This window comes from Pristiophorus japonicus, chromosome 17 (genome assembly GCF_044704955.1).
Source record: "Pristiophorus japonicus isolate sPriJap1 chromosome 17, sPriJap1.hap1, whole genome shotgun sequence".
NCBI classification, from domain to species: Eukaryota; Metazoa; Chordata; class Chondrichthyes; family Pristiophoridae; genus Pristiophorus; species Pristiophorus japonicus.
This window is the reverse complement of record NC_091993.1, coordinates 26376754-26448842: the sequence shown is the minus strand read 5'-3', so window position 1 is coordinate 26448842 and position 72089 is coordinate 26376754. Positions and strand designations below refer to the sequence as shown.

Below are 72089 nucleotides of genomic sequence, written 5' to 3'. Positions count from 1 at the left end.
TATTTTGAGGCTGTGCCCCCTAGTTCTAGTCTCCCCCACCAATGGAAACAACCTCTCTGCCTCTATCTTGTCTATCCCTTTCATTATTTTAAATGTTTCTATAAGATCACCCCTCATCCTTCTGAACTCCAAGGAGTAAAGACCCAGTCTACTCAATCTATCATCATAAGGTAACCCCCTCATTTCTCGAATCAGCCTAGTGAATCGTCTCTGTACCCCTTCCAAAGCTAGTATATCCTTCCTTAAGTAAGGTGACCAAAACTGCACGCAGTACTCCAGGTGCGGCCTTACCAATACCTTATACAGTTGCGGCAACACCTCCCTGCTTTTGTACTCCATCCCTCTCGCAATGAAGGCCAACATTCCATTTGCCTTCCTGATTACCTGCTGCACCTGCAAACTAACCTTTTGGGATTCATGCACAAGGACCCCCAGGTCCCTCTGCACCATAGCATGTTGTAATTTCTCCCCATTCAAATAATATTCCCTTTTACTGTTTTTTTTCCCCAAGGTGGATGACCTCACACTTTCCGATATTGTATTCCATCTGCCAAACCTTAGCCCATTCGCTTAACCTATCCAAATCTCCTTGTAGCCTCTCTGAGTCCTCTACACAACCCGCTTTCCCACTAATCTTAGTGTCATCTGCAAATTTTGTTACACTACACTCTGTCCCCTCCTCTAGGTCATCTATGTATATTGAGACTCAACTACTCCAACGCTCTCTTGGCCGGCCTCCCATCTTCCGCCATCCATAAACTTGAGCTCATCCAAAGCTCTGCTGCCCGTAGCCTAACTTACACTGGGTCCCGTTCCACCCATCGCCCCTCTGCTTGCCAACCAACATTGATCTCCATCGTCTATCTCTGTAGCCTCCTCCAGTCTTATAACCCTCTGGCAACTCTGCATTTCTCCAATTCTGGCCTCTTCTGCATTTACAATTTCCTTCGTCCCATCATTGATGGTCGTGCCTCTAGCTGCCAAGGATCTAAACTCTGGAATTCCCTCCCTAAACTTCTCCACCTCTCCACTTCCCCCTCCTCCTTTAAGACAGTCCTTGAAAGCAACCTCTTCAACCAAGCTTTTGGCCACCTATCCTAATATCTCCTTATGTGAATTTGGTGTCAATTTTGTCTGATAATGCTCCTGTGAAGCGCCTTGGGAAATTTTACTAGATTAAAGGCGCTATATAAATGCAAGTTGTTGGTGTTGTTATACAGCACAATTTCAACCCCTAAGTAGGCATCAAAATACTGGTATTAATGAAACAGTCTGGTCGTTTTTTTTTTGTTGTTGTAAAGATTCTTGTAAATATTTTTCTTGGATTAAACGTTAATAAAAATGACAAAAATTTATATTTCTGCTAGACCGTATGTTGTATAAAGAGAATCCACAGAATCGAAGTGAAACACTGGAACTTTCTCCACGGCTTTTTAAGGCTTTGGTCAATTTAATAAAGGACGTTCCTGTGGAAAGATCGAAGCAGCCAAACACCAGCGTGGGAATTGGCGGCACGGAGAACGAGGGAGCAGCAAAACATCTCCGCGATGGGAATGTGCTTTCTGAGATCAACCACATGTTGGAGAAGATCTACCTTGACGCTAACTGGCTAAAAGTAATGAATAATAGATCCTCAGTCCATCTCCTTCAGGAAGATGCTGTTGCAAATCAATCATCCATCAACGAGAACCAGCCACCAAGAAAAGAGATCACTCCAGCTGCCGTTTCGGACACAGGTCAGAGAGCTACAATCTCACCATGGGCTCAAAGCGGTAGCATTGCCAAGCAAGGCGTGGCAGAAAGTACATCTGAAAGCCCTGCCCACCAGGGAGAATCTCGACCCAATTACTCGGCCGGCCAGATCAATACGTATTCGCAGAACGTCTCGCTGACCAATGAGACCGTTAAAATGATAAATATAAGCCATTTGTACGAGCATGGACAGAACTTTTCCCACCTTCTTGCCAAGCTTAACACAGTGATAGCTGCAGTAGCAAAAATGTTCCGAGTGCACAAGAAGGAAGACCTTGTGAAGAGTGAAACCATCTTGTTGAAGATCATGAACCTGAGCAACATCGCCCTTCAGGATCTCAATGGCAGACTGTTGGTCAGCGTGCCACAGGAGACTGGCAGTGATGAACCAGACAATGCTGAGCTAGACAAATCCTTGTTAATACAAAAGGAGCTAACGAACGAGCTGGCCAAACGTAAAGAGATCAACCAGATTAATCATGTTGTGCAAATGTTCTATAAGCTGGAAGAGAACCTTTCCAACCTGAAGTTGTTTCTGGACACCTACCAAAATGGGAAGAAGCGAGAAACAGCCGATCGCCTTCTGGACGAGTCGCTCAACTTGGTTGGGCAGTTGGAGCAGATCCCCTGGCTGAAAGGGAAAAACACTTTCATCGACTTTGAGTTGGAGGCTTTGAGAGACTTTGCGGGAGTGCTGTCAGAGGTAAAGGTTCTACACAATGAGCCATCAGTGGAACCAGTGAAGACATTAACCGAAAGAGATGATATCAAATAAAGCAATTAGATCTACCCGCAATCAAGCAATATTTACTTCCAAAAGAAGATAGTCTGCACTTGAAACTGTTGATGATTTAAAAGTATTTAAAGAAAATTGATATATGCACACATATCTATGCACACTCCCCACCTAAGTCGAGTCACAATAGATCATGTTTAAACATGTTTTCTATCTAATCTGAATAACTCAATTAAAATATTCATTTCAGCTGAACTATTAAAATTCTGGTATGGACACCACATTTATCTTGTGCTTTTTAAAAAAAAATTGTGCTGTAATTAAAAGGGGAGAGGAGATCAGACGTGTGCCCGATGAAAACACAAAGCTTTCTCCCTACCTGCAGGACATGCAATTGACAACCGGCTGCTTTTTGGGGGAGCTATTGCGGGGTAGAGTTTCTGCTGGGTGGTGTCAGTTTATTCAGCTGTGGTAAGCCCCGTGATGTCATGTACCTAGATTCCCAGACGTTACTTGACAAAGCTCAAAGCCAAGCCCAAAGCTGTGGGGTGCAAGGAAAACCTTGGATGCAGCCAGGAAATTGGCTGAATGGGAGAAAATGGGTCCTTGTTGGGAGTTACTTCAGGGTGGGGGAGAGGTACGGAGTTGGGTGCCCCAAGGGATGGGTGTTGGGACCCGACACATTGCTGATTTACGTCATGGTTTGGAAACAGAATTCTCATCCTTATTTTCAAAACCCTCCATGGCCCTTGCCCCTACCTACCTCTGCAACCTTCTCCAGCCCCACAACCCCCCCATCCCTCACCCCCCTCCCCCCCCCCCCCAAATGTCTGCACTCCTCTAATTCTGTCCTCTTGAGCATCCTTGATTATAATCGCTCAACCATTGGTGGCCGTATCTTCTGTTACTTGGGCCCCAAGCTCTGGAACTCCCTGAGAGGTCTTACTGCAGTTGTACAGGGCCTTGGTGAGGCCACACCTTGAATATTGTGTACAGTTTTGATGTCCTAATCTGAGGAAGGACATTCTTGCTATTGAGGGAGTGCAGCGAAGGTTCATCAGACTGATTCCCGGGATGGCAGGACTGACATATGAAGAAAGACTGGATTGACTAGGCTTATATTCACTGGAATTTAGAAGAATGAGAGGGGACCTCATAGAAACATATAAAATTCTGACGGGATCGGACAAGTTAGATGCAGGAAGAATGTTCCAGGTGTTGGGGAAGTCCAGAACCAGGGGTCACAGTCGAAGGATAAGGGGTAAGCCATTTAGGACCGAGATGAGGAGAAACTTCTTCACTCAGAGAGTTGTGAACCTGTGGAATTCTCTACTTCAGAAAGTTGTTGAGACCAGTTTGTTAGATATATTCAAAAGGGAGTTAGATGTGGCCCTTACGGCTAAAGGGATCAAGGGGTAGGAGAGAAAGCAGGAATGGGGTACTGAAGTTGCATGATCAACCATGATCATATTGAATGATGGTGCAGGCTCAAAGGGCCGAATGGCCTACTCCTGCACCTATTTTCTATGTTTCTGTGTTTCTATGTTTCTAAACCTCTCCGCCTCTCGACCTCTCTTTCCTCCTTCAAGACGCTCCTTAAAACCTACCTCTTTGACCAAGCCTTTGGTCACCTGAGCTAATTTCTACTGGCTCGGTGTCAAATTTTTAAATCTCATAATTCTCCTATGAAGTTCCTTGGGACGTTTCACTATGTTAAAGGTGCTATATTAATACAAGTTGTTGTTATTGCTGTGAAAGGCATTATATAAATGCACGTTCTTCAAGAAACAATTGTAAGATGTAATTGAGAATAGATTGTTAGTGCCACCTGTTCCCTGATGAATTATGAATCCTTCAGGAGAGCAAAGGATGAAATTGTGGATCTTTCTTTTAAAGTTGTAGAAACAACAGAGTTACTTTCCTTTGGGTTCTGGAAACATTTCAGTAGTTCTTTGGTGACTCAAATTTTCTTTTGCAATTAGATTATTTGTTTGCGAAATTAGCAGGGGTTTTGGAAGCAGTTTTCCAAGAGCGTAACTTTTCGAATTTGAGTTTAATTCATATTCAACAACCAGATTCATGTATGGAATCAGTCTTGCCGCTGAAAACAAGCATCTTAGTGTCATCTGAAACTGGAACCACTCGAAAGGTGTAACCAGGAATAGGTTGTCAACAACACATGCTCCCTGATGAATCATTCGAAATCCTTTAATCTGGGGGTGGACCCTCGTAACCGTCACCGATCAGAGCGAGGGGCGTAGCTTGAAGACCCTCGGCAGCACCAGAACCACAAACCAGACAAGGTATTCTTAACTCAAGTCGGTCCATCGTACACACGAGAGGGGGAAAGAAAGAGCGTGAAACAGAATTATTACAAGAGGCTTTGGAGGATTACCGTAGCTCCACAGACATGCCCCTGAACAATGACAGGTAAATCTGTTCTCCGTATTTGGTGAGGTTTTTTTTTTCAAGTAAGCTAACTATGTATTCAATTTGCAAATAGGCAAATGAGGGCAGGGAAGTGGAGCTGAGCCCAGGATCAGATCAACCATGATCTTATTGAATGGCGGAGCAGGCTCAAGGGGCTGCTGGCCTACTCCTGCTCCTAATTCTTATGTTCTTATGATATCATGCAATGTTGTGGTCTTCATGGTGTATTTACCCTAGATTCTTTTCTTTTTGCAAGAATTCGATTTGTATGTTACCGGTAAGTTTAGAGTTAAACATTTAGTTCTGGCCCTGTTGAATGCATTTTACTTCCCGCTTACCCTCAATCTTCTCCTCTACCCTCTTGGTAAAGGAGAGCTCATGGTTGGGGTATGGTCCCCCAAATACTGAAAGCTCTCTGGCCCTTCGCCCAATCGGCCGTTCTTCTTTGGAGAATCGAGATGGAGTGCCGGCCATGCAGGCTATTCGCTCGTGGTGGGTATCGGAGGTCAATTCTGCTCCTGTTCTGCCGAGATGTCCACGAACGCTTACGTTCCAGCAGGACTAACTGGATAGCAGTCAGGACTGGAAAGATAAGCCCAATTTCCCCCCCTCCGCAGCTTACTACAGCGTCACAGCTCCTGCTGTTTGAGATCAGCTAATTCAAGATAGACCAAGGTGTGAGAGCCAGTCCTTCCTGGTTTCAGTACCACATTCATTGTTCATAGAATCCTAGAGAATTACAGCACAGATGGAGGCCACTCGGCCCATCGTGTCCGCGCCCGCCGAAAAATAGCTATCCAGCCTAATCCCACTTTCCAGCTCTTGATCCGTAGCCCTGTAGGTTATGGTGCTTCAAGCGCACATCCAAGCATTTTTTAAATGCGGTGAAGGTTTCTGCCTCTACCACCCTTTCAGGTAGTGAGTTCCAGACCCCCACCACCCTCTGGGTGAAAAATGTTCTCCTCGTATCTCATCTAAACCCCCTACCAATTACTTTAAATCTATGCCCCCTGGTTGTTGACCCCTCTGCTAAGGGAAATAGATCCTTCCTATCCACTCTATCCAGGCCCCTCACAATTTTATACACGCAATTAAGTCTCCCCTCAGCCTTCTCTGTTTCAAAGAAAACAGCCCCAGCCTATCCAATCTTTCCTCATAGCTAAAATTCTCCAGTCCTGGCAACATCCTCATAAATTAATAATGATACAATTACTCATTTTAATACTCATTTTTCGCACAGAATTCCAATAGACCAAACCCCTTCCCATTTGCTCCCAGTGCATAGAATTCCAAAGAACCCTTAGCTTCCCATTCACTCCCAATAAAATACCAATTTTATTGATAAACATTAGGGATGCTGCACACAGATCTTTTTTTCTACTTAACTCCTTCAAAGGTTATAAAGAGAGAGGGCAGTGCATTTTTGATGCGTGTCATTTGTCAATCTCTTCAATGCTTGTTAGAAGCAGTGTGGGAACAGACATTTTATATAGAAACTGCGTTTGGTGTCACATCACGAATACCAAGTGCAGCTCGCCACTTGCATACTTGGTATCAGTTGAGTAGAACTTCATGATGTAATAAGGCCCTATAGTTTAACAGAGCTTTTCACTGATGCTATAGATACTGGGATAATCCTGGCTTCAAGTGGCAATTTCTGCCTTTCTCTCACTGGAGATCAAGAGAAAGAAACTGAAAAAGTATTTGGCTGATGGAGTTTGGAAGTCCAATTAATTCAGGCAGGATCAGTGTTCCTTTTGGGGTCATATATAGGCCAGACTGGGTAAGTACAGCAGATTTCCTTCCCTAAAGGGCATCAGTGACCAGATGGGCTTTTACGACAATCTGATAATTTCATGGGCACCACGACTGATACTGGCTTTTTTATTCCAGATGTATTTAACAAGCTGAATTTAAATTCCCCAGCTGCCGTGGTAAGGATTTGAAGTCATGACTCTTGGATCATTCTTCCAGGCCCCTACATTATTAGCCCAGTAACATACCCACTATGCTACCGGTCCCGTAGTTCTTAAAGCCCTTCACCTCGCTACTTCTCCAAGCTCCTCTATCCCTGAGGGCTCACCATGCAGGAAATCGCAGAACTCAGCTTGTGTCTCACTGCCTCGTGTAGTGTGCTGGAATATCAAGGGATTCTCAACTTTAATACTTTTCCTTTGATGCAGTCATCCAGAAAATGTAGTTAATAATTTCGCGCTCATGAAAGTAATGCCAAATAGCAGGGGTTTAATGGCTTTGGTGTGATTTAATTATTTTCTTTAATTAGCTACTCAATCCTGACTAACAAGTCAATTGGGGAAAAGAAAATCTCATTTAATCTCTTCCTTGCTTCTGACATTAAATCAGGAAGGCGGCAACTGGGTAAGAACAGCAAGTTGCGACTGGGAAGACGGTGGATAAATGTGAGGTTATCCACTTTGGTGGTAAAAACAGAGAGACAGACTATTATCTGAATGGTGACAGATTAGGAAAAGGGGAGGTGCAAAGAGACCTGGGTGTCATGGTACATCAGTCATTGAAGGTTGGCATGCAGGTGCAGCAGGCGGTTAAGAAAGCAAATGGCATGTTGGCCTTCATAGCAAGGGGATTTGAGTACAGGGGCAGGGAGATGTTGCTACAGTTGTACAGGGCCTTGGTGAGGCCACACCTGGAGTATTGTGTACAGTTTTGGTCTTCTAACCTGAGGAAGGACATTCTTGCTATTGAGGGAGTGCAGCGAAGGTTCACCAGACTGATTCCCGGGATGGCGGGACTGACCTATCAAGAAAGACTGGATCAACTGGGCTTGTATTCACTGGAGTTCAGAAGAATGAGAGGGGATCTCATAGAAACGTTTAAAATTCTGACGGGGTTAGACAGGTTAGATGCAGGAAGAATGTTCCCAATGTTGGGGAAGTCCAGAACCAGGGGACACAGTCTAAGATTAAGGGGTAAGCCATTTAGAACCGAGATGAGGAGGAATTTCTTCACCCAGAGAGTGGTGAACCTGTGGAATTCTCTACCACAGAAAGTTGTTGAGGCCAATTCACTAAATATATTCAAAAAGGAGTTAGATGTAGTCCTTACTACTAGGGGGATCAAGGGGTATGGCGAGAAAGCAGGAATGGCGTACTGAAGTTGCATGTTCAGCCATGAACTCATTGAATGGCGGTGCAGGCTAGAAAGGCCGAATGGCCTACTCCTGCACCTATTTTCTATGTTTCTATGTTTCTATGACACGGATCCAGTGAAAGAATCCAGGGATACAAGAGGAACCGGAGCCTTAGGTAACAAACGCCAACATGTCTTGCTGCAATTGTACAGGGCCTTGGTGAGATCACACCTGTGAACAATTCTGGTCTCCTTATCTCAGGAAGGACATACTTGCCTTGGAGGCGGTGCAACAGAGGTTCGCTAGATTGAGTCCTTGGATGAGAGGGCTGTCTTATGATGAGAGATTGTGTAGAATGGGCCTATACTCTCTGGAGTTCAGAAGAATGAGAGGTGATCTCATTGAAGCATACAAGATTCTGAGGGGGATTGACAGGGTAGATGCTGAGAGGTTGTTTCCCCTGGGCTGGAGAGTCTAGAACGAGGGGGCACAGTCTCAGATAAGGGGTCAGCCATTTAAAACAGAAATGAGGAGGAATTTCTTCACTCAGAAGGTTGTGAACTTTTGGAATTAACCACCCCAGAGGGCAGTGGATGCTGAGTGTCTGAATATATTCAAGGGTGAGATAGATAGATTTTTGCACTCCAGGGGAATCAAGGGATGTGGCGATCAGGCGGAAAAGTGGAGTTGAGGTCGATGATCTTATTGAATGGCGGAGCAGGCTCGTGGGGCCGATTGGCCTACTCCTGCTCCTATTTCTTATGTTCTTACACCCAGGAAATGCAGGGTTCATTGAACAAAGTAACCAACTCAGCATTCAAGCTCCATTAGGAATTGTCCAGTTTCTCTTTTCCTATAGTGCGGATGAGGGACTGAGCACGAAACCTTTTGGGACTATTTGATCTCTTTGCTCTTGAGGGAGCCCACATTCTGATTCAAAGGCTACTTAATAAAGCTCTGGAATTCCCTCTCTAAGCCCACCCACTTCCCTCTTTTCCGTTTAAGACTCTTGCAGGTCACAATTCCAATCCAGGCATCACCACGGACAAGGGTTCTCAACCTTTCTGCTTCTGAGGACCTCCTCCCATGTCATAAAAATTCCACGAAAATGCCCCTTGTAACACAACGCAAGTACTTTTTCTGTACAAGAATTCTCTCAGCGTCGTTCCCACTCACCATTTCACTGATGCTGCTGCTGCAATCCCGGCCACTGCAGAAAATCCTGGTCCCCACATCCACCCCACTCCCTCTTTCCCTCCACATGAGCCCCAATCACCTGACCCCCCTCAAGTCTCCCTCTTTCCCCCGTTGTCGGCTAACCAGGAGTTCCCGACATTGCTGTGGCTCAGTGGGTAGCACTCTCACCTCTGAGTTAAAAGGTTGTGAATTCAAGTCCCACTCCAGAGACCTGAGCACAAAAATCTAGGCTGACACTCAGGGAACACTGCACTGTCGGAAGTGTCGTCTTTTGGATGAGTCGTAAAACCGAGGCCCTGTCTGCCCTCTCAGGTGGACGTAAAAAAGCGCATGGCACCATTCGCAGAAGAGCAGGGGAGTACTCCCCGGTGTCCTGGCCAATATTTAATGCTCGTGCAGAGAGCTGGCACTGACTCGACGGGCCGAATGGCCTCCTTCTGTGCTTTAACCATTCTATGTTTCTATAATTAGGCTCTAGAATTTTCTCTCTAAACACCCCCACCTCTCTCTCTGCCTTAAAGACCCTCCTTAAAACCCATCTCTTGGACCAAGCCTACGGTCACCACTCCTAATATCTACTCCCTTGGCTTGGAACAGCAGAACACCGATCAAAATGAAGGGAGAAACAAGGGGTACGGGACACCCACACAAAATGCTTGCAACACAATGTCTGTGCCGGATTTTCGCCGGGTTTTGACCCTCCACGGCGAAAAATGGGGCGGCAAGGTCTTTAGCGTCCAGGCGCGATCCTCGAGTCAGGTTTTGTGGCGGCGTTTCGAAGCACCACCGGGAAGAGCTGCATCGGGTGTGCATCGCCTCTCCTTGCAACACCGGCAGGGTTTTCGACTCGCACTCGACACGCTCGCCCCGAAACCCGCCCCGCGATGACCGCCATGCCGGCGGCGGTGAGGTAAATAAACTGCAAAAAAGGGAAGTTACAATGTTCATTCTTTTATTTTTCTCTAGCGATTTGTGTTGTAATGGCGTGGGCAATGTTTTTTTAATGTTTTTGTGAATTTTTTCCCCCCCTCCCAAGGCCTCTCTTGGAGCGTTCCCGGCCCCGCACTAATGTTGGCGAGGTTCCCATTTTTGCGCCGTGAAAGTCGTACAACGCCTCCCTTTGCGCTGCACCCCCAGGCGCAGGGGCCCAGATGACAAAAATTATTGTACACAGCGCAAACGTTAATCGGGTGGGAACTTACCTGCCCCGCCTCCGTTTTCTTCCCGAAAATGGCAAACCTAAACATCCAGCCCAATGATTTCATGTCACAAAGTATTTACAACACCAAAACATTCAGCCCAGTGGATTTCTGCTGGAGTTTATGCTCCACACGAGGTTCCTCCCACCCTTCTTCATCTAACCCCTTCAGCAGATCCCTCTATTCCTTTCCCCACTCGTGCAATTATCCAGCTTCCCCCTTAACACATCTTTACTATTCGCCTCACCTACTCCTTGCGGTAGCCGGTTACACATTCTAATCACACTCTTGGTAAATAAGTTTCTCCTGAACTCCCTGTGGGAATTATGAGTGACTATCATATTTATGGCCCTGAGTTCTGGTCTCACCCGCAAACGGAAACATCTTCTCTATGTCTAGCCTCTCAAACCCTTTCAAAGGGGGAGAAATTTGGGACGTTGCCCTAACCACTTATCGCCCTGGTGCAGCACCGCTAACGACTCCTGCGAGATTCTGCGGAAGTTTAGCGGCGGCATCACAGAGCGGAGCCACCCATTTTCGGCCCGGAGCGTAAATTCGGCAGTGCCTTCTGAAGTTGCACCAGGCTATGCCAGCCACAGCTTCAGGGCACGTGTAGCAGGCTGTAGGCCGACGCTCGCGGGGCGGAATGTAAGAGGGAGGTGGAGCTTTGAAAAAAAACCATCCGATTTTCCGGTCGCAGCTCGTTGCATGTCTGCGCCGCGAACTTGCAGCCTGGCACTATGGTTGAGCGCCGGGCTGATGCCACGGCACTCCGCTCCTCGGTGGTCCCGGTAGCGACCCGCAGAGTAGGCAGCTTGGCCCTCTTTAATGAAGGGCAGGGCCCTTTCTACGCGGCAGCGCTACGCATCCCACCGTGTAGCACCGCATCCCTCAATGGTTCCTTCCACTCCGCTCGTGCCCTGCACAGCAAGTTGAGCACGTTATACTGCACTCCCCCAGCCCTCTTAAATGTCCCTAATAACCCAAAAGTCAAAACAAGTTGTGTAGCTCTCAAGCTTATCCTCCACAGACCAAGGGCTTACAGCATGAAACCACCACTAACTCGCCCACTTCGAACCCGGGGTTTTATTGAATTTTGTGAACATCACATGACTGGCTAAGCCACTCACAACTCAACAGCTCTACAACTATTTTGTTGTGAACAATAAAAAAATCATGAAATCAAAGTCAAGTGCCCCCTGATTAAAGTGGGGGGGGGGGGGGGGGAAGACACCAAACACTTTCAAACAAGTGCCCGCTTGTTTTTTGTTTTTTTGGAGGTTTTTTTTGAGGGCACTAAAAACCACAAATTATACAAGTGGCTTGGATTGAAAGCACGAGGTAAGCTGAATTATGGTCGCGGGGCAGGACCTCCGCGCCTGTCGCAGGAAATACTGCCTCGCGGCTGTTATTGCCCCCAAACGGGGCGCTACGCAATCCCCCCATAATCTTAAAGATTAAAAGTCAGTTCCTCAGTCTGCTCTGTTCCAGAGAAAAGCGCCCCAGCCCCTGTTCAATCTGCTGAGAGGTATAACCTCGCAGTTCTTGCTGGTTTGGGTGGCTCTCACTCGTGGGAATGAAAGTAGCATCTCACGCTGCCCTGCGCATCAGCCGTATGTTCCTCTGTGTCAGATGTTTGCTCTCCTCGTGCTTTCAATCAAAGTGGCCGAGTTAGTGGCGGTTTCCTGCTGTCAGCCCTTGTCTGCGGAGGATAAGCTTGAGAGCTACACAACTCAATTTTGGGTTATTAGAGACATTTAAGAGGGCTGCTGCCTCCTGTGTGACTGCACTCGGGGCTTAAATCCTCTACAGTCACAGAGGGAAGGATTAGTGTCAAACAATCAAAGTGTGAGTGACTACAGAGGCTGTAATTCCCAAATAACCGCAGCCGAACAAACTTGACACAAGTGTGAAAGCAAATGCAAGATGACGTTAATTGTTTCCCTGCGTCTGAATTCTGATTGTAGCTGTCACATGCATAACGCGGGGCTGTGGTGATAGGTTGGGATCGCGCAAAACTGAGAATTGCTTCTGACACGAGTCCTGTCACCAGGAAAGATTAGATTAGAGATATGATGGAGAGGGACCGGAATAAGAAGTAGCAAGGGATGTAGGTAAGTACGTGCCAGGTGTCTTGTTTCAGAGCCAGGCCAATGTGTCTCACTCTGGCCCCCACCTGGAATCCTCTGCACAAGCGCATTTCATGCGTGCATCCATGGCTGAAATATTGTTTTATCTTTACACTGGTCTGGGACTCGGGGTTACCAACCCTCCAGGATTGGCCTGGGGTCTCCAGGGATTACAGATTGATCTGCAGGACAATCCTGGAGGAAAAATCATGGATTTATTATAAACTTGCATTTCTACCGCGCCGTTCAGGACCACTTTACAGCCAGTTAAGTACTTTTTGGAGTGTAGTCACTGTTGTAGAAACATAGAAATAGGAGCAGTAGTAGGCCATTCTGCCCTTCAAGTCTGCACCGCCATTCAATATGATCATGGTTGATCCTCTATCTCAACACCATATATTAATGTGGAAAACGCGGCAGCCAAGTTGCACACAGCAAGCTCCCACAAACAGCGATATGATAATGACCAGATAATCTGTATTTTTAAGTGATGTTGATTGAGGGATAAATATTGGCTCCTGGACACCGGGGATGACTCTCCTGCTCTTCTTCAAAATAGTGCCATGGGATCTTTTACATTCACTTGAGAGAGCAGACAGGGTCTTGGTTTAACATCTCATCTAAAAGATGACACTTCCAACAGTGCAGCACTCCCTCAGCACTGCACTGGAGTGTCAGCGTAGATATTCTGTGCTCAAGTCCCTGGAGCGGGACTTGAACCCACAACCTTTCTAGACTCAGAGGCGAGAGTGCTGCCCACTGAGCCTCGACTGACACATCGCCAGGATATATTGCGTGTGTGCGCTGGTTGGCACAGTCCCTGTAATGAGCCCTCAACTTGCACTAGACTTTTTTCTGTGCATTATTTTTGGAATGGGTTAACAGCTATGTGCAAAATGTAAGTTGAGGGCTTTAGCATGAGCACGTTAAGTATCTGTACGGGAACACTGTCGGAGACCCAATTGTTCCTGTAGGTGGGAGCTTCCCAAAGGACAGAGCGATGAATAATTGTCTGTTTCAGATGGCAGTGACCTACGAATTACCACCATAAATTACAAGCTTATAACATTGCAGGACTTGCAATACAAATTGCTGACGTTATTTCAAAGGGCTGACATCTGCAGCTTCTCAAAAACAAAATTATCGCCTTTTGACAGCGCAACTCTGAGACAATAGGTTTCGCCCGTAGAATCTGACAGTTGAAATAAAGCAGTTGGTTTACAGTCTGTTATCCGACATGCTTTGCTGGCTTGCCGTGTTAGCCTGTGGCTCAGTGGGCAGCACTCTTGCCTGTGAGTTAGAAGGCTGTGGGCTCAAGTTCCCACTCCAGAGACTTGAACATAAAATCCAGGCTGACATTCCAGTGCTGCACTGTCAGAGGTGCTGTCTTTCGACACCCCATCTGCCCTTTCAGGTGGGCGTAAAAGATCCCGTGGCACTATTTCAAAGAAGAGCAGGGGAGTTATCCCAGGGGCCAATATTTATCCCTCAATCAACATAACAAAAACAGATTAGCTGGTCATTATATTGCTGTTTGTGGGAGCTTGCTGTGCGCAAATTGGCTGCCGCGTTTCCTACATTACAACAGTGACTACACTCCAAAAGTACTTCATTGGCCGTAAAGCGCTTTGCGACGTCCGAAGGTCGGGAAAGGTGCTATATAAATGCAAGTCTTTCTTTCGATTCCCTACAGATTCTAGACCAGCCATATCCGGTTGGCAAGCCAAGGGTGTTTATTCAGGATCTAATTAAGCATTGCGATTAGAGGCATGAAATTGTTTCACATCCTGTTTGCTGGTTCTGACATCCCTATGGCAACGACGGCTGATTTTAATCACAGGTCGCTGGCTGCGCTGTAAGATTTTTTGTTCAAAGAAGAAAGAATGAATGGACGTGCACCATTGAATCTCGCAGCCCGGGTGTTCTTGATAGCTGATTAATGAGAATGCAACTATCGTTTTTAATTTAGTGCTATTTAAGTGTGTAGAACAGATAGCAGTTTAACTATTCACAGTGCTGATTTCTCTTTTACACACAAGGCAGAGACAAAGGGTGTTTTAAAGAGAATGGCAGCTGAAAGGCTGCAAGTTGAGATTTCATATTGTGTTAAGATACACGGGGTGGGGGGGGAAATTGGTCCCCATTGCACCCATTTGAGATGTTAGGGTGTCGGGAGGATCCGTCCAATTACCAGGAGTGATTTCCCTCGCCCAATCCCCATTTGCCGAGGGGCTTCCAAGTGCCCAGTGTTACCCGGCTCAACTGAATCTCCATAGACCAGGGCACAGTTAGGCCAAGTTTTACAGAGTGTCCATTGACACTACTGTGTCAGCCAATGAATCGGATTCAGGTCAAGACTTATGGCAATGATGTATTTACAGCAAACAGAAACAAAAGCCTTTCATAACCACCGGATGTCCCAAAGTGCTTTACTGTCCTTTTGGAGTGTAGTCACTGTTGTAATGTAGCGCACAGCAAGCTCCCACAAACAGCAATATGATAATGACCAGATAATCTGTTTTTTGTTATGTTGATTGAGGGATAAATATTGGCCAAGACTCAGGGGATAACTCCCCTGCTCTTCTTCGAAATAGTGCCATGGGATCGTTTACGTTCACCTGAGAGGGCAGACGGGGCCCTGGTTCAACGTCTCTTCCGAAAGACAGCACTTCCGATAGTGCTGCACTCCCTTAGCACTGGACTGGAGTCTTTAAGAGTCAGCAGCAAACAGAACTCATGACCAAACCTGCAGCAACCTCTCCCAATAAAAGCCGGGTGATTCCTCCAGCCAAGTGGCAGATAGTTACACAATACAACTCAATCCCAGTCACTCACGGCACTTACTCCAGGCGTGATTGACGGGAGAATTACCCAATCATTTCCAGTCTAGCTGCGAATTATGGTGTCATAATAAGTAGCCCTAATTGTAGCACCTCTGCCTTGAAAGCATTTTATGACCAAGTACTTAACATAAGAACATGGGACATGATCGGTTGCAACTTTATGCTGCGATGTGATGGAATTTTGACCTTGGGTTTGTTTATTGGAACCTGCTCAAATAATCCTGCACAATGGTTGGTGCGGCTGTGGAAACGCTACTTGGAAAAAGGAATGGAAGTGCAGCCAGCTATGGATATTGCGGAGTTTTAAGAACATAAGAAATAGGAGCAGGAGTCGGCCATTCGGCCCCTCGAGCCTGCTCCGCCATTCAATACGATCATGGCTGATCTGATCTTGGCCTCAACTCCACTTCCCTGCTCGCTCCCCATAACACTTGACTCCCTTAAAGGATCGATTCTATCGTGAGGGATTCAGTAAAACTGAGGGCTAAAAGTGAGGAGAAAGCGTCACCCTAATACCTCATCTTTCGCCAACGCCTGTTAGTTGCAGGCAAGTTGAAAGCTCACCACAACACTCTGCTGTGCTCAGAGACAAAAATGTGCTGTGCTGATTTGCATGATGCACTTGTATAATTGCCTTGCACCCTCACAAATCTTTTGTAAATTAGTCTTAAACTTGCAACTGGTCTCAACGGTCGGTGACAGCAGTACTACAAATTATAAACATTAATAATAATTCTCATTAAATAAACTTGGATAAGATAATAGAACACAGACCGCAGAGGGAGAAGATTTCCTCTTATGGTGATACATCAGCGACATTGTAACCACAACTGGAAGGCTTTTTATGTTTCTTATTTCTAGTGCAATTGTAAAAGCGTACTCAGAGTGTGAATTTATGATACCTTCAGAAATTATAACGGTGAAATCTTCCACCAGAATCCTTTAACGAGGTACATTTTTCATGCAATGATATTTGGTAAAGCGCATTTTTTTTAGTTGTAAAAATATTGGAGATGGGAGGCGAGGGGAGAAGAAACAACCGTTTGACTGACAGTCAAGATTCATCCAATAAGATGGCAAAGAGCCTGTTCGCTTTCCAATCGGTGTGGGAAGGCGGTGCCTCGTGAGGTTGGACATTTCGGGCAACCAATGGCGGGAGTGTGAGGGCGGGGCGGCTGGCTACAGGAGATCATGTGACAAAAACTCCAGGAATACATCCAATCAGAGTAGGTAACCCCTTTAGCCACATCATCTTCCCCCATCCTCAGAAATAATCGGGCAAAACTTCAGATTAACTATCTGTAACGCATATACTCACAGGTTAAAAAAAAACAAGGGGGCACTTGTTTGAAAGTGTTTGGTGTCCCCCCCCATTAATCAGGGGGCACTTGATTTAATTGATTACAACAAAAGAGTTGTAGAGCTGTTGAATTGTGAGTGGCTTAGCCCGTCACATGATGTTTACAAGACTCAATAAAACCCCAGCCATAGGGCAACCACGATGAGGTATGCAGTTATGAACCTAGTGGATGAACTGGTAATATGTAGTGTGATTATTAAACCTTTGTGAATAAACCAATGTGTTTGCTATAAATTCGTAAGCAAAGAACCCATGAAGCAAATACATTACTCTATCCAACTTTCGGATCTATCATATTCACCTTTGACTGATTGTTTTCCAGGGCAGGATATTCCCATAGTCTCCGTACTGAAGGGGTCACACTTTTCATGTAGGTTTTCACTTTTCTGCCTATATTTATACTTCTATCTTCCATTCCAATCCTAATCAGATATTTATCCAGCTCCTTTTTAAAGTCTTGAGCAACACACCAACTGCTTTTGACTGCGAGTTTGTTCCACGTAGAATGATACAGCTCAGAGGGAGGCCATTCGTCCTGCCGTGCCTGTGCCGGCTCTTTAAAAGAGCTGTCCATCTGCCTTGCTTGAAACTTGTTCATTTTCTGGTCATGCCCTCAAGCCTGCTTTTGCATGGAAACATGGACATTTGAACACAGGAAGCTGCTATTCTTAACCGCCTGCTGTACCTGCATGCCAACCTTCAATGACTGATGTACCATGACACCCAGGTCTCGTTGCACCTCCCCTTTTCCTAATCTGTCACCATTCAGGGGATTAAATGTAGTATCTCCAAATTTGCGGATGACACTAAGTTGGGTGGCAGTGTGAGCTGCGAGGAGGATGCTATGAGGCTGCAGAGTGACTTGGATAGGTTAGGTGAGTGGGCAAATGCATGGCAGATGAAGTATAATGTGGATAAATGTGAGGTTTTCCACTTTGGTGGTAAAAACAGAGAGACAGACTATTATCTGAATGGTGACAGATTAGGAAAAGGGGTATGGCGAGAAAGCAGGAATGGGGTACTGAAGTTGCATGTTCAGCCATGAACTCATTGAATGGCAGCGCAGGCTCGAAGGGCCGAATGGCCTACTCCTACACCTATTTTCTATGTTTCTATGTTTCTATTCGGCTCTTCTTCCCCCACTGAAGTTGAGCCTCTCTCACTCTCTAGAGTTGGTTTTACATTGTCCCATAATCCTGCTTTCTTCCCAATTCAGCCACCCCCACACTACCTTCTATAAGTGGTGACTGGTGTCCCACGGCCATCCCACATTAAAAGAATTCACGCACAGACATCTTCCACCGTTTAAAATGAGTGAATCTGTTACCTGAGTACTTGTTTTTAGAGTGGAAGCAAGTCATCCTTGACCTCGAGGGACTGCCTATGATGATGATGATGACCTTCTATAAGTAATTACCAGGATCTTTCTGAATACTGTAATCAATTTAGCGTGGACCACCAATTTTGGCAAAGCACCCATAATCCAATGACATTTTGTAAATAATGTTTTCTTTAAAAATCTCCACCTTTGTGTATACCGTGCTTATCTTACGATCGTGGTCTTTCATCTTCAGTTAATCTTCCAATGGAAATATATTTTATCTTTGCAACTCACCATTTTAAAGTCTTGGAGTCCCATCTCAATCTTTTCTTTAATGAAACCAAGTTCAGTTGTGTGAGTGACTCTTCATAACTTCTAAATAAGTTGAAACAGACAGGAAGTGCTTGAACGATACAACCAGTACTTCAGCAATTGGAAAGAAAAGATCGATTCATGTTTTGGGTGAGTACTTGAAATGATAATTCAAATGATGAATCCTCCCTTTCATCTCTGAATTCTCCCCAATGCATCAGTGTCCTTTTGAAGGTTTGGCGCTTAAAGCTTAAATCGTGGCCTGCGATAGATAGGATAACATCTGCGACAAAAATTAATCCATTCAAATTGTTCACTATGGAAAAAGATTTAAACTCTAGGGGACACAAGTTAGGAATAAGGAGCGAAATGAGGGGGAACATTTTCACTTAATGGTTCATAGACTTGCAAAAGAAGTGACCAAAGAAGGTCACTGAAGCGAACGATATAAATGGGTTCAACAAACAATTATTTTGTGTATATATTGGCATTGTCTCAGAATAAGGGGTCGCCCATTGAAAATGGAAATGAGGAAGAATTTCTTCTCTCAGAGGGTCATGAATCTGTGGAATTCTCTACCCGAGAGCTGTGGAGGCTGGGTCATTGAATATATTTAAGGTGGAGATAGACAGATTTTTGAAGGATAAGGGGGTCAAGGGTTATGGGGAGCAGGCAGGGAAGTGGAGTTGAGGCCAAGATCAGATCAGTCATGATCTTATTGAAATGGCGGAGCAGGCTCGAGGGGCCCGATGGTCTACTTCTGCTCCTATTTCTTATGTTCTTCTGTTTCTAGAGAAACGACTGAGGACTTTGGTGGAAAGAGGTGGTGGTGGGACTAATCTTCCTAATGAGTTTTCCTCTTCCCAAATATTGTTCCGTTTTTTTAACCGTCCCTTGTCTGTTGCAGCACAATGAGTGTAGACGATGACGCCAAGTGGTTGGAATGGGTAACCAAACAGTTTGAAAGTATTGCTGGTGAGGATAAGGAGATCGATTTGGAAGAATTCAAGACAGCGCTCAAAGTAAAAGAGGCAAGTTTACATTCTCAACACAAAGAGAATATTTTCCGACTATTGCCATTTCAAAACTCAGTCTTTCCTGATTTTTATAGTTGCAGTAAAAATAAGAGAGGGTGATATTTCCCTTGTGCAGAAAAATTGTAAATATGTTTTATAAAGGACACGTTTGCAATTTTTAATGTAAATTACAAGCCAAGAAAATCTTCCTCGCTATATGTATGTTCATTGCTCGATAATATTTACAGCAATAGTTGCAGCTGTTTTTCTCTCAAACTGTGTTTTATGTTAATTGTTAAGTGTACATTGAGTATTCAAAAAGAATTGCTTATTTTGTTAAACTGGGATCAGAACTTGAATGTATGATGAGCGTTGCCAAATGCAAACATCAGCCAACAGCGGGAAAACTCCTCACAAATTTTAATTTGGAAGTGCATTTCCAGCGGACAGTATAAAGAAAGAATCACAGAATCATAGAAGGAGGCCATTCGGCCCATCATACCTGTGCTGGTTCTTTGAAAGAGCTATCCAATTGGTCCCACTCACCCCTGCTCTTTCCCCATAGCCCTGCAATTTTTCCTTTTTAACTCGGGAGAGTTATCCCCGGTGTCCTGGTCAATATTTATCCCTCAATCAACATAACAAAAACAGATTATCTGGTCATTATCACATTGCTGTTTGTGGGAGCTTGCTGTGCGCAAATTGGCTGCCGCGATTCCCACATTACAACAGTGACTACACTCCAACAGTTCTTCATTGGCTGTAAAGTGCTTTGAGATGTCCGGTGGTCGTGAAAGGCGCTATATAAATGCAAGTCTTTCTTTTTCTTTTATATATCCAATTCCCTTTTGAAAATTATGATTGAATCTGCTTCCACCGCACTTTCAGGCAGCGCGTTCCAGATCTACATAATCATTGGATAGTGAACAGGGGCACGGAAGCCTGGCTCATTTGAGTTTCCATAGACCAGGGCACAGTTCGGCCAATTTGTGCAGAGTATCTATTGGCACTAAGTATATATCTAATTCCCTTTTGAAAATGACTATTAAATCTTCTTCCACCGCCCGTTCACACAGCGCATTCCAGACCACTAAAACTCTCTGCGTCATTTTTTATTTCCTCATCTCCCCTCTGGCTCTTTTGTCAATTATCTTAAATCTGTGTCCTTTGGTTACTGACTCACCTGATAAGTGGAAATTTTTTTTCCCTATCTAACAAAACCCGTCGTGATTTTGCAACCTCTATTGCATCTTCGCTGAACCTTCTCACCTTCTCTGCTCTAAGGAGACCAACCCCACTCTAGTCTCTGCACCTAAATGAATAAAGAAATGACCTTGAGTTAACGTGGTAATTCAGAACATCCTCAGGACATCCCAAAGCACTTTACAACCAGTGGATTACTTTTGAAGTGCAGTAGGCAGACCTGTGAGGGAATTTGCACAGAGGGGGTTCCCACAAATAAAAAAAAATGAATAACTAGTGAATTTGTTTTTGAGAACCGCTGGTTGGAAGGGAAATGTTGGCCAGGACACTGGGAGAAGTCCCTCCTCATCTTCAAATATGGGATATTTTGCATCCACCAGGCAGATGGGGCATTTTGTTAACACGTCATTCAAAAGACCATGTCATCCTCCACTTAAGTGGCAGCCAGAACTTATGGAGTGAAGCCCATTGTGGGGGTTGAACCCACAACTGTTTGATTCAGAGGCGAGAGTGCTACCAACTGAGCCTGGCTAATATTTAAGGAGGTATTATCATTTAAAAATATAAGGAGTTACAAATATAGTTGCCAGCCTTGGCTCACTTGGTAGCACTTTCAAATCCCACTCCGGTGACTTGAGCCCATAATCCAGGCTGACACGCCCAGTGCAGTACCGAGGGAGTGCTGCACTGTCAGAGGCACCGTCCTTTTGGATGAGACATTAAACTGAGGCCTCGTCTACCCTCTCAAGGGAAAGAGCATGGGGAGTGGGACAACTTGGCCGGCTCTTTCAAAGAGGCACGATGCTATATGATCCTAGGAATATTTAGTATGTTACATCACCGGAACTATCATGCTTCCTTTGTCTCTTTGCCTCAGTCTTTCTTTGCAGAGAGGTTTTTCGCTCTGTTTGACTCTGATGGGAGCGGCAGCATAAGCCTGGATGAATTAATGAAGGCACTGAATCTCCTCACTCACGGAAGTGAAACCGACAAACTGCGATTCCTTTTCCAAGTCTATGACGTAGACGGTAATATCGGTACCTGGGTACATTCATTGATCGGCATGCCTTTGATAGTAAAAGCAAATTAGATTCCTGTCGCAAAGTAATGAGAATCCTAGGGCCCGAATTTGGTGAAGGCCCCCGCCCGCCCAAAGGACCGCCGATGGCCGCAGAGGTACCCGACGGTTCTTTGGGCGGGATATTCATCGTGAAGGTCCTTCAAAAGGGCGGCGGGCGGCAAATGAGGGACTTACGCCGCCAATCTGGGCGGCAGCCAGCAGGAGCACTCATTCTCGGCGGCAAAGATGCTTACTGCCCAAGTGTCGCCGAGGATGGAGACAGGCCCACGGAGGGGCGAAGACCTGCAAAGAAAAACCATCAGGAAAAACAAAAAACTCATCGAAAGACCTTCGGGGGACCTCATTGAGGTAAGTCGCTGTGGGAAAGAAAACCTTTTTTCCAGGATCTTCATACTTACCGTTGGGGACAGACAGCCTTCTTGCAGTGGTTCTTCCCCCATTCTGGCTCCGACTCCCGCCGACTCCCGCCCATACGAATCTGGCATCTCAGCGGGCGGGAGCTCAGTTGTGTCACTTGGCCGTCCGCTGACGTCAGCGGGCGCTTCCCGGCGGCTCTCCCCTCCCGCTCGCTCCAGGCCACCCCGAAAGTGGCACTCGGCGGATCTTCCAGAGCAATGTCGGCGGCTCTGGGCGGTGAGTTCATCAATTTTGGCCCCTAGAATCATATGGCAAGCAATAACTGCTTATCTTGTTTTTTCCTTTACTAATAGATTTAAATGAGGAGCCAAGATCAATAGTACATGATATCACTAAGGTTGAAAAAGAAAGACTGGCTTGCATTGATACAGGTACAACGCCTCAAATCCGGCAACCTTGTGACCGAGACCGTGCCGATTTTTGGATTTTTTTCGAATTTCGGACAAGAAAATCAAGAGCGTACGCATGCGACCGAGCCAGACAGAGTACTAATGGTGGCGTGGGTCAGGTCAGCTCGGGTCGAGGGTCATTCGGCAAGGCTCGGACTGATTGCACGCCATTTAAAACATAGCGGCAAAGCCGATAGCTAGTCCGGCCCGCCGGTCTTTGGACAATAATTACAGATTTTATTTTACCGAATAGCAAATGGGATTTTCTCAAGAATGTCCGATTTTCGGACAATTCCGATTCTCAGACAGCTGGATTCGAGACGTTGAACCTGTATAGCACCTTACACAACCTCAGGATGTCCCAAAGCGCTTTACAGCCAATGAAGTACTTTATGATGTGCAGTCACTGTTGTAAAGTGGGAAGAGAAAAGATGAGGGATACAGGAAATCGTGATTAAGTGAAGTCTGTTTTATTTTAGAATGAAGGAGTAAAGGAAGATTGAGAGATGAAGAGCAATGTTCCCGTTAATTTTTGGGGGGTATGTGGCCCCTTTAACAGGCAGCGAGGCCCATTCAAATTTCCGCACATGTGCGGTTTATTCACTCCAAAGCCGGTGAGCGGACAGCGCGGGACCTCCAGAGCTCTGTGCGGCCACATAACTTAAAGAGAACATTGGTGAAGAGCTCCACTGTTTCGAGGTCCTGAGAGGGAATGAGTTGGAGTAGGAGGCGGTGCAATTCATCTCGATTTCAACACAGGGAGAATGCAGGGAGGAGGAAGGGTAGATGACTTAATTGAACTTCAGGAACAACAAGGGAGGAAAGGGAAATATTCATCATAACAGCAATAAAAGAGAGAAAGACAACAACAACAACTTGCATTTATATAGCACCTTTAACACAGTGAAACATCCCAAGGCACTTCACAGGAGTATTATGCGATACAACTTTGACACCGAGCAGCATAAATAGAAATTAGCGCAGGTGGTCAAAAGCTTGGTCAAAGTAAGAGGTTTTAAGGAGCATTTTGTAGGAGGAAAGAGAGGTAGAGAGGCGGAGAGGTTTAGGGAGGGAGTTCCAGAGCATGGGGCCCAGGCAACTGAAGGCACAGCCACCAATGGTTGAGCGATTATAATCAGGGATGCTCAGTAGGGCAGAATTAGAGGAGCGCAGACATCTTGGGGGGTTGTGGGGCTGGAGGTGATTACAGAGATAGGGGGACAGGCACACACATAAAAGTTGTGACATATTAAGAGAAGTTGGACACTCAAGGAACTGAAAGAAGGATTAATTATCAGATGACCATCCTGCTGAGGAGCATGAGAGGGAGGTCCTGTCCAGATACAGGAGCAGCTTAAAATATCAGTGGATTGAAAGTATATAGCGACTTAAGTGTCATTGAGGGGGAAAAGAAGTTTGTTAAGGGGAAACAAAGTGTCACCCTCTCTTTCCTCCTTCAAGATGTTCCTTAAAACCTACCTCTTCGACCAAGCTTTGGGCCATCTAACCTAACATCTCCTTCTGTGGCTCGGTGTCAAATTTTGTTTCATAATACTCCTGTGAAGCACCATGGGACATTTTACTATGTTAAAGGCGCTATATAAATGAAAAATTATTGTTGTTTGAGAACCAAACTTCTTGGAGGCAGCTTTAGTAAAGCAGGAAAGGCGAATATTCCACTTGAGATTCAATCTCCTCCAGTCCCACAACACCCCCCCGAGATATCTGCGCTCCTCTAATTCTGCCCTCTTGAGCATCCCTGATTATAATCGCTCAACCATTGGTGGCCGTGCCGTCTGTTGGCTGGGCCCTAAGCTCTAGAACTCCCTGCCTAAACCTCTCCGCCTCTCTCCCTCTCTTTCCTCCTTCAAGATTCTCCTTAAAACCTACCTCTTTGACCAAGCTTTTGGTCACCTGCGCTAATTTTTCCCTATGCGGCTCAGTGTCAAATTTTTTATCTCATAATACTCCTGTGAAGCGCCTTGGGACGTTTCACTACATTAAAGGCGCTATATAAATACAAGTTGTTGTTGTTGAGATAGGAGCAGACAGTGAGGCAGAGAATTACAATCGTTGACAAAGGAGCAAGGGTGAAGCTATCAAAAGGAAGATGTGGTAAATGTTAATTGGACATGTGAGAGACATGTGTTTTTGAAAGAAACAAGATTTTTCGGTCACCCATCAAAGAATAGGGAGAAGACCAAGATGTAGTGATTGCATCCACTAATGCACTTTCCCTTGTCCCTAATTCCTTGCTATGCTGAAATTAAAACTCATTGCGCCATCTCTCCTGTTCCAACTCATCCTTTCCCAGAGTCGAAAAACTGGAATATCTTGCAGTTAAATGCAACTTCGGCCGGGCAAAGCAGGCAGTGGCGGAAATCAATGTTAAGGAAAATCAGGCGGGGTGTATAATGGGCAGCTGATTAGCGCCCCCCCATCGAGGGTGAATTTTATCCCCGTTATCTCCTTCAGACATTCCTTCAACTGACAATCTTTCAAAACCCATTCTTGGCGTCGTCACTAAACATCTCCTCCTGATTTACTGCATCTTGTCTCCTGCTGTTTGTAACCTTGGTGATATCCTGCACCTTAAACATTCGTCGAGGTTGTCAACAAAGGAAAGACTCACTCTTGCAGTTTATAATGCCATCTGAAAGGAGAATTATGGGATTACTGCCTTGTATCTCCGATCGTACATCTTCATTCTGTGTATGGTTTATTTCAAGCTCTGAGAGAGATTATTCCCTGTAATATGTGTAAACTATCCGATCATCCCGGTAACTGACTGTCATACGCATTGCTCTGTATAAAGTCCTTTGTACCCCTCAGGTATTTTATTGCCTTGTGATCACTCCCAGTGACCATTATTCTCTATACAACAAACCGACGTCTTGCTTTCATGGTTAATCAATTTGAATACTAATTTGAGTAGCAAGCTTTTACTTACTGACTTGTTTTTGGTAGTATGCTTTACATAGAATTACATAGAAATTACAAGATGGAAACAGACTATTCGGCCCACCCATGCTGGTGCTTATCCTCTACATGAACTGTAGTCCTAATCCCATGTGCCTTCCCTGTTCCCATATCCCTTTATATCCCTTTTCCTTCAACCACCTATCTCACCTATTATGAGAATTATCATCAGTGCACTTTTATCGACACTTCTTCTTAGGCAGTCGCTCGGAGTCGAGGATGATTTGCTTCCACACTGATGTGAGATCTCAGGTGACGGATGAATTCAATGTGGGCTCTACAGACTCTGTTACAGGTGGGCCAGACGGTGGTTGGAGGGACGGGTGGGTGGGGTGCTTGGGTTGCCGTGCTCTCCTTCCGCTGTTTGTACTTGTCTTCCACATGCTCCCGGTGAAGAGACTCGAGGTGTTCAACGCCTTCCCGGATGCTTCTCCTCCACTTTGAGTGGTCTTGGGCCAGGGATTCCCAGGTGTCGGTGGGGATGTTGCACTTTGGAGGCCTTTAGGGTGTCCTTGAAGTGTTTCCTCTGCCCACCTGGGACTCGCTTGCCCTCTCAGAGCTCTGAGTAGAGCGCTTGTTTTGGGAGTCTTGTGTTGGGCATGCAGACGATGTGGCCCGTCCATTTTAGCTGATCGAGCGTGGTCAGTGCTTCAGTGCTGGGGATATTGGCCTGAGCGAGAACACTGACGTTGGTGCGCCTGTCCTGCCAATGGATTTGCAGGATCTTGCGGAGACAGCGTTGGTGATACTTCCCACTGCTTTGAGGTGCCTGCTGTACACCAACATCTTGGCTGCCCGTGCTTGCAAACGTTGCACCACTACACCTACGCCGCGAATATCCCGAGAATACAACCGCTACACCAACGAAGACATGCTGATCCAGGCCAACTTATACAATCTACCACCAATCCGTCTCAAATCTAGAAGGCCATTTTGGACCATCGCCAAAGCCCTTCAGCGATCTCCCCACAGCCTGAAGGACCGATGGCGAAATGCTTGGAAATCTGCGACAAACGGAATGGATTCCTTATCGAGGACTCCACAGTACAAAGCATCAAACCTTCAACGCAAACAGTGGACAACCATCAACTGCCTTAGGACCGGTCACAGTCGATGCTGCCACTTTCTCCATAGGTGGAAGGTTAAAGCCTCCCCACCATGCGACTGTGGAGCTCCTAATCAGACCCTGGAGCACATCATTGAGCACTGCCCCCAGAGGGAACTCACAGGCAACCTACAAGATATCCACGCTGTTACACCGGAAGCTTTGGCCTGGATATCGGACTTAGATATTGATATGTGATTTACTTTGCTAATACCGTACGGAAAAAGATCTATTCTTAAATATTGACATGATTTCTGCTTCAATCCGAAACTCCAGTCTCACAATTCTTTGTGTAAAAATATTTCTTCTGCTCTCTGTCCTAAATCTTTTACAACAACAACTTGCATTTATATAGCGCCTTTAAAGGTACTAAGACATCCCAAGGCGCTTCACAGCAGCATTATCAAACACAAAGTGTGCCACTTAGTCTTCCCTTTCAGTTACTCTTCATAGCTACGGTGCATTCTGAGGCAGTCCTGCAGCAAGTGTTCCAGCTTCTGTGCTCTCAGAGTCACTGACCAGCTCCTTGGCAAGTGGCTCCCCAAACAACGAACAACAACTTGCATTTATACAGCGCCTTTAACGTAAAACATCCGCCAAGACGCTTCAACAAGATAATCCAACAAAATTTGACACCAAGCCACATATGGAGAAATTTGGGCAGGCGATCTAAAGCTTGATCAAAGAGGTAGGTTATAGGAGTGTCTTAAAGCAGGAGAGAGAAGTAAAGAGGCGAAGAGGTTTGGGGAAGTAATTCCAGAGCTTATGGCCCTAGGCAGCCGCCAATGGTGAAGCAAAGGAAATCAGTGATGCACAAAAGGCCAGAGTTGGGGCAGCGCAGAGATCCCGGAGGATTTGTGGGGTTGGAGGAGGTTACAGGATAGGGAGGGGCGAGGCCATGGAGGGATTTGAACACACGGATGACATTTAATCTTGTATCTGTGTCCCCTTGTTCTAGATCCCTCAACAACTGGAAACTGTCTGGGCTGGATTTTCGGTCTTTTGCCGCCCCTATTAGCGCCCCTGTGGGGCGGCAATGGCGGCAGTAAGCATTTCTGGGCAGGCGGTCAGCCTCCAGCACCCTGCCGGGACAATGGTGGCCAGGTTTGCGGGGGCGCAGAGTATTACCGCCCGGGAGAGGCGAGCCAGTGTGCAACACGCTTGGTTGCGACACGTGCTCGGATTCTGGCTGTTGCCCGATCAATAGTGCTCCACAGAGCGCCCCCTACTGGGACTTCCTGTGAAAGCGGGCGGCCCGAGCTGTAGCGGCCACATTGAGATAATGCCGACCTCAGGCGAGTGTGAGTGGTTATTTTTGCGATTTATGTTGTGGCACGAGTTATTTATTGGGAATGTTTTTGGTGGGTTTTTTTTTTCCAGGGTTTCCCCCCCCACCCTCCCCCAGGCCTCTCTTACAGCGTTCCGAGGCCAGCTATTTAGCTCGAGATTTCCGCATGCTCAGCCGGCCTAGCGCCCTGAGGGAGGTGTGCAACGCCTCCCTTAGCGCTCCGCCCCACACTCAGGGCCCAGCTGACCAATTTTGCTGACTGAGGCACAAACTGTTCCCGGGTGCTAACTTTACCGCCCCACCGCCATTACCGCCCCGAAATGAGCAGAATCGAAAATCCAGCCCATAATGATTCTCTAACTTTAAATGTCTCTCTCAAGTCACCCTGTAATGTTCTAATGAAAACAGCCCCCGGCTTATTATTGCTGTAACTGTATCGAATCACAGGCAGTGGCTCCATCGACCCTGATGAGTTACGCACCGTGCTCAAATCCTGCTTGCGGGAAAGTGCCATTTCGTTGCCGGAGGAGAAGCTGGACGACCTCACACTGGCGCTCTTCGAATCCGCTGATAAAGACAACAGCGGCGCCATTACCTTTGAGGAGCTCAAGGAAGAGCTGGAGAACTTTCCGGAAGTAATGGAGAACCTGACAATAAGGTAACGCTAGAAGAATGAATTTGGCTTCTGTAATGTATTTGCTTCATGGGTTCTTGGCTGAAAAATTCACAGCAACACTTTGCTATTAAGAACTAGTTGGTTTATTAGCAAAAGGTTTAACAATCACACTACACGTTACACCTGCGTGAGAACACCAGCGGCAGGTCGGGGCCAAAAAAGGAGCGGAGGTGCGGCGCCTGGGAGCAGCGTGGAGACCACTTCAGGGAGCAGTACGAGCTGGTACAGGAGGGCGACGGCAGCGAAGAGTGATGTCATCAAGGTCCAGGTCGGTGATTGGAGCGTGGGCAGATACAGCAGGAGCAGCGAGAGACTGTAGAAGGATGTGATCGGGGTCCAGGTGAGTTCGGGGCCAGGGGCCCAGGGGCAGCACGGGCCAGCCCACACTGCGATATGTGTGCGCACTGGGTCCGTGCAGCAGAGCAGGTCTCCAGTCGTCTTGGTTAACCCTTGCCACTGGACCAAGACCTAGCTCTGTCAAGCCCGTGTGGTGGCTGGTGTGCAACGGCCACCACACGTTAAAAAAAATCCATGCACAGGCATCTTCCACCCTTCAGGATGTAGTTCAGGATCTGGAATATTAGGTCCTTCATTGAAACACCTGTGAACTCATCCTTTTTTGGCGTGGAAGCAAGTCATCCTCATTTCGAGGGACTGCCTATGATGATGATGATATGACACGTTACCAGTTCATCCACCAGGCTCACAACCACCTGCCTCATCGTGGATCCCCCGAATCCAACTGGCTGGGGTTTTATTGAGTCTTGTGAACATCACGTAACTAGCTAGGCCACTCACAATGCAACAGCTCTACAAAACGAGTGAGCATACTCACAGGTGCATACATTACATCTCCCTTTAAAGCACAACACACACTCCGTCCATTTGTACCTGAAAATTGCAGTCGAAGTCCTACGACCGTCTCTGCCTTGTATATCTAAGCGGCCATCCGCCTGTTTCAGGGAAGCACGTTGCTCGAACATTTACAGGCTTGCCTGAAAGCTTCAGGCGGGTCTTGGGCATTAATGGATCAGCACCCGAGTCTCAATTGTTAGCCACCTGTCTTTCAGGCAAGAAATGGCATGGTGGCAGATGAAGATCTACCCCAGTGGCTCTTGCTGAGGGGCATTCTGCAGTAGAGGCTGTGACAGCTCTCCGCTACCTTACATAGGGGCAATTCTTCGCCTGCTTCATGGAGGGTAACATAATGCGGGCCAATCGTATTTGCACCCATCATCACCCCAACCAGAGTCGACCGGAGCAGAGTCGGCTATACGGCCCCTTGAGCCTGCTCTGCCATTCAATAAGATCATGGCTGATCTTCTACCTCAACTCCATTTTCCCGCCCGATCCCTATATCCCTCGATTCCCCTAGACTTCAAAAATCAATCTATCTCAGCTTTGAATACTCAACGACTGAGCATCTGCAGGTCTTTGAGGCAGAGAATTCCAAAGATTCACAACTCTCTGAGTGAAGAAATTCTTCCTCATCTCATAGAAACATAGAAAGTAGGTGCAGAAGTAGGCCATTCGGCCCTTCGAGCCTGCAATATGATCATGGCTGATCATGCAACTTCAGTACCCCATTCCTGCTTTCTCTCCATACCTCTTGATCCCTTTAGCCGTAAGGGCCACATCTAACTCCTTTTTGAATATATCTAACGAACTGGCCTCAACAACTTTCTATGGTAGAGAACACCACAGGTTCACAATTCTCTGAGTGAAGAAGTTTCTCCTCATCTCGGTCCTGAATGGCTTACCCCTTACCCTTAAACTGTGACCCCTGGTTCTGGACTTCCCCAACATCGGGAACATTCTTCCTACATCTAACCTGTCCAATCCCGTCAGAATTTTATATGTTTCTATGAGATCCCCTCTCATTCTTCTAAATTCCAGTGAATACAAGTCTAGTCGATCCAATCTTTCATATATCAGTCCTGCCATCCCGGGAATCAGTCTGGTGAACCTTCGCTGAACTCCCTCAATAGCAAGAATGTCCTTCCTCAGATTAGGAGACCAGAACCAGGGGACATAGTCTAAGGATAAGAGGTAAGCCATTTAGGACTGGGATGAGGAGAAACATTTTCACTCAGAGAGTTGTTAACCTGTGGAATTCCCTACCGCAGAGAGTTGTTAATGCCAGTTCATTGGATATATTCAAGAGGGAGTTAGATATGGCCCTTACGGCTAAAGGGATCAAGGGGTATGGAGAGAAAGCAGGAAAGAGATACTGAGGTGAATGATCAGCCATGATCTTACTGAATGGTGGTGCAGGCTCGAAGGGCCGAATGGCCTACTCCTGCACCTATTTTCTGTGTTTCTATATTTCTATGTAAAACTGCACACAATACTGAAGGTGTGGTCTCACCAAGGCCCTGTAGAACTGCAGTAAGACCTCCCTGCTCCTATACTCAAATCCCCTCACTATGAAGGCCAGGATGCCATTTGCCTTCTTTACTGTGTGCTGTACCTGCATGCCTACCTTCAATGACTGATGTACCATGACACCCAGGTTTAGTTGCACCTCCCCTTTTACTAATCTGTCACCATTCAGATAATAATCTGCCTTCCTGTTTTTGCAACCAAAGTGGATAACCTCACACTTATCCACATTATACTGCATCTGCCATGCATTTGCCTATTCACCTAACCTGTCAAAGTCCCCCTGCAGCCTCCTAGCATCCTCCTCTCAGCTCGCACTGCCACCCAGCTTAGTGTCATCTGCAAACTTGGAGATATTACATTCAATTCCTTTGTTTAAATCATTACTGTATATTGTAAATAGCTGGGGTCCCAGCACTGAACCCTGCGGTACTCCACTAGTCACTGCCTGCCATTCTGAAAAGGATGCGTTTATTCCCATCCTTTGCTTCCTGTCTGCCAACCAGTTCTCTATCCACGTCAATACATTACCCCCAATACCATGTGCCTTAATTTTGCACACTAATCTCTTGTGTGGGACCTTGTCAAAAGCCTTTTGAAAGTCCAAATACACCACATCCATTGGTTCTCCCTTATCCACTCTACTAGTTACATCCTCAGAAAACTCTAGAAGATTTGTCAAGCATGATTTCCCTTTCATAAATCCATGCTGACTTGGACCGATCCTGTCACTACTTTCCAAATGCGCTGTTATTACATCTTTAATAATTGATTCCAACATTTTCCTCACTACCAATGTCAGGCTAACCGGTCTAACTTGTTTTCTCTCCCAACTTTTTTTAAAAGTGGGGTTACATTAGCTACCCTCCAATCCATAGGAACTGAACCAGAGTCTATAGAAAGTTGGAAAATGACCACCAATGCATCCACTATTTCTAGAGCCACTTCCTTAAGTACTCTGGGATGCAGACTATCAGGCCCATGGCATTTATCGGCCTTCAGTCCCTTCAGTTTCCCTGACACCATTTCCTGACTAATAAGGATTTCCCTCAATTCCCCCTTCTTGCTAGACCCTTGGTCCCCGAGTATTTTCAGGAAGTTATTCGTGTCTTCCTTAGTGAAGACAGAACCAAAGTATTTGCTCAATTGGTCTGCCATTTCCTTGTTCCCCATTATGAATTCCTCTGATTCCGACTGCAAGAGACCTATATTTATCTTCACTAATCGTTTTCTCTTCACATATCTATAGAAGCTTTTGCAGTCAGTCTTAAATGGCCGACCCCATATCCTGAGACTGTGCCCCCTAGTTCTAGACACTCCAGCCAGGGAAACACTGGCTACTGGTCCCTCTCCTCACCCCAATGACATTGAGGCCCATTGTAGTGCCAACGCAGAGAACTCTTGTCTCTGCACGCACCAAAGATTGAATCCGGGACCTCCCGTATGGCTCTGGACTCATGCAGTGGACTCCTTCAATCTTCCACACATCTTTACTTTGACCAGAATTGCCCAGTAGCTTCCATCAAGGCTCCCTGCCAAGAGGGAGGGAAGTTTACAGTTTGTACAGAAACTCCATGCAATTCTTTGACATCAACAAGAAATCTTCTAATTGCTTTTAGGAACAGAGCTGCTTAATTAAGCGTAGGCGATAGGCTTTATTATAAGCAAGTGTGCGATGTCTTTGACAGTTCATTATATTTACATGTCCGCGACAGAATGAGCCTGAACACCTCCTGCTGGTTAATGTGGCGCTGTGTAGAGTTGGACTATCAAATTGATACATGTCCCTTAGTCCAAAGCTGATATTGCGAAGTTGTAAAAGCAGCTATTTAAAGACTGATATTTAAATCAGATAGTCTGTGTCTGACACTTCTTTAATAAAACATGTTTTTATTCATTCATGGGATGTGGGTGTCGCTGGCAAGGCCAGCATTTATTGCCCATCCCTAATTGCCCTTGAGAAGGTGGTGGCGAGCTGCCGCCTTGAACCGCTGCAGTCTGTGTGGTGAAGGTGCTCCCACACAGTGCTGTTAGGGAGGGAGTTCCAGGATTTTGACCCAGCGACGATGAAGGAACGGCGATATTTTTCCAAGTCAGGATGGTGTGTAATTTGGAGGGGAACGTGGAGGTGGTGGTGTTCCCGTGCGCCTGCTGCCCTTGTCCTTCTAGGTGGTAGAGGTCGCGGGTTTGGGAGGTGCTGCCGAAGAAGCCTTGGCGAGTTGCTGCAGTGCATCTTGTAGATGGTACACACTGCAGCCACGGTGCGCCGGTGGTGGAGGGAGTGAATGTTGAAGGTGGTGGATGGGTTGCCGATCAAGCGGGCTGCTTTGTCCTTTTTTAAAACATTCATTGGATGTGGGCGTCACTGGCAAGGCCGGCATTTATTGCCCTTGAGAAGATGGTGGTGAGCCGCCTTCTTGAACCATTGCAGTTCTTGAGCTGAAGGTGACTTTGTGTACAAATGGGGTGGATGGCTTACCAGGCCATTTCAGAGGGCAGTTAAGAACCAACCACATTGTTGTGGGTCTGGAATCACATGTAGGCCAGACCAGGTTTCCTTCCCTAAAGCACATTAGTGATTTTTACAACAATCCGGTAGTTTCACGGTCACCATTACTGATACTGGCTTTTATATTTGATTTATTTCATTAACTGAATTTAAATTCCCCAGCTGCCATGGTGGTATTTGAGCTCATGTCTCCGGATTATTATTCCAGGCCTCTACATTACAGTAACATAACCACTATACTACCGGTCCCGTAGTTCTTAAACCCCTCCACCTCGCTACTTCTCCAACCTCCTCGCACTCTGAAAGCTCACCATGAAGGAAATCGCAGAACTCAGCTTATGTCTCCCCGCCTCGTGTAGTGTGCTGGTATGTCAAGGGACTCTCAACTTTAATACTTTTCCTTTGACGCATTTATATTTAATTAACTGAATTTAAATTCACTAGCTGCCGTGGTGGGGTTTGAGCTCAAGTCTCCGAATTATTAGCCCAGGCCCCTGGTCCAGTGACATAACTTCCGTGCTACCGTTCCCTGGATGGTGTTATATTGATGCTTTAAAGAGACGACATGTAGACTTTCATTTGGTGCTCTTGCACCGGAGGAGTGCGACCAGCTGGTTGCACGGATCTCCCACATTTGATCTGTGGCATAACCAAGCTAGGGATAGACGGCTCCCTGAAAATATGTCTCTATGATTCTGCTGCCATTGCAAGGAAACTGATGTTAACACAGAGAACAAGTTCCCGTGTTGACTCTCTGGGGTGGATTCTAACTTTCAATGCTGGTCGTGGATCGGCCAGACGTTACACACCCCGCCCAGTTTTCCTTGCCATGGACTTTGGGCAAGGTATATAACAGGTGCTCGATCTGCTACCGCCAGTTCTATTGCTCAGTGGTAAAAGTTAAAGCCTTGTCCTGGCATTCCTGATTAACAGCAGGGTCCGGTGCAACGCCAGGGGAGACCCCGCTCCGAAGGTAAGATTGGGAGTGTGCGCCATCCTGAAACAGGAAACCTGTGTAATGTTGCCCAATAAACACAACCGCCCATATACCCCTCTGTGAAGTGTCTTTGAGTACTGCATGATCCTGCCGGTCCATCACTCGCCATGATTTGTGGAGGTACGTTCAGCGTTCCCTCTTAGCTGTTCGGCCATGCAGTATCGTACAATTTGCGTGTCCGCGCCGGTCGAAAAAGAACTACCCAGCCTAATCCCACCTTCCAGCTCTAGGTCCGTAGCCCTGTAGGTCACGGCTCTTCAAGTGCACATCCAAGTACTTTTTAAATGTGGTGAGGGTTTCTGCCTCTACCACCCTTTCAGGTAGTGAGTTCCAGACCTCACCACCCTCTGGGTGAAATTTATTTTCTTCATCTCCCCTCTAATCCTTCTACCAACTACTTTAAGTCTATGTCCTCGCCCCCCCGCCCCCCCATGGTTGTTAACCCCTCTGCTAAGGGAAGCAGGTCCTTCCTGTCCAGTAATGGGGAAAGATCCCACGCAGGCTGCTCACCGGCTCCTCTGTTGCTCAAACTGCGCGTGCGCGGAAATTTAAACGGCCCGTGGACTTAAAGAAACAGGCCACCCGGAACAAAGCACAGCTTACAGGGGCAATTGGGTACATTACCTGACTGGTGCTGTGTTAAAACGTTCACAGAGGGATTAATCCAAGTGCATTAAGGCTTTGTTGCAGGAGCTGTGGCAATCGGCAAATATACCCTGTCATCTCTAATGACTTGAAGTAAAGCACTTTAAACGTTAACAGGCCATAGTTAAACCATTCGCATTAAATTTCTTTCTCCACTGGTTTAATGGAGGCCGATAAACTAGCCGGCAAAAAGTTTTCATACAAGTGTATTCACCAAGGCTTGAGATAACATGTAGCAGAATATTATATGTGACAAGCATGAATAAATATGAGGCATTTCTCACGAGATAAGAAATTGCTATTATCTGGCTCTAATGCTGTGGAATGTGCTTTCCTTGGACCAGGAAATCATACTTTTGTGATTGTAGTGAAAACACAATCGCAATGCGTGGTAGAGGTTAACTTCACTGGTTTGTTTCATGCAAACAAGTCAACATTCACCTCACTGCTTATTGTCTCAAATGTACACGTATTGGTGCAGAGGGAGGGATTTCTAGCAATGAGGGTGGGGGGACTGAATCTGTGGATCATTTTACATAGAATCACGTAGCATTTACAGCACAGAAACAGGCCATTCGGCCCAACGGCCCGTGACGGTGTTTATGCTCCACACCAGCCTCCTCCCACCCCTCTTCATCTAACCCGAAAAGAAAGACTTGCATTTATATAGCACCTTTCATGACCACCAGATATCTCAAAGCGCTTTATAGCCACTGAAGTACTTTTGGAGTGTAGTCACTGTTGTAACGTGGGAAACGAGGCAGCTAATTTGCGCACAGCTTGATAGAGCTAGGTCTTGGTCCAGTGGCAAGGGTTGACCAAGACGACTGGAGACCAGCTCTGCTGCACGGACCTAGTGCACACACATATCGCAGTGTCAGCTGGCCCGTGCTGCCCCTGGGCCCTCGCCTCTACTGGGCCCCGAACTCATGCCTCTCCTGGGCCCCAATCACATGTATTTTGCCTGAATGGAAACAGACTGAAGATTTGTCTCAGTGTAACCTATGAAATGTGTGCGTTTTTGAGTGAGCCCTGCAATTGTGTAGAATGGGGATGTGTAAAGATCATCATCATAGGCAGTCCCTCGGAATCGAGGAAGACTTGCTTCCACTCGTAGCATGAGTCCTTAGGTGGCTGAACAGTCCAATACGAGAACCACAGTTCCCGTCACAGGTGGGACAGATAGTCGTTGAAGGGAAGGGTGGGTGGGATAGGTTTGTTGCATGCTCTTTCCGCTGCCTGCGCTTGATTTCTGCATGCTCTCGGCGATGAGACTCAAGGTGCTCAGCGCCCTCCCGGATGCACTTCCTCCACTTAGGGCGATCTTTGGCCAGGGACTCCCAGGTGTCAGTGGGGATGTTGCACTTTATCAGGGAGGCTTTGAGGGTGTCCTTGTAACATTTCCTCTGCCCACCTTTGGCTTGTTTGCAGTGAAGGAGTTCCAAGTGGAGCGCCTGCTTTGGGAGTCTCGTGTCTGGCATGCGAACAATGTGGCCTGCCCAGCGGAGCTGATCAAGTGTGGTCAGTGATTCAATGCTGGGGATGTTGGCCTGGTCGAGGACGCTAACGTTGGTGTGTCTGTCCTCCCAGGGGATATGCAGGATCTTGCGAATGTATAAAGAGAATGTCTGCTAGATAATGCCTCATGTAGTGCATTCCCAATCTCAGAGTAGAAAAGTAGAACAGGAAAGTCCACTGTACATCACACGATCAGCTCAAATGCAGTGGCTTCAATATCAGCCTTGGGGAAGTCTACAGTTAGCACATCCTGCTGCACTGAAGGAGGACACAACTAACTTGGTAAAGTCTCTGTCTTCTTACAGCGCTGCCAACTGGTTAAAGCCACCGACCACAGAGAAGTACACGAGGCAGACCCCACGGTACCTGACACCAGCCTATTGGCACAATAACAGCCGCAAGCTGCTCTTCATGTGTTTCTACGTTCTGGTCAACATCTTACTCTTCATATTTGCTGCCTTGAAATACACCAGCATTGGCGGATGGATAATGTTGGCAAAGGGCTGTGGACAGTGCCTTAACTTCAACTGCACCTTCGTCGCCGTGAGTACCAACATACATTCCTACTGAAAGTAAACCTTCTTGAAGTGACTTTTCATTATGGGGGGGGGGGGTGGGACAAAAACTTGAGAATTCCACGCTAATTTAACCGGTTAATGCACCGTCCAGTGTGGTACCGGGCCACGCAGGGCGGGGAAGGTCCCAGGCTCAATCGTTGGGCTGCGCTGAGTTTGTTTCGGCCAGGACAACAGTAGGTGGACTAGTGCGGGCCACAGTGACCTAGCTATGGAGTAGAAAATCAATCAGGATTTCTGTTCCTGAGTAAAAACAGAAAATGCTGTAAATCTCAGCGGGTCAGGCAGCATCTGTGGAAAAAAAGCAGAGTTAACGTTTTGGGCCGACGACCCTTCGTCAGAACTGGAGAGTGTTCGGAAAGAACGGATTCATAACCAGCACTGAAAGGGGTAAGGGAAGAAAGAACAAAAGGGAAGGTCTGTGATAGGTTGGAAGACAGGAGAGATTAGAGAGACAAAAGGGATGATGGCCCAAATTCTGAGTGCTATTATTTACCGCCACTGGAAAATGCATGTGTGTCAGGTGAGGACGGGTTCTTGCTCACCTGTATTTCAGCTCAAAAATCCAGGCTGACACTCCAGTGCAGTGCTGAGGGAGTGCTGCACTGTCGGAGGTGCCGTCTTTCAGATGAGATGTTAAACTGAGGCCCCGTCTGCTCTCTCAGGTGGATGTAAAAGGTCCCATGGCACTATTTTGAAGAAGAACAGGGGAGTTATCCCCAGTGTGCTGGCCAATATTTATCCCTCCATCAACATCACTAAAACATCTGGTCATTATCACATTGCTGTTGGTGGGAGCTTATTGTGAGCAAATTGGCTTTGCGGAACCAACCAGGGAGCAAGCTATCTTAGATCTGGTCCTGTGTAATGAGACAGGATTAATAAAACCTTTTTTTTTACCTTAATGTTGCAGTATCCATGATTCTCACTCAGTTTCGCAGAGACCTTAACGAAACGAGTAATCATTACTGAGTTGGTGGTAACATGCAGCTGTCTATGTCAATTATTGTACATTCATCTTGGCTCCTTACAATCATAGAATCATAGAAATTTACAGCACAGAAAGAGGCCATTCAGCCCATCGTGTCCGTGCCGGCCGACAAAGAGCTATCCAGCCTAATCACACTTTTCAGCTCTTGGTCCATAGCCCTGTAGGTTACGGCACTTTAAGTGCACATCCAAGTACTTTTTAAATGTGGTGAGGGTTTCTGCCTCTACCACCCTTTCAGGCAGTGAGTTCCAGACCCCCCACATGAAAACATTTCCCCACAAATCCCCTCTAACTCTCCCACCAATTACTTGAAATCTATGCCCTCTGGTTGTTGACCCCTGTGCTAAGGTCCTTCCTATCCACTCTATCTAGGCCCCTCATAATTTTATACACCTCAGTTAAATCTCCCTTCAGCCTCCTCTGCTTCTGTTATTATTATTTTTTTTTATTCGTTGCCAATCTTTCCAATTCTTTGTCAAATCACAAACGCCAGAGGTCACCTTGCACACATCAAGGATCACTCTGCGCCAATGCTCTTAGCCAAAAGGCCTAGAGCCACTGCACCATTCCTGGAAGTACTGCAATACCATGTTCGTGCCATGGAGGTGGATGGGTCAAACCACCCCACCCACCTCCTATTTCCAAAAAGCATAGGAGAATCACCTTCCTGATCCAGGGAGAACCACATTGGGGTCATGGTTACTCCCCTGTCAGGTCAGTTACGCATGATCTTAGCCAAAAGGCCGAGATAGCGCTTCTGTTATTATTTGTGTCACAGGAACTTAAGATTCTGCTAACTAAACCTTAAGTACTTTTCCATCTTAAAGGTGCTCATGCTGCGCCGAAGCCTCACCTGGCTAAGAATGACCTGGGTGGTACGTGTTCTGCCCCTGGACCAACACGTACTCCTGCATCAGCTGGTGGGTTTTGCCATATTTGGAATAAGTGTTGTTCATGCTTCTGCACATTTCATAAACTTTGGTAAGTGTTCAGCAACAGTGACAGACAATATCGTTTACATATTAAATCACCTTTTTTGGCGGAGCAGGCTCGAGGGGCCGTATGGCCTACTCCTGCTCCGAATTCTTATGTTCCTAATTCTTTTGTTCTATGAAAAATAAGAAGTTTTTTGCAATCAGTGAACTTAAAGCTCAGGATCTCTTTTTGAAGAAACAGTTAAATTAACTGCATGATGTCGATTGTGCAAACATGATGGTTTTATACTGTATCGCCAATCGAACCTCTGTAATACTTTATTTATACGTTTTGATTTGTTTTTGTGCTTGCCAGTAATGTATTTGCTTCATGGGTTCGTTCCTTAGGAATTTATAGCAACACATTGCTATTAAAAACTAGTTGGTTTATTAGCAAAGGTTTAACAATCACACTACACATTACCAGTTCATCCACCAGGCTCACAACCACCTGCCTCATCATGGATCCCCGAACCCAACTGGCTGGGGTTTTATTGAGTCTTGTCAACATCATGTGACTGGCTAAGCCACTCCCAACTCAACAGCTCTACAACTATTTTAAAAGTAACATTAATACAAGTGCTCCCTTATTAAAGGGGCACTAAAACCGACAAATTAAACAAATTCAACTTTTTGAACTACGGTCAAATAAAAATTTGGTTGCCAGGGGTGATGATGCACTCCAGACCCTCTGGTGCCCACCTCTCGCGAAACGACCCCCTCGACCGCCCGCTGCCTGGACCGGTTAATGGCCACCTTGGCCAGGCCCAGGGGTAGTCCCAGAAGGAGGCCTTCTGACCTGCCCGCTCCCCTCCACATCATCATCATAGGCAGTCCCTCGAAACGAGGATGACTTGCTTCCGCGGCAAAAAAGGATGAGTTCACAGGTGTTTCAATGAAGGATCTAATTTTCCAGGTCCTGAACCACATAGTGGAAGATGCCTGTGCGTGGATTTTTTTAATGTGTGCACCAGCCACCACACAGGCTTGACAGAACTAGGTCTTGGTCCAGTGGCAAGGATTAATCAATACGACTGGAGACCAGCTCTTCTGCACGGACCTAATGCGCACACATATCACAGTGTGAGCTGGCCCGTGCTGCCCCTGGGCCCTCGGCTCCTCTTGCCCCGAACTCGCACCTCCCCTGGGCCCCGATCACGTCGCTCTACAATCTCTCGCCGCTCCTTTGCCCCGACCTCGCCGCTCCTGCTGTACCTGCCCACGCTCCAATCACTGACCTGGACCGTGATGACGTCACTCCTCGCTGCCGTCGCCCTCCTGCACCAGCTCGCGCTGTACCTTGCCGTGGTACGCCGCCACGCTGCCCATGGCCGCCGCTCGCCGCTCCTTTTATGGCCCCGACCTGCCGCTGATGGTCTCTCACAGGTCAGGACCAGCACGCTAAGCCACCCACAACTCAACAGCTCTACCAACCTATGAGCACACTCACAGGTGCATACATTACACTTGGCAAAGAGACCGTTGCAACTGCAAAAGGGAAATGGACTTTTCTCCTATATTTTCTATCCATTACCTCCATCTACTACAGGTGCAGAATCGAGAATCCAGAGTTCCGGAATCCGGAATGTTCCCGAATCCAGACTCCGGACCGATCGGTGACAGGGTCGTCCGGAATCCGTAATATGTTCTGGAATCTGAACCAGACGACCCCGCTGACCTCGGGGGGCCCCGCTGCTGCCCGACCTCAGGGCCTTCTCGCCGGCCCGCCCAACAACATCCTTTAACTTCTGCCCCCCCTGGAGGTGCTAACGGGTGGCACAAAAAGGGGCAATTTTGACCCCTATATCTTTGTCAGTTTTCTTACTCAAAGTTCATCTCAAAATGTTACCTCGAATTTACAGCGCAGAAACAGGCCATTCAGCCCAACTGATCTATCCTAGTGTTTATCCTCCCCCACCCTCTCCATCTACCAACATATCCTTCTATTCTTTTCTCCTTCTAGCTTCCTCTTAAATGCATCGATGCTGTTCGCCCCAACTACTCCACGTGGCAGCAAGTTTACTGAGACCTATTTCATTTTTTTCAGTGAATTTGAGCCACAGTGTTGGGACCTATCAGCTGTGGGAGTACCTCTTTACAACAAGGCCTGGGATTGGTTGGATTTATGGAACAGCATCCATCACCGGGGTGATTTTGCAGCTTCTAATCATTTTGATGTTAATCTGTTCGAGTACCTTTATCCGCAGGAGTGGGCACTTTGAGGTATAAGAAACTGCAGTTCAGTATTCTTTAGAAGTTAATTTAATAATCGAGTGTGATGCTTTGATCATCGATACAGGACCACTGAAGCAAGCCATGTCAAGGCTGGAAGTACATTGTGGGTTGATTTACTATCCACGACTCCCCATTACATTAAGGCCATTACTGTTCAGATGTAGTTTCTTTAAAAAAAAATAGTTCCCACTATTGAGCAGTGGGCAGTGCTGGCAAGGCCGGCATTTACTGCCCATTCCTCGTTGCTCTGAGAAGGTGATGGTGGGCCTTCCTCCAGAACAGCTGCAGTCCGTGTGGTGAAGGTGCTCCCACAATGCTTCAGGTCGGGAGTTTTAGGTCTTTGACCTAGTGTCAATGAAGTTTGCGAAGCCAGTTAAGAGTCAACCACATTGGTTTGGGAGTGGAGTCACATGTAGGCCAGAAAGGTTGGGTTTTTAAGAACATAAGAATTAGGAGGAGGAGTAGGCCATTCGGCCTCTCATGCCTGCTCTGACATTCAATGAGATCTCGGCTGATCTTCGACCTCAACTCCACTTTTCCGCCTGATTCCCATATCCCTTGATTCCCCTGGACTCGAAAAATCTATCTATCTCAGCCTCTAATATACTCAACGACTCAGCATCCACAGCCATCTGGGGTAGAGAATTCCAAAGATTCACCACCCTCCCCTTATTCTGAGACGATGACTCCTGGTTCTAGACTCCCCAGCCAGGGGAAACATCCTCCCTGCATCTACCCTGTCAAGACCTTTAAGAATTGTGTATGTCTCATTCTTCTAAACTCTAGAGAATATCGGCCTTGTCTACTGTAGTTACTGCCTGCCAGTGAATTACAGGACAATAGTAAGGGCGAGCTATTTGTTGCAGCAGGAAAACACCAAGGGCTGGATTTTAGGATTTTCTGCTTTTGGGGCGAAAACGGAGAGAGGATGGCAAAGTTACCGGCCGGGAATAGTTTGCACTTTGGTAAGGAAGTCTCTGCATCTGGGCCCTGTGTCGGGGGCGCAGCGCGAAGGGAGGAGTTGTACAACTTTTCGTGGCGCAAAGATGGGAAACTCACGAAATAAAGTGCCAGGCTCTGTACGCTCCGAGACAGGCTGGGCGGGGGAGGGGCGGGGGGGCAGTGGGGTGGGGGGGCAGTGGAGTGGGGTGGGTGGGGGGGAGGGGGGGCAGTGGGGTGGGGGAGGGAACCTTAAAGAAAAACACAAAAACATTCCCAAAACATTGCCCAGGCCACCACAACACAAATCGCTGAAAACATTAAAAGAACAGACCCTCCTCGCGCTTACCTGCGGAGTACCTTACCTCCCTCTGCGCCGCGGCGGTCATTGCGGGCGGACGGATCGGGCAAAAGTCCGAACTCCTGCCGGTGTCGCAACGAGAGGCGTTGCAGACCCGGCGCGGCTCGTCCTGACCGTGCTGCTCAGCGCCGCCACAAAACCCGACTGGAGGATCGCGACGGGGCGCAGGAGAACCCACCGCCACCTTTCACGCTGCTCCGGGGGCGAAACCTCGAGCGCAAAGGAGCAGGAAATCCAGCCTGGGATTGTAGAGATGGTTGTGGTCTCTGTCGATCAATCTCTGCCTCGTCCTCAGGGCACTAAGTCTTCTCCTTTACTCTGTGCGCTAGACCTTGTCCTGCTGATGCGGATTGGCTCACCTCCTCAGTCGCTGAAGCTGTGTGCTGACGCTAGACACGCTGCACGTTGGCTATGTACTCACTTTTGCTCTCTGGTTGCGAGCATTGCTAGGCAACCACCACCTGCCCCCGGGAATGTTTAAGGAATGCCGCACAAGTAGGACAGCAAATTGCGCTACGTACAATAACTGGGGAAAACTTTACAATGTTGCTCCCGAACAATAACCCAACTGACAACAGCTGATCCAGCACTAAACCAACTACCGGGGTGTATAATACAGAAAGGTTGTGTCAAATGATTACTGTTGTCTGTTGGAGATGCTGACTGTGTTTTGCAGGTTATAAGATACTGCCATTGTAACGGTGTCAGCTTTCTGCCAGATGTTGTGCAACAACGCAGGCTCAAAACTATTTTTATAGAGCGTCTGATACCACTGAACTGCTGACTCTATTAATAACACACACATTTATTGCGATTGATAATTTGTGATCAGTATTCACAAGCCATTACTCATCCTCTTTGTGACCACTTATAGTCATGGAATTGTTAGTAGGTTGCTTGAAGTTGAATTGTGTTTAACTGTTTGAACCTCAAAAGTTACTAACCCCCACTCCCCCTCCACCACCCCCCCCCCCCACACCCCTTCTTCCAGGTGTTTTATTGGACCCACTTGAGCTATATTTGGGTCTGGGCTCTGTTAATCCTTCACTGCTCCAACTTCTGGAAGTGGTTTGTGGCCTCGGGATTCTTGTTCCTGATGGAAAAAATAGTGGGAATCACGGTATCGCGAATTGGTGGCACTCAGATTGTGGAGGTCAGCTTGCTGCCTTCGAAGGTGAGTGAAGCTCCAGTGTCTGTTCACACTTAGAACCATAGAATCATTGCACGGTTACAGCACAGAAGGAGGCCATTTGGCCTGTCGAGCCCGTGCTGGCTCTCTGCAAGAGCACCTCAGCTAGTCCCACACCCCCCGCCCTTTCCCCGTAGTCTCGCTAATTTATTTCCTTCAGGTACTTATCCAATTCCCTTTTGAAAGCCACGATTGAGTCTGCCTCCACCACCCTCTCAGGCCGTGCATTCCAGATCCTAACCACTCGCTGCATAAAGAAGTTTTTCCTCATGTCGCCTTTGGTTCTTCTGCCAATCACCTTCAATCTGTGTCCTCTGGTCTCAACCCTTCTGCCAATAGGAACAGTTTCTCTCGATCTACCCTGTCCAGACCCCTCTTGATTCTGAACACCTCCATCAAATCTCCTCTCAACCTTCTCTACTCCAAGGAGAACAACCCCAGTTTCTCCAGTCTATCCACGTAACTGAAGTCCCTCATCCCTGGAACCATTCTAGTAAATCTTTTCTGCACCCTCTCTAAGGCCTTCACATCCTTCCTAATGTGTGGTGCCCAGAATTGGATACAATACTCCAGTTGGGGCCAAACCCGTGATTTATACAGGTTCATCATCATTTCCACACTTTTGTATTCCATATCTCTATTTATGAAGCCTAGGAACCCGTGAGCCTTTTTAGCTGCTTTCTCAACCTGCCCTGCCATCTTCAACAATTTATGCGCACATAGCCCCAGGTCTCTCTGTTCGTGCATCCCCTTTAGGATTGTACCATTTAGTTTATATGTCCTCTCCTCATTCTTTCTTCCAAAATGCATCACTTCACACTTTTCTGAATTAAATTTCATCTGCCTTGTGCCCGCCCATTCCACCAGCCTGTCTATGTCTTCCTGAAGACTATCACTATCCTCCTCACTGTTCATTATACTTACAAGTTTTGTATCATCTGCAAATTTTGAAATGGTGCCCTGTACATCCACGTCCAAGTCATTAATATACATCAAGAAAAGCAGTGGTCCCAGTACCAACCCCTAGGGAACCCCACTGTATACCTTCCTCCAGTCCAATAAACAACTGTTTCCCCACTACTCTCCGTTTCCTGTCACTGAGCCAATTTCGGAACCATGTTGCCACTGTCCCTTTTATTCCATGGGCTTCAATTTTGCTAGCAAGCATATTATATGGCACTTTGTTGAATTTCTCAATGAATGAGTGGATAGACAGATAGATACCCCTTTCTTCAACTAGAGCATAGGATCACTGCTCCTTGATTTATCTTATCCGCTGCTACTCTTTTCAACCTGGTTAGTGCTTTGTAGTATGGGACCTGAAACTTCATCTTGGTTTCTCTCTGAAGAAGATAGATGTATATACCTATCTTCAGAGCAGTGTTGGGAGCAGGCTGCCTGCCTTATTGAAGTTGAATCTGACTTGATGCCATGGGAAGACAGGTGAGGGCCACCTTTAGTGTCAGCTGTGGCTCAGTGGGTAGCACATTCGCCTCTACGTTAGAAGGTTGTGGGTTCAAGTCTCACTCTAGGGACTTGAGCACAAAAGAAAATCTAGGCTGACACTGCAGTGCTGAGGGAGTGCAGCACTGTCGGAGGTGCAGTTTTTTTGATGAGACATTAAACTCTATGCTCTTTCAAGTGGACATAAAAGATCCCATGGCTCTATTTCAAAGAAGAGCAGGGGTAGTTCTCCCCGGTGTCCTGGCCAATATTTATCCCTCAATCAACATAACAAAAACAGATTATCTGGTCATTATAGCATTGCTGTCTGTGGGAGCTTGCTGTGTGCAAATTGTCTACTGCGTTTCCTAAATTATAAAATTATAAACTACACTCCAAACTTACTTCATGGCTGTAACGTGCTTTGAGACATCCAGTGGTCATGAAAGGCGCGATGTAAATGCAAGTCTTTCTTTTCGACAAGAACCTCCTACACCTGCTTGGCTTTGAGTGCAAAATCAGAAGCATCTTGGGATATTTTTCCACCTTAAAACATATAGCACAAATGAAGATGATTGTGGTTGTTGGAGGCCAATCAGTTCAGCCCCAGAGCATTTCTGCAGGAATGCCTGAGGGCAGTGTCCTAGACTCAACCATCTACCCCCAGATCTGCCCCAGCAATAATTTTCCAATCCCACCCAGAGCCTGCAGAGAAATGTCCAAATTAGGCTGACCACAGGAAATTCCCTGAGGTCACTGATGGAAAGTTGGGCAAATGCCATATTAACCCAGTGTGATACCAGCATCAAGAACTATCCAAGTCCTGGTGTGTGATATCTTGGAGTGTGACAAGTAGACCTGAGAGGCAAGACTTCTGCATATGAAATTGTAGTTAAAATATCTTTCTTATTATTCAGGTAACCCATCTAGTTATCAAGAGATCGCAATTCTTCCACTACAAGCCAGGAGACTATGTGTATGTCAACATCCCAGCGATAGCCAAATACGAGTGGCATCCGTTTACAATCAGCAGCGCTCCTGAGCAGCAAGGTATGATATATGAGAATAGGTTATGCCTTGCTTACGTTATGATGGTAGGCCAAGGAAGTTGGGATGGACTTCTTTAGAAAAGAGAAGGCTTTAAGGTGACCTAAGTGGCATTTGCCAGGTTATAAAGAGAGTTGACAAAAGTTGATCACGCAACTTGTTCACTGTGACGAAGGGTTCGAATACCTGGGGATACAAGATAAAAAAAATAAGAGCAAGAATTGTATGTCAGGTGGAAGTTCTAACCCAAAGGATGATAAACTCTGGAATAATATGCCAGGAAAGGCCAATGAAGTAGACAATATGTGGATTCAAGAGGCAATTGGATGTATTTTTGGAGGTAGGAAAGATTGAAGACTCCAATGTGGAGCAGATAGATTGAACTCCCCTATCTTGTCCCAGCTTGTAGTGTCAGCTGTGGCTCAGTGGGTAGCACACTCACCTCTGAGTCAGAAGGTTGTCCCATACCAGAGACTTCAGCACATAAATCTAGGCTGACACTCCAATGCAGTGCTGAGGAGTGCTGCACTGTCGGAGGTGCCGTCTTTCGGATGAGATGTTAAACCGAGGCCCTGTCTGCTTTCTCAGGTGGATGTAAAAGATCCCATTGTGCTATTCCAAAAAAGAGCAGGGGAGTTATCCCCGGTGCCCTGGAGCCAATATTTATCCCTTTATCAACTTAACAAAAAAACAGATTATCTGGTCATTATCACATTGCTGTTTGTGGGAGCTTGCTGTGCGCAAATTGGCTGCCGCGTTTCCCACATTACAACAGTGACTACACTTCAAAAGTATTTAATTGGCTGTAAAGCGCTTTGGGACATCTGGTGGTCGTGAAAGGCGCTATAGAAATGCAAATCTTTCTTTCTTTTCAACCCGTGAAAAAATACTGACGTGTATCATTCAGAAGCTGTATTTTGTTTATTCAGACAATACACAGTTTGTGTAAAGAAGGTACACCCTTCTGTGTCTAGTCTATCTGCCTGACATGTTGAGCAAAGGAAACTCTGCCAAGCTAAAGGTCGTACTGAGCGTTCATTTTTTGGTGTATACTTTACATTAATTTCTTTGTTAAAAAATTGTTTCCTTGCTCATTTTCTCTGCCTAATCTTCTGCCTTCCATTTATCCCATAAAGTCCGTGACTCTTTCCATCCTCCAATGCCATGTCCGATGGACCATTATTCACATGAGAGTTTTAATGGTTTATTGGAATGCTATTCAGTCTCAGGGTGCACCATCATTGTTCTAACAGGCGGCACTGTCTGACATTCAGGGTGGAATTTTGATCGCTGTTTCTCTGCCTCACCCATGGGAACAGAGGCCAATAGTGGATCCTCTTCCACCATCAGCTGAGGTCAATTAACTTAAGGCAAGACCTAGATTGAACCTGGGATCTTCTTGGCCTGTTTGGCTCAGGCATTCCCTGTGGAAATGTGGAAGGATTTCCGCAATGCCGCTGTGATCTGCTAAGATCTGTCACATAACCCTGCTGGACCTCACCTCAAGATAATTTGTTCCTCCCTTCATTGGCTGTAAAGCACTATGAGATGTCTGGTGGTTGTAAAAGGTGGTATATAAATGCAAATCTTTTTTTCTTCCTTTCCTTCCTTCCTTCCTTCCTTCCTTCAGATAGACAGATTTTTGAGCGATAAGGGAATAAAGGGTTATGGGGAGCGGGCAGGGAAGTGGAGCTGAGTCCATGATCAGATCAGCCATGATCTTATTGAATGGCGGAGCAGGCTCGAGGGGCCAAATGGTCTACTCCTGCTTCTTTCTTTCTTTCTATCTTTCTATCTTTCTATCTTTCTTTCTATCTTTCTATCTACTGCTATAACTATTATAAGTAAAGAGTGACCAGCCAACTGGATCTCTCCATTCCCAGTCAAAGCGAAGACATGAATATGCAGCAGAATGGTGAGTTTGTGACGACTTGCCCTCCGAACTTTAAACCATGCACGAAGAGCGACATCTGTGACTGTATATTGAATCACACCATTTGCCAGACGATGGTGTTTGTGATGCTTGCACTTGTTTTAATCTGCAGATTCCATTTGGCTTCATATCCGGTCCCTGGGCCAGTGGACCAACCAACTCTATGAATACTTCCGACAACCTGAGCTTGTGGGCAATGAACCAAAGCGGCTGACAACTAACCTGAGGAACAAGAAACACCAGAAGTGTGCACAGGTCTGCCCTCCTGTTTGTGTTGTTTTTCACTGAACCTGCTCCTCGCCACAACCCCCGGTTTTATAAATGAGTTCCTATTAACAGGTTTATGCTATTTTCCAAAGTTGGCCATTTTTCCGATCTTTTTATATTTGATGGAGCCCATTCCCATTTCGGCTCGTAGTTGGTCAACTTTGTGCTGAGCTTTAAACGTTGCCGCCCGATCATTATTGCTGCCATTGTATTCACCAACAATGCATGAGCCAAGCTGTAACCTTGCGGGGTAATCAAACCAAATCCAATGGACCAAGGTCTGTACCTGCCAATTATTGCAACTCAACCCTACCTGGATATGTTCAAGTTCTTAGTGCCAAGCCTGTGAGAAATGGCCTTATATCCTGCAGGAAAGGACATTGTCACGTTGTCCAACTAATCGGAACATCTATCTGTCACTCTTGAACCAAGCATTCCCCTGTCCCTCTATCTCCTGTTAAGACCTTTCCCAACGTCCTTCTTGCCCCAGGCCAGATATTTGAAGGTGGAACAAGCTTGGGAAGAGAAAGCAATCCTAGAGAAAAATTCCTGAATTTACAACTGATGCAAATCCCAATATTATTGCTATTCAGTAGCATTTCTATTGAAGTTACCTGGTACAGAAGGACTTCCACGCAATTCTTGCGTTTAAGTCACTCCTGCTCAAATTTCATGAATCGATTGCGGGTCTGCCATCTGTAGTGCCCAGGGGAACCATAAAGAATGTTAAACAGTGTTAAATTTGCAGATACTGTCTGTACCCCAGGTGTTGCTAGGCAACAACATATTGAGGAATTGAGAGGGTGCTGATAAACTGCCTGTGGTTCAGACTCTAGAAGGGCTAGAAATTCGACAATTTTGCGACTGGGTATTTGGTGCTATTTCACCCACTTTGGCGAAAACCCGGTTGGGGGGGAATTCAGTGACCTTTGTGCGTCTTTCCTCATCTATATTCAACAACTGAGCCTCCACAGCCCTCTGGGGTAGAGAGTTCCAAAGATTCACCGCCCTCTGAGTGAAGAAATTTTTCCTCACCTCAGTCCTAAATGGCCGACCCCTTATTCTGAGACTGTGACCCCTGGTTCTGGACTCCCCACATCCTCCCTGCATCTACCCTGTCAAGCCCTGTAAGAATTGTGTATATTTCAATTAGATCACCTCTCATTCTTCTAAACTCAAGTGAATATAGGCCTAGTCTACTCAACCTCTCCTCAAAGGACAATCCCCCCAACCTAGGAATCAGTCTGGTGAACCTTTGCTGCACTCCTTCTATGGCAAGTATATTCTCCCTTAGGTAAGGAGACCAGAACTGTACACAATACTCCAGGTGTGGTCTCACCAGAGCCCTATATAATTGCAGGAAGATGTCTTTACTGCTATCGGCTAACCTTACAGTTATTCTTCCTACACCACTTAGGTTTGTTGTTTTGTTTATTTTGCTATTGCTAGAAGCGCTTGTTTAACTCGGCAGCCTCTAACGATTCAGTAGCGACCAACAAGGATGACACAGTGGAGCTGACATCATATAAATCGTGCAGACGCAGCCAGAGTGAACCCTTGGAGGTCAGCATCAAACTGGATGTTACAGATGGCTCTCAACTCAGAGAGGTATGAACCAGCCAAGGGTATATAGAAGGATATGTTGATGATGTTAGATGGAGTAGAGTGGGAAGAGGCTCGTGTGGAGCACATACACTGGCATAGACCTGTTGGGCCGAATGGCCTGTTTCTGTGCTGTAAATACCATGTCAGCAATAACTAAGCTGTGGCTCAGTGGGTAGCACTCTTGCCTCTGAGTCAGAAGGTTGTGGGTTCAAGTCCAACTTTGGGGATTTAAGCACATAAATCTAGGCTGACACTCCAGTGCAGTGCTGAGGGAGAACTGCACTGTCGGAGGTGCTGCCTTTTGGATGAGATGTTAAACTGATGCCCTGTCTTCCCTCTCAGGTTAAAACCACCAGACATCCCAATGTGCTTTACAGCCAATGAAATACTTTTTTGATGTGTAGTGTAATGTATTTGCTTCATGGGTTTTTGCTTAAGAATTCATAGCAACACATTAGCTATTAACAACCAGTTGGTTTATTAGCAAAGGTTTAACAATCACACGACACATTACCAGTTTCTTCCACCAGGCTCACAACCACCTGCCTCATCGTGGATCCCCCGAACCCAACTGGCTGGGATTTTATTGAGTCTTGTGAACGTCACGTGACTGGCTGAGCCACTCACAACTCGACCGCTCTACAAACTTGTGAGCATACTCACAGGGGCATACATTACATGTAGTCACTGTTGTAATGTAGGAAATGCGGCAGCCAATTTGCGCACAGTAAGCTCCCACAAACAGCAATGTGATGATAACCAGATAACCTGTTTTTTTGTTATGCTGATGGAGAGATAAATATTGACCAGGACACCGGGGATAATTCTCCTACTCTTTTTCGAAATAGTGCCATGGGATCTTTTACATCCACCTGAGAGAGCAGACAGGGCCTTGGTTTAACGTCTCATCCGAAAGATGGCACTCTCGACAGTGCAACGCTCCCTCAGCACTGCACTGGAGTGTCGGCCTGGATTTTTGTGCTCAACTCTCTGATGGGGGCACCCTGGGTTCAGCTGTCCTGTAAAAAGCTGTTTTCCTTTTCTTCATTAATGTTGCAAGTTACAAATAACACACACAATTAAAAAAAGTAATTACATTGCAATGCAGAGATGCCAGAGGCTGCAGAGAAGAGGTTTGTTGAAGAATTTGACGAAGTCCTCTTACCTTTATTAGCCCTGGAGCAAAGCAACTTTATCTCCAACTGCACACTGTTCCTGCTTAGATTGCCAGGAGCAACTGCTTTCATGTCTGCATATTAATTCGCACTCTTTATCTCCGCTGCATTTTAAGTTTTTATTTTCTCCCCTTTGGTTCTCCTTGCTTTGGATGCGGTTCCCTTCTGCACCTGTCATCCTGGAGTTATCCACAAGGTGCTGCACAAGACCAGCCTTACGCTGACTCGAAGAAATAAAGATAGAACTCACATTTATATTGCGTTTGTCACGGGCTCAGGGCATCCCAAAGCGCTTTACAGCCAACGAAGTACTTTTTGAAGTGTACCCACTGTTGTAATGTGGGAAATGTGGCAGCCAATTTGCGCACAGCAAGCTCCCACAAACAGCAGTGTGATAATGACCAGATAATCTGTTTTTGGTAATGTTGATTGAGTGATAAATATTGGCCAGGACACTGGGGATAACTCCCCTGTTCTTCACTGTCAGCTGTGGTTCAGTGGGTAGCACACTCATCTCTGAGTCAGAAGGTTGTGGGTTCAAGTCCCACTCCAGGGACAAGAGTATGATAAATCTAGACTGACACTCCCAGTGCAGTGCTGAGGGAGTGCTGCACTGTCGGAGGTGCCGCCTTTTGGATGAGACGTTTAACCGAGGCCCTGTCTGTCCTCTCAAATGGACGCAAAAGTTCCCATGGTACTATTTCGAAGAAGAGCAGGGGAGTTATCCCTGGTGTCCCTGGCCAATAGTTATCCCTCAATCAACTTGACAAGAACCTGCTTATCTGGGCATTATCACATTGCTGTTTGTGGGAGCTTGCTGTGTACAAATTGGCTGCTGCATTTCCCACATTACAACAGTGACTGCACTCCAAAAGTACTTCATTAGCTGTAAAGTGCTTTGAGATGTCTGGTGGTCGTGAAAGGTGCTATATAAAACCAAGTTGTTCTTTCTTCGAATGGTGTCGTGGGATCTTTTACGCATTCTTGAGAGGGCAGATGGGGCCTTTTGTTCATTTTCTTTGAACGTTTTTGTTTATTGGTTATAAAAATATTTGCAACGTGAAAACAGGCTGCTTGGGCAGACGGATGGTTGGGGGGTGGGGGGGCTGACGGGGGGGGGGGGGGCAGGAGGGCAGGAGGTCATGTGACAAAACCTCTGGGAAATACGTCCAATCAGAGTTGGCAAACCCCTAATCCCGGTTTAGTGGATAACTATCACCCAGTGTGATACTGAAGCACAGAGACCAGGCAGGTCTCCAGTACAAACCCTGGTCTGTGCTGAATTACTGTGCTACGGTTGATCTCAGTACCCCAGAGCTAGAGAGAGGGAAACACAGCCAGGTTCCCTCCCCAGTCCTGAGTGTCGTGCGGTCACTGCGGCTGAAAGTGCGTGTGTAGAGATATCAGATATGGTCAGAGTCAGCCCGAGCTCTGATACCCTCTTAGCTCACCCAGATCACTCCCAATGTCCATGTGATCGTACCTCACCATGAGTCAACACCTTTGGGGAAGGAGGGAAGGAAATTGGGAGAGGAATAAGAAGCGTTGGGGAAAGATTGGATAGGCTGGGTTTGTTTTCTTTGGAACCGAGGAGGCTGAGAGGAGATCTGATTGAGATGTATAAAATTGTGAGGGGCCAAGATAGAGTTGGATAGGAAGGACCTATCTCCCTTAGCAAAGGGGTCAACGACCAGGGGGCATAGTAAAGTAATTGGTAGGAGGTTTAGAGGGGATTTGAGGGGAAATGTCTTCACCCAGAGGGTGGTGGGGGTCTGGAACTCACTGTCTGAAAGGGTGGTAGAGGCAGAAACCCTCACCACATCTAAAAAGTACTTGAATGTGCACTTGAAGTGCCGTAACCTACAGGGCTACGGACAAGAGCTTGAAAAGTGGGATTAGGCTGGCTAGCTCTTTGTCGGCTGGTGCGGACACGATGGGCCGAAATTGCCTCCTTCTGTGCTGTAAATTTCTACGATTGTAAGGAGCCGAGATGAATATACAATAATTGACTTGGACAGCTGCATGTTATCACCAACTCAGTAATGATTTCTCTTTTTTCGTTAAGGTCTCTACGAAACTGAGTGAGAATCATCGATACTGCAACATTAAGGTAAAAAAAAAGTTTCAAACATTAAAAATAGATGTTTTAAATGTAGCACATTATCACCAATGTTCCCTCTAATTTATTTTGGTCTGCGCTGCCCTTTTAACGGGCTGCGTGGCACATTCAAAATTCTGCGCATGCGCAATTTTTCTATTCCAAAGCTGGCCCATCAGCTGCGTGGGACCTCGAGACAGCTGCTTGTCATATCTTTCAGGAACAGAAAATTGCTTCCGAGACAATAAATTACTTTGAAGAATTGTCGCCGCTGTCATGTACGTAAACATGCTGGCAGTTTTGCACACAGCGTGGCATAACAAGAAAGACAGACTTGCATTTATATAGCGCCTTTCACGACCACCGGGCCTCTCAAAGCGCTTTACAGTCAATGAAGTGCTTTTGGAGTGTAGTCACTGTGAAGTGTGTGAAATGTGGCAGCCAATCTGCACACAGCAGGCTCCCACAAACAGCAATGTGATAATGACCAGATAATCTGTTTATCGTGATGTTGATTGAGGGATAAATATTGGCCCCAGGAAAAACTCCCCTGCTTCTTCGAAATAGTGCCGTGGGATCTTTTACATCCACTTGAGAGAGCAGACAGGGCCTCGGTTTAACGTCTCATCTGAAAGACGGCACCTCTGACAGTGCAGCACTCCCTCAGCACTGCACTGGAGTGTCAGCTTAGATTTTTGGTGCTCAAGTCCCTGGAGTGGGACTTGAACCCACAACCTTCAGACTCAGAGGCAAGAGAGTGCTGCCCACTGAGCCACGGCTGGCACTGACCACTGACAAATAACAATGAACAGTTCATCTTTTTTAGGTTAAAAGATACCAGGAGAATTCTCTGCTCTTCTTTATGTTATACCGTGCGATCTTTAACATTCACCCAAACCATCAGAAAAGACAGAGAGAGATTAGGTTTGATATTTCACCCAAAGGACAGCACCTCTGAGAAAGCAGCACTCCCTCAATACTGCACTATGTGGTCCAGTCATGGAGAAGGGCTGAATCCCAAACCTTTTGACTTGGAGGCAAGAATGTTGTGCACCAAAGTGATACTATGATACGATGCTAGTGGCTTTGTCTGTTGCTCATCTGTGAGGATAAAGTTTTGGAAACAATTACTAATTCAAGGCCTCTTGAATAAGCTTGACCTTCGAGACAATAATCTTGGTTTGTTTGAGGTTGATTTATGCTATTTACAAAATATTATACCCAGTTATGTTATGCATGAATATGAAGTTATACATAAATAGTAAGTGATACTGCTATGTGATCAGTCAACTCAAGTTAATGTTAATGTTTAGTTAATCTGAGGAAGGACATATTTGCCTTAGAGGCTGTGGTGCAATGAAGGTCCACTGATTGATTGCTGGGATGAAAGGGTTGTCCTATGAGGAAAGATTGAATAGACTGAGCCTATAATCTCTGGAGTTTTGAAGAATGAAAGGTGATCTCATTGAAGCATACAAGATTCAGAGGGGCATTAACAGGGTAGATGCTGAGAGATTGTTTCCCCAGGCAGGAGAGTCTAGAACTAGGGGGCACAGTCTCAGAATAAGGGGTCGGCCATTTAAGACCGAGATGAGGAGGAATTTCTTCACTCAGAGTGCTGTGAATCTTTGGAATTTTCTACCCCAAAAGGTTGCGGATGCTGAATCTTTGAGTACTGTATGTTCAAGGCTGAGATCAATAGGTATTTGGACTCGAGGTGAATCAGTGGATATGGGGATCGGGCGGGAAAGTGGAGTTGAGGTCGATGATCAGCCATGATCTTATTGGATGGTGGAGCAGGCTCGAGGGGCTGTATGACCTCCTGCTCCTAATTCTTATGCTTTTATGTTCTTAATGTATATCACATTAGCAAATCAGATGTGCAGACATTGGACGAGGGTTGGCTATAATGCTTCTCACAATCGAAGAATTTGCTGACTCATTGTCAAGGTCCGCGCATGAAGAATGTCAACTCGGATCAGCTACCAGAACGGAACCTGGTTTCCATAGACACAATCCCCAAGTACAAAGTCAACAGGAGAGGAGGGGAATGCGAGAAAATAGCTGAGAAATTAACATTTTGACAATGTACAGGTACTGTAATAGCTTATCAGCGTGCTCCTTCGACCCTGCAAAATATCCATAGTCCAACTTCATGTCTTGTTTGAAGGTGAAGAAGTGTTGTAGAACATTGAAATGTTCTGCAAATTCCAACTTACACACTTTAGGGATCTGAACATGTCACATTGACGACAGACAAATAACTACATCTATAACTCGTTACTATATCTCGTTTCCCTTTAAAAGGAACAATGCAATTTTAGTATCTTTTTCCTTTTAAAAGCATGTCCATTAATGAATGTTTTGCGCTCCTTGCCAGTGTTACATTGATGGTCCATACGGGACGCCAACCAGGACAATCTTCACCTCTGAGCATGCAGTGCTGATTGGAGCTGGCATTGGTATCACCCCTTTTGCCTCCATTTTGCAAAGCATCATGTACAGGTGAGTCTATGCCTCAGGGAATAATATAAGGAGTAAATATGACAATGTGTTCCATTTCTGTGCACGTCAAGGTGAGGCATACCTGCGCTGGAAAATGGAACACCTTCCATTTCAGCAATCCAGTGTTAACATCAAGCACTCCCAGGTCAGCTAAAGAACAAAAGAAAGAACTTGTATTTATATAGCGCCTTTCACGACCTGGGGATGTCCTAAAGCACTTTACAGCCACTGCAGTACTTTTGAAGTGCAGTCACTGTTGTAATGTTGCCAAATTGCACATAGCAAGCTCTCATAAACAGCAATGTGATAATGACCAAATAATCTGTTTTTAGTGATGCTGGTTGAGGGATAAATATTTTCTCACCGGGGAGAACTCTCCTGCTCTTCTTATAGTGCCCCGGGATCTTTTTCTTCCACCTGAAAGGGCAGACGGGGCCTCGGTTTAACGTTCCATCCAAAGGACAGCTGCTAAAGTTAAAGCACAGTTGGAAGCAGAGCACTCTGTTCCAGCAACAAACTCCAGCTTCAACCTCAGAAGAGCATCTCTTATTGCGACAGTGTGAGAGTTCGTCACTTCTCATACCAGGCATCCTCTGGTCTCTCGGAGTAAAGATTTCCAATTTAGGGGCGGTTTTGTGGTGTAAAGCCATGCCCGGAATTTACTTCTTTAAACATTATGGGGGGGAAATTCAGTGAGTTAACGCCCCTTAAGGTACCGGGAGAAGCCTGTGGCAATGATGAGTTGAGATTAGACTGCACTCGATATTGGTCCACCCTTTGAGTGTAACGCCACTGAGCTAGGCCTCTTTAAGACTTGATTTAGCACCACAATCATTTCTTTGAGCGGTGAGAATGAATTTTGCACGCAGTCAAAATTCATTCTTACTGCTCAAAGAAATGATTGCGGTGCTAAATCAAGTCTTAAAGGCCTAGCTCAGTGGCGTTACACTCAAAGGGTGGACCAATATCAGGTGCAGTTTAATCTCAACTCATCATTGCCACATGTTTAAAAGAAGTAAATTCCGTACTATGGGTAAACCTCACAAGTCCCGACACAGATCATTATGAGATGGGATTACACATTGAAAAATTAGGCATGGAGGTCAGCATAGCCAATGATTTCAATCCATTAATGGACTTGAAAATCATACGAATTAAGCACAGTGACCTCCAATGCTCAAGCTCCTGCGTTCCAATATGGTAGCATAGTGGTTATTTAACTAGATTAGTAATGCAGAGGCTTGGACTAAGGATCCAGAGAGGTGAATTCAAATCTCACCATGGTAGCTGGGGAATTTAAATTCAGTTGATTAAATAAATAAAAAATGTATTTGGTTCACTATAAGGAAATCTGCCGTCCTTACCCAGTTTGGCCTATAAGTGACTCCAGACCCACAGCAATGTGGTTGACTCTTAACTGCCCTCTGAAATGGCCCAGCGAGCCACTCAATTGTACCAAACCGCTATGAAAAAGTCAGCACTGTGGGAGCATCTTCACCACACGGACAGCAGCGGTTCAAGGAGGTGGCTCACCACCACCTTCTCAAGGGTAATTCGGGATTGGCAATAAATGCTGGGCTTGCAAGTAACATCCACACCTAGTGAGTGAATAATAAAAAAAGTGCCTTGAGAGCATCGAATCATCAGATTCATCCCATGGAGAGCCATCTTGGAGTGTTCCCTTTCTTAATTGTTGTCTGTCAGTAAGTGCGCGCGCCATGAATGTATCTGGCTATAAAAACTATCACCCGATATCTTCTCGCTGTGGTCATTTTGTGCCTCTTAATTATTGCAGGTATCGCATGAGAAAGCAGAACTGCCCAAACTCTAGCTACTCCTGGTGTGAAAACGTCAAGGATAATGAGATGAATTTGAGAAAGGTAAATGGACATGTGAGGGGTTGCCAACCCTCCAGGGTTGTCCTGGAGTCTCCAGGAATTGAACATTAATCACCAGGACACCGCTGTGAGCAGCCTGGGGAGAGAAATCGTAGGAGCGTTACAAAATTCCAGCAAATAGTGCAGTATAGGTGCATTTAAGGGGAGGCTGGACAAGCATATGAGGGAGAAGGGAATAGAGGATTACGCTGACAGATTTAGATGAGGAAAGACGAGAGGAGGCTCGAGTGGAGCATAAACGGTTTCTGTGCTGTATATCCTATGTAAAGTCTTGTTTCAGCTGAACTAGATGTGCCCTTCCCAAAGCTACAACTGCCAGGACATGAAACCTGCTCAATGTTTGCTGGACAGGAATTTATAGTCAAATGCTCAGCCACTTTCATTAACAAGCTACCTAGTACAGTCAGTCCCTTTCTCTTGTACTTCATTATTTTTCTCCTTTTCGTTGTCGCTGATTGATTGCAACTTTGTGTCCAACCACTAGTTGGCGATCAAGAGCAGCGTGCGGTGACTGATGTTTCAATTATTGGGATCGATGAGAGAAAAAAATTCCAACCCAATTTTGCCTGTTTTTTGGGCGTAAAACGAGGGGCAAACTTATGGAGATCGAGCCGGGATTTCCTGCATCCGATTTGCATCCAGAGTTCAGCAGCCGCCATTTTGGATTTGGCCGCCTTTTGAATCGAGCGTTAAGCCTCTTGAATATGGTAATCGGGAGTGTAATGTCTCTTTCAGGACCCCAATACCAAAACTGGACGGAGTGTGTGGCGAGCATGCCCCTCTCAGTCTTTCCATGTCTATGACAGCCTAACCAACGGTCCTTAAAGGGACTCTAAAGGAGCTATTTTTCCCGTTTCCACTATTTTTATTATTCATTCCTGGATGTGGGCGTCACTGTCAAGGCCAGAATTTATTGGCCATCTCTATAACCGAGTGGCTCGCTGGGCCATTTCAGAGGGCAGTTAAGAGTCAACCACATTGTTGTGGATCTGGAGTCACATGTAGGCCAGACCGGGTAAGGGCGGCAAATTTCCTTCCCTAAAGGACATTAGTGAACCAGATGGGTTTTAAACTCACTATTACCGGATTATTGGTCCAGGCCTTTGGATTACTAGTCCAGAAACATAACTATGCTACCGTACCCTTAACTTGACATGGATCCAAGCGGAGCAGGAATGCTCTTCCTGGTCCACGGCAATACCGTGGATCACTGCCAGCCTGCTCTCGCTCCATCCGCTTTCGTTTATATATCACATTTAAAAACATATGGCAGGAATTTCCACCGTGGTTTACCGGCGATGATTGGTGGATCCACCAGAGAAATAGTGTTACCATCTAAAAATGATCCTTTGCAGGGTCTGCTGATCTTCCGCCAAAGTTACACCAGTAGATCAGGAATTTATTCCCCAGCGAACTTCGGGATAATAGGTGTGACTTCCAACTAGACATGGTTTATACATTGCAATTGGTTGTTCTATAAGAGACTAAAGGTGAGGGTTTGTGGTTGCAGGTTGACTTTATCTGGATCAACAGAGACCAGAAGTCATTTGAGTGGTTTGTCAGCCTGCTGACCAAACTGGAGATGGACCAGGCAGACGAGGCCCCACAAGGTAGGTTGGTACCAACTGGAGAAGTGTCAACCGTAGATCCATCCTCTTATTCTTCGCAAATGCCAAATCACAGCCAGCAACAGTAGATGGACATTTCCTCTCTTCAGTTATCACCACACGATGTGAACCCAGATCACAGATCAAATTTACATCACTGAGAGTGTACATATTTCTACAACATACCTGAGCCACCAAATAAGGAAGAACTTGCATTTGTATAGCAACTTTCACATCTTCAGGATGTCCCAAAGCGCTTTACGGCCAATGAAGTACTTTTGGAGTGTAGTCACTGTTGTAATGTAGGAAACGCGGCAACAAATTGCGCACAGCAAGCTCCAACAAACAGTAACGTGATAATGACCAGATAATCTGCTTTAGTGATGTTGGTTGAAGGATAAATATTGGCCCGGACACCGGGGATAACTCCCTTGTTCTTCTTCGATATAGTGCCATGGGATCTTTTACCTCCACCTGAGAGAGCAGACGGGGCCTCGGTTTAATGTCTCGTCTGAAAGACGGCACCTCCGACAGTGCAGCACTCCCTCAGCACTGCACTGGGAGTATCAGCCTAGATTTATGTGCTTAAGTCTCTGGAGTGGAACCTGAACCCACAACCTTCTGACCCAGAGGCGAGAGTGCTGCCCACTGAGCCACGACTGACACACTCGGATTTAATTGAAGTGTAACCATGGGAATGAGAACTGTTCCTATCCCGTGAACAGTGAAACACACCTGGCAGTACAATTATATCCTTCCAGAGCTGGGTCTGCCTGGAGAGAATATTTTGAACTATATAAACACTGTGGTGAAATACTGGTGGCTGCAAGTGCACCATAGAGGATGGGAACAGCTTAAGGTGATGAATTAAGAGTGTGACACAATATTAAAGCATATATGTGTTTTTTTTCTATAATATATCAGTACCAAGATACTGAATACGTCTAGGCACAATATTAACACACATTTGCGAGCTTGCATCGAGCTCCATAGAATAGCAATCAATCTGTTGTTCAGACCTTAGGGTAGAAAATGTGCATTTGGATGCAGGCACTTAAAAAAAATTCATTCATAGGATGTGGGCGTCGCTGGCAAGGCCAGCATTTATTGCCCATCCCTAATTGCCCTTGAGAAGGTGGTGGTGGTGAGCCGTCTTCTTGAACCGCTGCAGTGATTCTTGTTTGGAGCAGTTTGGTACAATTCCAAGGGCAGTTAAGGGTCACCCACATTGCTGTGGGTCTGGAGTCACATATTGGCCAGACCGGGTAAGGACAGAAGATTTCCTTCCCTAAAGGACATTGGTGAACCAGATGGGTTTTTACAAGAATCCAGTAGTTTCATGGTCACCGTTACTGATACTAGCTTTTTATTCCCGGTTTATTTAATTAACTGAATTTAAATTCCCCAGCTCCATGGTGAGAATTGAACTTACATATCCAAATCATCAGTCTAGGTTTCTGGATTGCTAGCCCGGTAACATAACCACTTTGCTCCCAGTGTGCTTGTACTCCATTCCCATGTGAATTTCTATCCTTTGCGAGTGATTATACAAGTGCCCGGAGTGTAAATAAAGGCAGTATCCATCTTAGATGCAAAACTTAAAGAAGAGGATAGAAATTCCAATCAGCAAAGTTCACAAACCAATGCTGAGCACATTCTTGTGTGGGCTACTTTTACACCAACGTTAACCAGCTTAATATACACAGGAAAACACTTGTGTGGAAATAGCACATACAGGCATGTAGTACAAACGCATTAAATGTGCGCATGCAAACTTCACCAATCAAATGCTCTATTCTAAGGTCTTTAGAGAAGGATCCGGAGCAGTGTGGAAAGAAAGACGAAAGACTTGCATTTATATAGCGCCTTTCACAATCACCAGACGTCTCAAGGCACTTTACAGCCAATGAAATACTTTTGGGGTGTAGTCACTGTTGTAATGTGGGAAACGCGGCATCCAACTTGCGCACGGCAAGCTCCCACAAACAGCAATGACGAGATAATCTTTTTTTTCCGTTCTGTTGATTGAGGGATAATTATTGGCCAGGACAGCGGGGATAACTCCTCTGCTCCCCTGTATAGTTTAAGAAAAGAAAATTAACTTGCATTTATAGGCGCCTTTCACATTCTCACAACAACCCAAAGCTCTTCATAGCCGATAAATTACTTCTGAAGTGTAGTCGCTGTGATATAGGCAACTGCAAGGAAGGTCCCACAGAGAGCAATGAAATGGATGACCAGTTAATCTGCTTTGGGTGGTTGACGGATGAATGTTAGCAAGGACATCGAACAAACTCTGCTGCTCTTCTGCGAAGTATGCTGTGGGATCTTTTATCCCCACCAGAACAGACTGAAAGGCCTTGATCTAACACACCATCTGAAAGGCAGTACATTGTCAGTGCTGCAGTGAAGTGTCAGCCTACATTATGTGCTCAAGCCCTGGAGCCGTTCTAACTCTACCACTGAGCCAAGCTAGCACAGACACATAGCAGGTTGGTGTTAGTGAGTTTTTTTGTTACAGGTTGGACCTATCTGGTCCGGGACTGTCTGGTCCAGAAACATCCGTGGTTCGACATTCGCTGGGCCTGAAGGAGAGGCGGGTTTATTAAAAAATGTTTTGATTGGCTGGAGCAGCTGTCAGTCAGTGAGTGTGTTCGTCGATTGGCTGGAGTGGCTGTCAGTCAGTGAGTGTGTTCGGCGATTGGCTGGAGCAGCTGTCAGTCTGTGAGTATGTTCGGCGATTGGCTGGAGCAGCTGTCAGTCAGTGAGTGTGTTCGGCGATTGGCTGGAGCTGCTGTCAATCAGTGTGTGTGTTCGGGGATTGGTCGGAGCAGCTGTCAGTCACTGAGTGTTATCGACGATTGGCTGAGGGAGCCGCCCACAGGCTGCCAGCACGCACACACACACACAGGATCCCGCGCAATGTTGACAGGTACTGGTAAGCGTGACCTCCTGTGGTTCGGAAAATTCTCTGTTCCAACACCGGTCAGGTTCTGAGGGTGCCGGACCAGAGAGGTTCTAATTTATTGTTAGGTTGGAGTAGAGGGGATTTTACTCTGCATTTACCTTGTGAGATACCCGATACGGAAGTGCTTGATGCCAACAATGGGTGCAAAATATAGAAATATGAAAAACATTCTCTGCTTCAGTAGGTGTTAGCCTTGGCTCAGTGGTAGAGCCTTGGGAATTTAAATCCCACTCCAGACACTTGAGCACGTAATTCAGGCTGACACTCCCAGTGCAGTGCTGAGGGAATGCTGCATTGTCGGAGGTGCCGTCTTTCGGATGAGTCATTAAACCGAGGCCCAGTCTGCTCTCTCAGGTGGACGTAAAAGATCCCATGGCACTATTTTGAAGAAGAGCAGAGGAGTTATGCCCGGTGTCCTGGCCAATATTTATCCCTCAATCAATAACAAAAACAGATTATCTGGTCATTATCACATTGCTGTGTGTGGGACCTTGCTGTGCGCAAATTGGCTGCCGCGTTTCCCACATTACAACAGTGACTACACTCCAAAAGTACTTCATTGGCTGTAAAGCGCTTTGAGAGGGCTAGTGATTGTGAAAGGCACTATATAAACGCAAGTCATTTACAAAATATTGTTTTATATATATATATATATATATATATATACACATTCATAAACAAGCACCAGAATTCTTATTGGCCATTTCTATCCCTCAATGTACAGGTCGGTTCTTGGATATGCACATGTATATGACCTCTGCTCTCAGTAAAAATGACATGAAGGCTTTAGGTCTACAGATGGCTCTGGACCTGCTGGCTAAGAAAGAGAAATGTGACTCCATTACAGGTCTGCGAACCAGAACACAACCAGGTCGACCGGACTGGAGCAAGGTAACTGTTTTCATCTACAGAGGGAAGAGAAGTAAATGAAACTGCAAGACACTTTCCCTGTTGTAATATATTTGCTTCATGGGTTCTTTGCTTAAGAGTTCATAGCAACAGATTGCTACTTAGACCTAGTTGGTTTATTAGCAAAATGTTTAACAATCACACTGCACGTTACCAGTTCATCCACTAGGCTCACAACCACCTGCCTCATAGTGGATCCCCTGAACCCAGCTGGCTGGGCTTTTATTGAGTCTTGCGAACATAATCCTTGGGGGCATAATCTTACAAAAATAAAGGGCCGCCCATTTAAAACTGAGAGGAGGAGGAATTTTTTCTCTCAGAGGGTTGTAAATCTGTGGAATTCGCTGCCCTAGAGAGCTGTGGAAGCTGGGTCATTGAATAAATTTAAGACAGAGATGGACAGTTTCTTAACCGATAAAGGAATAAGGGGTTATGGGGAACGGGCAGGGAAGTGGAACTGAGTCCATGATCAGATCAGCCATGATCGTACTAAATGACAGAGCAAGCTTAAGGGGCCTTATGGCCTACTCCTGCTCCTATTTCTTATGTTCTTATGAACATCACATGACTGGCTAAGCCACCCCCAACTCGACGAATGTCTGTCCCACTGTGACAGAGTTTGTGGCTCTCGTATTGGGCTGTTCAGCTACCAAAGAACTCACTTCAGGAGTGGAAGCAAGTCTTCTTTGATTCCGTGAGACTGCCTATGATGATGATGATGGTGTACCATCTACAAGATGCACTGCAGCAACTCGCCAAGACTTCTCCGGTAGCACCTCCCAAACCCGCGACCTCTACCAGCTAGAAGGACAAGGGCTGCAGGCACATGGGAACACCACCACCTCCACGTTCCCCTCCGAATCACACACCATCCTGACTTGGAAATATATCACCATTCCTTCATGGTGGGTCAAAATCCTGGAACTCGCTCCATAACAGCACTGTGGGAGCACCTTTACCACACAGACTGCAGCGGTTAGAACATAAGAACATAAGAAATAGGAGCAGGAGTAGGCCATAAGGCCCCTCGAGTCTGCTCCGCCATTTAATACGATCATGGCTGATCCGATCATGGACTCAGGTCCACTTCCCTGCCCGCTCCCCATAATCCCTTATTCCCTTATCGGTTAAGAAACTGTCTATCTCTGTCTTAAATATATTCAATGTCCCAGCTTCCACAGCTCTCTGGGGCAGCGAATTCCACAGATTTACAACCCTCTGAGAGAAGAAATTCCTCCTCATCTCAGTTATTCTAAGACTATGCCTCCTAGTTCTAGGTTCAAGAAGGTGGCTCACCACCATCTTCTCAAGGGCAATTGGGGATGGGCAATAAATGCTGGCCTTGCCAGCGATGCCCACATCCCGTGAACAAATAGTTTTTTAAAACCAGGCTAACTCACCTGCAAGCTCTGTGGTGGGCTGTTACTTCTCGGCTGCCTTTACAAACTGAATGTTGACATTGAGGAGGTTGGAGAGATGGAATAACTGGGGCCCTATTACAGGCACAACTTGTAACCCTTAACCCTTCATTACAGAAGAGCAAAATCAAGGAGCAGGAAATAATAAAAGGACAAGAAGAGAATACTAATTTAATTATCTAAGCTGGTAATTGTTACCCGTGAGAATATCGTGTATCTGGCAGCTTTTTTGTATTTAAAAAGCGAAATGTTGAATAGATACATTAAAAATAATTTATAGCGCAGACACTTTACACAGCTTCTTAAATTACATAACAACTGTTAAAAGAGCTTTTAGATTATGACGGAGTGACACATTGATTGCTCTCTTGTTGGAGTTGTAAATCATTGATTTTTATTCTCCATATCTTTCCTCTGTACTATCGATTTCAGTCGGTCATTATGTGGGTGTGAAATGCGAATCAAAGCCCGGACAGCAATTTAATCTAATGATACATGTTTTACAGTAACAATCACTAATGCATTGCAAAAAAAAAATGCATTAATTGGTATTTTAATAATGTGTTGTAAAACCCGCCATCTTTCAGCACAAGCAGCAGTCACCTTGCCTCATTAACCTCCCACCAGGGAGTTTGTGGCCTTTCTCAGAGTGCTTTATTTGTAATAATGCGCACTTGGAGGTTTCCTATTTCGGCAAGTGAAACAATTGGTGGCTAAACTCATTTCCTGTGGGACTGAGGATGAACCGATTAGATTCTCAGTCCATTTGCTTTAAAGGAATCAAAAACTTTAAACTTCACGCAAGAGTCCTGAATGAACCGAGCCTTTCCCAGCGCACCGTACGGTCCAGCTGGAGTTGCAACTAAATTCCGGTGCGGAGTAGATTGAACAGGTGGCTCATTGGGTCATCTGGATCTCAAATTGAACCTTTGCTACTGCATTCTCACCTCTGAGCTTTAGTCCCGGGTTCATACACTCTGGGGCCTAAATTCATCAGCCCACCGCCCCCTCCCAACAACATTCCTCCTGGAGATCCGCCCAGTGCCACTTTGCGGGCGGCCTGGAGCAGGCGGGAGGGGAGAGCCGCCGGGAACCGTCTGCTGACGTCAGCGGACGGCCAAGTGGCGCAACTGAGCTCCCGCCCGCCGAGCTCCCAGATTCCTGCGCACAGGAGTCGGTGGGACTCGGCGGCAGAACGGGGGTGGGCCGCTGGCTGGAGGCTGGTCTGTCCCCGAGGCTAAGTCTGAAGATCCTGACAAAAAGGTAAGTGAACATTTTTGATTTTTTTTTCAACAGTGACTTACCTGCATGGTACCTGGAGGTCTCCCGATAGTTTTTTTATTTTTTATTGGTGAATTTTTTTTCAGCTCTTCGACCCTCCGTGGGCCCGACTCCATCCTCGGCGGCACTTGGGCGGCAAGCGCCTCTGCTGCCGAGAATGAAATCGCCCGCCCGCTGCCGCCCAGATTGGCGGCATACGTTGTCCATTTGCCGCCCGCCGACCTTCGAGGAACCTTGGCCATGAATATCCCGACCAAAGTGCCGTCGGCTGCCGATGTACCGGACGGCACTTGGGCGGGTGGAGGCCTTGATGAAACATAGAAACATAGAAACATAGAAAATAGGTGCAGGAGTAGGCCATTCGGCCCTTCGAGCCTGCACCACCATTCAATGAGTTCATGGCTGAACATGCAACTTCAGTACCCCATTCCTGCTTTCTCGCCATACCCCTTGATCCCCCTAGTAGTAAGGACCACATCTAACTCCTTTTTGAATATATTTAGTGAATTGGCCTCAACAGCTTTCTGTGGTAGAGAATTCCACAGGTTCACCACTCTCTGGGTGAAGAAGTTTCTCCTCATCTCGGTCCTAAATGGCTTACCCCTTATATTAGACTGTGACCCCTGGTTCTGGACTTCCCCAACATTGGGAACATTCTTCCTGCATCTAACCTGTCTAAACCTGTCAGAATTGTAAATGTTTCTATGAGATCCCCTCTCATTCTTCTGAACTCCAGTGAATACTAGCCCAGTTGATCCAGTCTTTCTTGATATGTCAGTCCCGCCATCCCAGGAATCAGTCTGGTGAACCTTCGCTGCACTCCCTCAATAGCAAGAATGTCCTTCCTCAAGTTAGGAGACCAAAACCTCACCAAGGCCCTGTACAACTGTAGTAACACCTCCCTGCCCCTGTACTCAAATCCCCTTGCTATGAAGGCCAACGTGCCATTTGCTTTCTTAACCGCCTGCTGTACCTGCATGCCAACCTTCAATGACTGATGTACCATGACACCCAGGTCTCTTTGCACCTCCCCTTTTCCTAATCTGTCACCATTCAGATAATAGTCTGTCTCTCTGTTTTTACCACCAAAGTGGATAACTTCACATTTATCCACATTCTACTTCATCTGCCATGCATTTGCCCACTCATCTAACCTATCCAAGTTACTCTGCAGCCTCATAGCATCCTCCTTGCAGCTCACACTGCCACCCAACTTAGTGTCATCCGCAAATTTGGAGATACTACATTTAATCCCCTCGTCTAAATCATTAATGTACAATGTAAACAGCTGGGGCCCCAGCACAGAACCTTGCGGTACCCCACTAGTCACTGCCTGCCATTCTGAAAAGTACCCATTTACTCCTACTCTTTGCTTCTTGTCTGCCAACCAGTTCTCAATCCACATCAGCACACTACCCCCAATCCCATGTGCTTTAACTTTGCACATTAATCTCTTGTGTGGGACCTTGTCGAAAGCCTTCTGAAAGTCCAAATACACCACATCAACTGGTTCTCCCTTGTCCACTCTACTGGAAACATTCTCAAAAAATTCCAGAAGATTTGTCAAGCATGATTTCCCTTTCACAAATCCATGCTGACTTGGACCTATCATGTCACCTCTTTCCAAATGCGCTGCTTTGACATCCTTAATAATTGATTCCATTATTTTACCCACTACCGATGTCAGGCTGACTGGTCTATAATTCCCTGTTTTCTCTCTCCCTCCTTTTTTTAAAAGTGGGGTTACATTGGATACCCTCCACTCCATAGGAACTGATCCAGAGTCTATGGAATGTTGGAAAATGACTGTCAATGCATCCGCTATTTCCAAGGCCACCTCCTTAAGTACTCTGGGATGCAGTCCATCAGGTCCTGGGGATTTATCGGCCTTCAATCCCATCAATTTCCCCAACACAATTTCCCGACTAATAAGGATTTCCCTCAGTTCCTCCTCCTTACTAGACCCTCTGACCCCTTTTATATCCGGAAGGTTGTTTGTGTCCTCCTTAGTGAATACCGAACCAAAGTACTTGTTCAATTGGTCTGCCATTTCTTTGTTCCCCGTTATGATGTCCCCTGATTCTGACTGCAGGGGACCTATGTCTGTCTTTACTAACCCTTTTCTCTTTACATTTCATTTTCAACTTCCAGGTTTTTCAAAAAATTGCCGAAGAAAAGAAGGGAAAGGTCCATGTTTTCTTCTGTGGTTCCCCAGTCCTGGCGAAAACCATCAAGGCCCAGTGTGAGCATTTTAGCTTCAAGTTCTACAAAGAAAACTTCCAGTAATGTGGTATGACTGAGCATCAAAGTGGGTTTTCCTCTGGTACAATGCACAGCTTGCAAAGACACACTGGAACCTACACTACCCGCCTTCACGAAGAGGACTCACCGAGTGGACGATGGGAATTTGCTGAAGACTGAGGGACCCGGATTTGGCCGTACCGATCTGGTACAGAAATACCCTCGGCACAGGAATGAAGAGTCACAAAACTTGTATTACATCTTCCTTTATCTGTGAGGTTGATGAATGTCTGACGAGAGGAGATTGGCGGAGGCAGTGAGAGCAAGTCTTGTCCAAGCTTTTCCTCACAAATATTCTGGCTGATAATCAGGAAGGCAGACAATTGGAGTGTGGATAGTGGAGGTTCCATTCTATTTGTTCCATCGCTGTAACTAAGCCGTACAGAACTGAAGACGCCCAAGTTTTACCCCCGAAATGTGCTGAGTTAGTTGACCTTACCCAGAGCAGTGGTTGGCTGCTACAGTTAGCCTCAGCCAAGGTTTCTTCGGCAGCACCTCCCAAATCCGCGACCTCTACCACCTAGAAGGACAAGGGCAGCAGGCGCATGGGAACACCACCACCTCCACATTCCCCTCCAAGTCACACACCATCCAGACTTGGAAATATATCGGCCGTTCCTTCATCGTCACTGGGTCACAATCCTGGAACTTCCTCCATAACAGCACAGTGGAAGCACCTTCACCACACGGACTGCAGCGATTCAAGAAGGTGGCTCACCACCACCATCTCAAGGGCAATTAGGGATGGGCAATAAATGCCGGCCTTGCCTGCGACACCCACATCCCACGAACAAATTAAAAAAAGACATCTAGGCTAGAGAAGAGAAAAAAATGGGAAGGACTCCCACGCCTGATTGCTCTGCAGTGAGCCTTGCTGGAAAGTTTGTGCGAAGCTGTGATGCCCCACGCAGTCGAATACCTTCCTGACGGTCACTAACTCGGTTCACACATGAAGAGTGAACACTTGGATGAGGTATCAGAGAGGTGCCAATACCCGTGGAACTGTTCCAAATACCCCAGCATGAGGCAGGGGAAAAAAATGGGAGGTCAGAAGATTAAAAAAAAATAATACATCGAATTCAAATATTTACTGAGATTTTCCTTTTGAAAACCCCAGCTTATTAATGTCCAGTGACTTGTGTGTGGGTGGAATAATGTCGTTCGAGCTGTGCATTTTAACAGAGAAAAGCCCAGATGTACGCAACAAGCAATCCCAATGGCAACCTGGAAGCTCATAACACAGTCTGTGTGTGCGCTTATCCAATTCATCTGATGTGTGTCGGCGTCTACAGAAATAATTGCCATTGCAGCATCAGCCTCTCTATGTGGCTGCACAACGTATACCTTTAAAAGAGTGATGTCACTTATTCATGTCTCCTTGAGCAGAGGGAATTTGGGCTTGCAACAGGATCTCAGAAATGTGCACGTCCAATGGAACCTGAGTCGCCTTGCAATTCTGCTCCAGCACTGCAGAATCGTGCACTCGGTTATTTCAATCCACAGTAAATCTCGTTCTGAATTGATGCCTGTGCAATAGCCAATCCGGTTGCTTCACCAGTGACATTCAAGCTCGAGTTTCAACAGCAATCACCTGCCCTGTTCTGAACTGGACAGTTTGTGTGGGGGGAAAATGGGTTGCCTTGGTAATTAACACTACTCAACAAAAGTTTGCTTTTCCAAAAAGCTGCTTGAAAAATGCGCTGCGCAAAAAACACTTTGATTCCTCTTCATTCCACACATTGCCGCAATGGACCGGGAGATCTTCTGCCCTCGCATTGTCGGAAGGCTTTGCGTAAGACGTACCCTGTCCGGTCTTAGATTTGACAAGAGGCCGACCCCGCTCCCCTCCCCCCGCACTCCAGTAATTAACACTGGGTTTGTTTTACTGAGAATTTTCACTTTCTCTTCCATGCCTAGTGGTATATGAGGCAAACCCATTTCTCCCACGCTTTGTACACCCAGCAGACGATGAGTTAAGAGCAGGTGTAGTCTTCAGGTGAATCTATGGTTCAAGGCTAAGGCGGTCTTGTGTGGGACAGCTCACTCTCTGCCCACTGTGGTGTTATTGCGATCTGTCGCTCACTGGCTGGGCAGTCCTAGGTGCTCCAATTGTGACCCGTCGCTATTTGCAACAGTGTGATGCAGCCTCCTGGAAGCAGTTGAACAAGTCAAGATTGGAAGAGTAGTGGCTCGGGTCGGGGTGCGGGGGGTGGGGGAAATTAGCAGCCAGGAGGCAGCGATCGTTGGCGGGGGTGGGTGAGAGGGTCAAGGTCGCGATCGGGATGGTGGGGGGTGGGTGTTGGGGGAGCAGTGGTGGCAGCAGCCCACGTGGTTCGAATGTGGGATCAAGAGGAGCACTCCTACCCGTCCGGGCTACACGCTCAAGTTTTAAATACTTAGCTTGCTGGTTGCGGCCTACATTCTACAAGGTTGTAGGTTCAAGCCCCACTCCAGAGACTTGAGCACATAAATCTAGGCTGACACTCCCAGTGCAGTGCTGAGGGAGTGCTGCACTGTCGGAGGTGCCGTCTTTCGGATGAGACATTAAAACGAGGCCCCGTCTGACTTTCAGGTGGATGTAGAAGACCCCATGGCACTATTTTGAAGAAGAGCAGGGGAGCTCACCCCGGTGTCCGAGAGCCAATATTTGTCCCTCAATCAACATAACAGAAACAGATTATTTGGTCATTATCGGATTGCTGTTTGTGGGAGCTTGCTGTGCGCAAATTGGCTGCCGCGTTTCGCACATTACAACAGTGACTACACTCCAAAAGTACTTAATTGGCTTTAAAGCGCTTTGAGTCATCCAGTGGTCGTGAAAGGCGCTATAGAAATGCAAGTCTTTTATTTTCAGACATTGACTCCTAATGTTAAAATGTAACAGAAAGGAGTTTGGCATGAATACGTTCAGTGTTTGCATGAGAACAGTGCCGAATGTAATCTCTACCCAAAGGTGTTCACACCAGATTCCACTTGTCCGCTAATTTAACAGAGGCATCATCCTGTTTATTATAAAAACAACATTGGCGCACGGGTTATTGAAAATAATGAAGTGGTGTCAGTTTGAGTGAATTATAAATACTGTGCTGTCAGAGTAATTAAACTTGGGGTAATACCTTGCATTCTTTCGACCTCCTTCGGCCTCATGATCCAACGGCATTTCTGTTTTGTCCAGGTTTTGACCATCACAAAAAATGTAGATTGATTCTCTTGTGTTATTTGTAACTCTGACAGCATGAACCAGAGTTGTCGAGGTTAGTATAAAATGAACAAACCATCACAAGGCATGGATTCCAACAGACCCCACACATCATGGGGCAGGCGGGCAAGCTACAAGAACCTTATTTAGCTCTCAGAAAAACAATCACCTGAGAACTTAAATTCTTGGTTCCAAACGAATATTTTCCACGCAGGCGAAAAGTTACAGGCGTGCTAGAGCATTTGTGCGAGAAATATTCTGCTATTAAATCGTGACATGGTATGCGCTATTTTATTCCAGGGTTGCCTTCCCATTGGTGGTAGAGCCCTGCAGCTGTTCCACATGCTATGTTTTGTATTTGATGGGAAAATAAATATCTGTTCCCTTACGCAATCAGAAATGGTCTTCCCTACATGCTCGAGTGACCTTGTTTCTGTATCTTTGTCCTTTCATTGTTTCCGGAGGTGAACATCATTAGTGACCCATGCTGACACCTCACCCTACACTCTACTACAGCTGGTCCCCATGGCTATAATTACTCTCTGGTCAGAAACCATTCATAAATTTGTGTAACCATT

General features: G+C 46.3%; 1 protein-coding gene, 1 long non-coding RNA gene and 1 pseudogene across 2 annotated transcripts in view; 2 read left to right on the top strand and 1 right to left on the bottom strand.

The window, feature by feature from the left end:
* Positions 1 to 1569, top strand: part of LOC139228148 (uncharacterized) — a 23450-nt gene extending 21881 nt beyond the window's left edge. The window contains exon 3 of the long non-coding RNA XR_011587507.1: positions 1368 to 1569. This is a non-coding gene — a long non-coding RNA (uncharacterized lncRNA). The remainder of the gene's footprint in view (positions 1 to 1367) is intronic.
* Positions 1570 to 19299: 17730 nt separating this feature from the next.
* On the top strand, positions 19300 to 68380 carry nox5 (NADPH oxidase, EF-hand calcium binding domain 5). Its single transcript, XM_070858501.1, has 15 exons — positions 19300 to 19419; positions 21485 to 21635; positions 28314 to 28524; positions 36899 to 37136; positions 38987 to 39140; positions 41181 to 41356; positions 43660 to 43842; positions 46218 to 46350; positions 48393 to 48535; positions 53393 to 53437; positions 55806 to 55930; positions 57726 to 57810; positions 59339 to 59438; positions 63128 to 63294; positions 68163 to 68380. Exons 1-15 carry the CDS (start codon positions 19300 to 19302, stop codon positions 68295 to 68297), a joined length of 2166 nt encoding a protein of 721 aa, XP_070714602.1. The 3' UTR covers positions 68298 to 68380.
* LOC139228332 (U2 spliceosomal RNA) lies at positions 38713 to 38915 on the bottom strand (annotated as a pseudogene).
* Positions 68381 to 72089: the final 3709 nt, after the last annotated feature.

Coding starts and splice junctions, on each gene's coding strand:
- nox5 (XM_070858501.1), top strand. CDS start 19,300: ATGAGTGTAGACGATGACGCCAAGTGGTTGGAATGGGTAACCAAACAG. Junction 41,357..43,659: donor GCAGGAGTGGGCACTTTGAG/GTATAAGAAACT, acceptor CCCTTCTTCCAG/GTGTTTTATTGGACCCACTT. Junction 55,931..57,725: donor TTGCAAAGCATCATGTACAG/GTGAGTCTATGC, acceptor TAATTATTGCAG/GTATCGCATGAGAAAGCAGA.